This window comes from Giraffa tippelskirchi, chromosome 4, assembly GCF_054371585.1.
Source record: "Giraffa tippelskirchi isolate mGirTip1 chromosome 4, T2T-mGirTip1v1.2.pri, whole genome shotgun sequence".
Taxonomy (NCBI): Eukaryota; Metazoa; Chordata; class Mammalia; order Artiodactyla; family Giraffidae; genus Giraffa; species Giraffa tippelskirchi.
This window is the reverse complement of record NC_137278.1, coordinates 194,878,763-194,929,342: the sequence shown is the minus strand read 5'-3', so window position 1 is coordinate 194,929,342 and position 50,580 is coordinate 194,878,763. Positions and strand designations below refer to the sequence as shown.

Here is a 50,580-nt window from a genome sequence, read left to right as displayed (position 1 = left end):
AAAGATTGAAGGCAGGAGGAGAAGGGGACGACAGAGGATGAGATGGCTGAATGGCATCTCTGACTCAATGGACATGAGTTTGAGTAAACTCTGAGAGTTGGTGATGGATAGGGAGGCCTGCTATGCTGCAGTCCATGGGGTCGCAAAGAGTCTGATTCGACTGAATGACTGAACTGAACTGAACTGAACTGAACTACTGCTTGCAGATCTTTAGTTGCTATATCTGGGATCTAGTTCCCTGAGCAGAGATGGAACCTGGTCCCATGCATTGAGAGCATGGAGTCTTAGCCACTGGACCACCAGGGAAGTTCTCATTCTTTCTTTATGTCTGAAAAGTATAAGTGTGAGTCACTCAGTCGTGTCCAACTCTTGGCGACTCCATGGACCATAGCTTGCGAGGCTACTGTGTCCATGGATTTCTCCAGGCAAGAATACTGGAGTGGGTAGCCATTCCCTTCTTCCAGGGATATTACCAATCCTGGGACTGAATCTTGGTTCCCTGCATTGCAGGCAGATTCTTTACCATCTGAGCCACCAGGAAAACCCCGTTTTTTATGTCTGATTCTCCCCAATTATTAAAACTCTTTTTTGTTTAAGTAGGCTTGACTCAGGTTGGTCACTAGTGCTACAAATTATCCTTACTAATTTATACTTTAGGTGGCTTCCAAGTCTTGCCATTGTAAAGAGCACTGGGAAGAAACTCAGTGGATATATTTTCTGCATACGTGCCTGCTCTAGTTTCCCATAAAAATATGTTCCCAGAATGAGAGTCACTGAGTCAAAGAATATGCAAATCAGTGAGGCTCTTGACCAGTGTTGTGAAATTGCTTTCTGAAAGACTGTCCAATTTATAGTTCCTCTATGGTAGGTATAGTTTCCTATTTTCATACAGTCATGATAATAGTGAATAGTATTAAAAAAAAAAATCCACCATTAGGTAAACGCCTACTGCTTTGAATTGATACTGCTCCCACACACATGTCTTAATAGAATAATATGAAGAGAAAAAAAAAAAGATCAAATGTGGATGGGAATTTTGGAAAGAAATCAGAAGAAAAGGGAAGGATCTCAAACGTGTTGAGAGGTTTACTGCTGTGAATACATCCACCCTGGGTTTTTCCCCTAAACAGGTTTTTGAGACTGGCTGAGCCAGTATGAATGTTTCAGGGAGAAATAAATTTTAAGAAATGAATAGAAGCCCTACCCTGGTATAACACCTCTGCCTGAGGCCCCAAAAGGTGATTGGCTGTGGCATCCTCATTGCTCCATATCCTACCTGGGGTGTTAATATATATATATGCTACAGGGAGTGAGCCAACCTCTGGCTCCTGCTCCTGAGGACTCTGTCACCCACAAAGATGTGGGCTCAGCTCCTTCTAGGAATATTAGCCCTGTTGCCAGCCTCGGCAGGAAAATTTCTCCCGTAAGTGCTTGGTGTGTCAGGGTTGATTTAGGGCAGGTGGCGTCTTCGTCCATCTTTCTAAGACATAACTATGGGGGGAGGAGCAGGAGATAACTTTAGGTTTATTTTAATGCCCTTTCATCTCTTTCTTTCTTTGGTTTTATTTCTCCTTTACCCAGAGAGAAAAGCTAAGATGCCAAGAAGAAACTTTAAAAAATATGATAATATCAAAATATAGTAGCCTCCCACTGCCCTGATCTCTGTTGTTGTTCTGGTTGTTCAGTTCTTGTTGCTCTTTCTTTATGTCTGAGAAGTGAAAGTGTGAGTCACTCAGTCATATCTGACTCTTTGTGACCCCAGTACAGCACTCCAGGCTTCCCTGTCCTTCACCATCTCCTGGAGCTTACTCAAACTCATGTCCATTGAGTTGGTGATGCCATCCAACCATCTCAACCTCTCCTTCTCCTCCTGCCCTCAATCTTTCCCAACATCAGGGTCTTTTCCAATTAGTTGGCTCTTCGCATCAGGTAGCCAAAGTATTGGAGCTTCAGCTTCAGCATCAGTCCTTCCAATGAATATTCTGCATTGATTTCTTTTAGGATTGACTTCCTTTAGGATTGACTGGTTTGATCTGCTTGCAGATCCCAAATGGAACTCACTTCCTCATTGGTACCCTGGGCCTAGGTTCTCCCTGGTGGCCTATGGTGGTGGTGGTGGTGGTGGGGGAATGTGAGTATAAGGCTGAGTTATTTGTTATTTTTCTCCTTCTCCCTTATAGAAAATAAGGCTCATGATGGCAGGTGCTTTGTCTCTTTAATTCATTGCTACATGCTGAGTACTCAGGAGAGAAATTAATTAATTTTGCATTGAATAGATGAGTCATTACTGCCTTGAAATCCTTTTTCTTCTTTAGTAGAAGTACCATTCTGATGGCTCAGATTGTAAAGAATACACCTGCAATGCAGGAGACCTGCATATGATCCCTGGGTCAGGAAGATCCCTTGGAGAAGGGAATGGCTACCCACTCCAGTATTCTTGCCTGGAGAATCCCATGGACAGAGGAGCCTGGTGGACTACAGTCATGGGGTTGCAAAGAGCCAGAGAGACAGCTTAGCAACTAACACTTTTTCACTTTCTTTAGTAGAAACTATCTGGTGACATTACCAGCCCTTCTTAAGTTTCCCTCTACTCAGAGGGTTTGCTTGGATCTGAGTCCTGGGTACAACAATGTAAAATTCACTGTTACTCTGGAGACCAAGGGCAAGATTCACACATTGCTGCAACAGTTTGGACTAAAGACGAGACATTTACATTGCTCATCCTTTTTGGTAAGTACAGGCTTAGCCCAACTCTCATCCTCAACTTTCCTATTCTCCTCCCTGGATGCACTAGAATTTCTCTTTAAGTATGTTTTCTGTTATCTCACTTTTTGCCATGGCTTCTAAGCTCATCTCTCATCAACTTCAATTCCTGGCCATAACTTCTGATATTATTCTCTGGCAACTTTTCTTTTCTTTCTTTTTAAAAAAATTTGTTAAATTACAGAAATGTATGATAACGCATTTACAGGTGACTTGGAAAATACAGAACAAAGTTACATAGAGTTCCACTACTTATTACAATTATTTTTTTTAAGTAGATAAATTAAGATTTTTACTTGGAGTTTTAATATCAGACTTCTGGCAACTTTTTCTTGGCTCCAACCTTGCCACTCCCATCAACTCATTCCTTTCCTTTTACTCTCCCTCTTGGGTTGAGACTAGTTGATTCTGTCCTTCCCCTGCCCCACCCCCAGTCTCCTGCTCCTCTCCAGAGCTCCCCCCTGTTTTGGCCAGGTACCACTTCCTTCTGGTGGCACAGAAGAAGTAGCCACTGTCCGGGTGAGAGGAATTGGAAATAATGTCTACTTTGAGGAGAAGAAAAAGGTTCTGATTCAGAGGCAGCAGAATGGCATCTTTATACAAACTGACAAACCTGTCTACAACCCAGGGCAGGAAGGTAAGAGGCACACAGGTGGGATGAGACCAAAGCCAGGGAGTATCTTCACACATTTGTAGAGGGGCTTTGCGGATTGGTGGTAGTCCCATGGACCAAGGAAGAGATGGAGGGATGGAGGAAGCCTGGGAGGGATAAAGAGTTATAGGTGCTGAATTCAGGCAGTGCTGCACAAGCAAAAGAGTAGCGGATGGAGCTGCTACTGTGTGTGTGTGTGTGTGTGTGTGTGTGTGTGTGTGTGTGTGTGTGTGTAAACAAAATACAGGGAATTCCCTGGCAGTCTAGTGGTTAAGACTCCACATTCTCACTACTGTGGGTCCGGGTTCAATCCCTGGCTGGAGAATTAAGATCCTACAAGACTCAGTGTGTGGCCAAAAAATTCCAAATAAGTAAAACAAAATACAGATTTCTCCTGGAAAGGAATTTGGCAGGTGTAACTTGATCGCTGGGTCTCATAGCAAGCTGCCTGTGTAAGAATTAGAAAACATCAAGGGCTTTTGGCCCAAGCCTTGGATTTATATTTGTTCCTTTTTCCTTTGAAGGGGATTCCATCCTGAACTTTCAAAGTCAGGAGGCGTGACTGTTGGGGCGTTAGCTGTCTCTCAGACTGGGTTTTATTTCAAAAGTAAAACCTGGTAGGATTTTGCTGACTCAGAAGTATGTATGAGGAAGCGAAAGGGTGGAAGAAAGAAAGATTCTGTGGGCGGAGGCGGGGAATCCCCTATGCTAATGCCGCCCATTTCTTTCTAGTGCGTTTCCGTATTGTCACCCTCACCAGCACCTTTGTTCCCGTTAACGACCCGGTGAGTTTCGTTGGGAAGAAGAACCTGGCAAGGGAACGCATGAGGCAGACTGGAGAACGAGGGAGGAGAGATTCTTTCCAGGGGAGGAGGCCCTTTAGAAGCAGAACTCTTGTGGAGTCTACAGTCTGAGAGCTAGTTCAAACCTCCCAGCCCCCATCCGCCTGAAAACACGCAGCGGCCTCTCGCTCTCAGGTTTGACATCTGAAAGCGTCAATTAGGTTAACATTCTCAAGAGACGGTTCCATTTGCCTCTGTTAAGAGTTTTTTCAAACGTCAAGACATTCCCTCCAGGAGTGACACCTAGTGGCTTTGCAGTTCAAATACTAAGAAATAATTCAGGAATGTTTTTAACAAAAGGAAGAAATAAGGATCTTTCTTCTTCTTCTTTTTTTTTTTTTTTTACTATGAGGCAAGGTAATTTCTAGCGTAGACAATTTTCTTAAGGCAACGTTCTGTGCCAAAGGTAAAAATGCGGTAACATTTGGCGAATACTTAAATTTTCCTCAAACAATTCGATAGCTAGAATCATAAGTCATATGATTTGGTTTGCTCTGAACTTAGGGCTTGTGTCATTTTTACACGCGTTTGAAATACTTGGTTGGCCAAAAAGTTCGTTCGGATTTTGCATACCGTTTTGTGAACTTTTGGCCCAACCTAATACTAAATGCGGAAGACCCGGGTTCAATCCCTGGGTTGGGAAGGTCTCCTGGAGAAGGAAATGGCAGCCCACTCCAGTATTCTTGCCTGGAAAATCCCATGGATGGAGGAGCCTGGTAGGCTACAGACCATGGGGTCTCGAAGAGTCGGATACGACTGAGCGACTTCACTTTCTTTCAATACCTCTCAGACGCCCCCAGCTGCCTTCTGTCTCCTTCAGTCACAGCCCATATATTCAAATCAAAGTTTTAAAGATAGTCAAGGAGAAAGCATTGCTTATATTTCCATCTCCATGTTCTCAGACTGCTGTTTCCTTTCCTGATGTACAGGGAAGCTATAAGCTTATTGTTGATCAGTAGCCTCCTCCAACCACTATTTTCTTTCCTGATTTAGAATTCATTTTAGTTTCTCCTTCCTATCACCTGTATTCTTTCCTGATCACTTCGGTATAATATTAAGTTGTTGTTTAGTCGTTCAGTCATGTCCAACTCTTCGTGACCCCATGGACTGTAGCCCACCAGGCTCCTCTGTCCATGGGATTCTCTAGACAAGAATACTGGAGTGAGTTGCCATTTCCTTCTCCAGGGGATCTCCCTGACACAAGGATTGAATCCCAATATTCTGTTTGGCATGCGGATTCTTTACCACTGAGCACCTTGGAAGCCTTGATTCTAGAGCTGGGATGAGGGTCAGTTCAGTTCAGTTCATTAGTTGTGTCCGACTCTTTGCAACCCCATGAACTGCAGCACACCAGGCTTCCCTGTCCATCACCAGCTAGACGCAAAGGTCAAAGTGTGGCCATAGCTAGAGTTATTTTAGACTCTACTGCCCCCTGGATGTTGATCTCATTAGCTACCCCTCTTACATTGTCTTGCCTCTGTTCAAATTGTCTGAATTACAGGTGCTCTGATTTCCATACTTCTGTACTCTCTTTCTGTTGTCAAATTACTCTTTTCTCCACATACCATTTCTCTAGTCAGCCCCCACTCCAAGTTGCAACTTGGAGCCCTGAAAATCTGAAGCACTGAATTTGGAACTCCAAATGAAACATTGCAATTAACTAAAAATGTTTTACTAAGAAATGGAGTGGTAGGACTTCCCTGGTGGTCCAGCGGCTAAGACTTCACGCTTTCAATGCAGGGGGGCCCAGATTCGATCCCTGGTCAGGGAACTAGATCCCACATGTGGCAACTAAGAGTTTGAATGCTGTAGTTAAAGATCCCACATGCTGTAACTAAGACCCAGCACAGCCAAATAACTTTTTTTTAAAAAAAAAAAAAGAAGGGGAGTGACAAAAATTGTGAGTTTACAAAGTTCAATATTTCATCCTCAAGCAACAAAAGCAAACATGCTAGTAACTGATTGTATCTAGCTTTGTTGCTATACCTATTTATTCAGAAACCTCAGGTAGCTTCCAGTGAAAATGCTACTTTCGTGGTGGAACACTTACTGGTGTCCAAATCTGCTTCTTGACTCTTGAAAAAAATGATTTTGTTCTCGAAGGAACTGTCTGGTTTTTTTCCCCTAGAATTTATAGCAATGGCAGTAATCTCGGTGACACTTGCTTCCTTATCGTGTATATAACCAGGTTTGTGCATGTCCTGTTCTTCCCTTTAGGAAGAGGGGCAGAATGTCCCCCCATCCTATCCCCTCGCCCAAAATGTACCACTTGGGCATGTGGATTCTTTTGAGCTGAAGGCTGGGTTCACCAAGAAAAGAGCTATTACCGAGATAACTTTTTTCCTTCCAGTTTTATTGAGATATAAATGACGTACAGCAATGTATAAGTTTAAGGTGTATAGCATACTGATTTGACTTACATACATCACAAAATAATGACCATAATAAGTTTAGTGGACATCTGTCATCTCATGAGGTGGCTCAGTGGTAAAGAACCTGCCTGCTATGTAGGAGTTGCAGATTTGATGCCTGGGTCGGGAAGATCCCTTGGAGGAGAGAGTGGCAACCCACTCCAGTATTCTTGTCTGGAAAATCCCGTGGACAGAAAAGCCAGGCAGGCTACAGTCCATGGGGTTGCAAAAGAGTTGGACACGACTTAGTGACTAAACAACACTCATCTCATATAGATACAAAATTAAAGAAATAGAAGACAATGTTTTTTCCTTGTGATGAGTAGTTCCATTTAAAAAATTTTGCTTGTGTTCCCCTTACCTGAGGAGACATCTCCAATAAAATATTACCAAGACCAATGTCAAAGAGTTTACTGCTTATATTTTCTTCTAGAAGTTTTACGGTTTCAGTTTGGTTGTTTAGTAACATATTGGTTAGACTCAATGCGCTTGTGGGTTTTTTTTTTTTGTAGTTGATTTTTAGTCTCATAGTGTTGTGGTGGAAAAAGATTCTTGATATGATTTCAGTTTTCTTAAATTTACTAACTCTTTTTGTATCCTATCTTTTGTCTATCATGTCACAATATTCCATTTGCACTTGAAAAGAATGAATATTTTGCTTTGGGATGAAATATTCTATATTATATATAGAATGTTCATTTGGTCTAATAAATTACTGAAGGCCATTGTTTACTTACTGAGTTTCTCTCTGAATGCCCTGTCCATTGATGTACATGGGGTGTTAAAGTCCCCCACTATCATTGTGTTACTATTAATTTCTCCCTTTATGTCTGTTAATGTTTGCTATATTTAGGTGCCTATGTCTTTGAAAAAGAATATCTTAAAGATAATATTATTATAACACCTGAGGAAATTGACAAAAATTATTTAATATCATTCGTATAATATTCATTTCTAAGTTTTCCAACTAATAATTTTTTTCCCCAAACTAAGCTCTGATCAGATTCATGCATTATATTTCGTTGTTACATTTAAAAATTTTCTCATATTCTAAACTAATCCCCCTTATTTTCTTATTTGTTTGACTTTTTGAAGAGAGAGAGAGAGCAATGATGTCAGGCTAGATGACTTATAGAATGTTCCCATTATGGAATATTTACTTTTGAGGAAGCCTAGGTGGCAGGGCTTCCCAGGTGGCGCTAGTGGTAGGAAAAAAAAACAAAAAAACAACTCGCCTGTCAACGCAGGAGGCAAAAGAGATGCAGGTTGATTCCTGGGTTGGGAAGATCCCCTGGAGAAGGGAATGGCTACCCACTCCAGTATTCTTGCCTGGAGAATCCCATGGACAGAGGAGCCTGGCGGGCTATGGTCCATAGGGTCTCACAGAGTTGAATACAACTGAGGAACTTACCATAGCAGTGTAGTTGTCTTATGGAATATTCAATATTCTTGATTTGCCTGATTATTTCTTACTGTGTAATATAACTTGTTCTTTTATCTTCTGAAGGCAATTCTGAAGTCTTAATTAGGTTTGAGCTAAACTTTTGGTAAAAATATTTGGTTAAAAAGGTAGATAATGTTGGGAACCTCAAATATATCTCTTCAGGAGGTACATAATGTCAGGTTATTCCATTATTAATGATGGTGAATTTGATTACTTAGGGTGATGGCAGACTAATTTCTCCAGTGGTAAGGTGTGTCCTTGTTTTTTGAAATTAATGAGTAATTTTGGGGTGACACGTTGACACCTAGCACAAGGACTCATTCTCCAATTAAACCTAGTGCTTTTAATGTCCATTTGCTTGAGGAAATGGCACATGATCCTTTGATGGAGCTATTTTAAACATTTTTTTAAAATAAATTATTTTGCACTGCTTGAAAGTAAGATTCTTGCCCACTGGTGTTCAGAAAGTAGAAGAGGAGGCTAGGAGATAGTTGGCTCCCAAGAGGAGGTTCAAATATGAAGGAGTCTCCAGAGGATGAGATGGTGGATAGCATCACCATGATTTGGTGGACATGAATTTGAGCAAAGTCCGGGAGACAGTGAAGGACAAGGGAGCCTGATGTGCTGCAGTCCATGGGGTTGCAAAGAGCTGGACACAAGTCAGAGACTGAACAACAACCACCACCACCAGATACTAATACTTTCTTTTAGGACATGTTGTGGAAAGACTCGGTCACAGAGCATTGAGGGATGCTGAGGGTCAGAAGTTCCATTTCTTCAAAGTTTTTGGAGACTGGCAATCCCTTTAGGAAAGTTCTTCTTTCTCCTCTCCCAGCCAATAATGCTTTGCCCCATTGTTACTCTTACCAAGGCACAAAAGAGCCATTTAGAAAGGAAGGGGTAGGCAACAGAGAAAGAGAGAGGCCTTTGTGAACTTCTTGCTTTCAGCAAGCCTACCCTTATTGCTAGCTCTGCTTTAACCCTCATTATCTGGTTTTCCTTTTCAGTACTCCATTGTGGAACTGCAGGTAAGTAGAAGTTTCTTTCTTTTTTGCTGTCCTCTGTGGAGAAGATGGTTGGTGCTAAGCCCCAAACCGTGGGATCTTGGCCCAGAGCCTGAGACTTTGCACTGGCCCCCAGCGCCTGCGATTCCACCTAAGCTGTGCCTGTTCTCTTGCCTCTGCCCACCCTGCCCCTCAACCTCTGTAAAGAAAGACAGCAACCTCTATAGTGACAAACCTCCCTGTTCTGATTCCTGCAACTTCTCTGTGCTGTGTCAGTCCAGCAGAGCTTGGTTCTGTACTCCTCTTCATCTTTGGGATGGTTAATATCACAGACACTCAGCCGCTGAACATGAAAAGGATACCTGTGAGAGGCGTTAAGAAGGAGGCAATAATCCCCCACAGTACCCCTTCCATTTTTCCATCAAATTACCTCTCTTTCAGGTATCTTGCAGTCAGTCCTTCAGAGTTACCTGTCTTAAGGGACCAAGAATTAGCATTCTTTGTAAAGAACATCCTACATAAAGAATGTTATCCTGGATAACATTCTGAAACTGGATAACATTTTAAAGAACCTAGTCTAACTATTTGAATCCACCAAGGACCCTTTTATTCCTGAATGCAGACCACAGGGGTTATGAACAGTGGGTGGGATTCTTTACCCGCTTTTTGCTTCTTTGCCTGCTTCCTGCAGTGCGGGGTGGGAATCAAAGAGGGAGGCATGTCATGAGATTTCTTTTTCTTGGGCACAGGATCCAAATAACAATAGGATTGCACAGTGGCTGAATGTGGTGCCCAACCAAGGCATCGTAGACCTGTCCTTCCAGCTGGCACCAGAGGCAACGCTGGGCACCTACAGTGTGGCCGTGGCTGATGGCAAGACCTTCGGCACCTTCAGTGTGGAAGAATATGGTAGGTGGGAGAATTAGTAGGTCAGAGTGTTGGACATGATCTTGTGTAAAAACCAGCAAAGGTCAAGTGAAACTTACTATGGAACTAGGTCAAAGATGGCAGAAGATTTGACTTCCAGTGGACTTTGAGCCTCATTACTGATCCAATGGACATGAACTTGGGCGAACTCTGGTAGATGATGAGGGACAGGGAAGCCTGGCGTACTGCAGTCCATGGGGTTGCAACGAGTCAGACACGACTTGGTGACTGAACAACAACAATATACACTCAGTGTAACACATTAGCATAAGCTAGGTGACACACCCACTAGCGCCATGACAGTTCCCAGGCTGACCATAAGAGATAAAAATGTGGGCTGTGAACCAGCCTGGAAATCTCCATCTCTTCCCCAAAATAGTTGGATTACTCTTCTTGCTCATTAGCCTATGAAATTTTTGCTGTTGTTTAGTTGCTAAGTCATGTCTGACTATTTGGTGACCCCATGGACTGTAGCCCTCCAGGCTCCTCTGTCAGTGGGATTTCCCAGGTAAGAATACTGGAGTGGGTTGCCATTTCTTTCTCCAGGGGATCTTCCTGACCAAGAGATCAAACCAGCATCTCCTGCATTGGTAGGTGGATTCTTTACTGCTGAGCACCTTCCCTGGTGCTGAGCCACCAGGGAAGCCCAGCCTATGAAATTACCCAGCCCATACAAACTAACCATCCCATATTTTCATGCCTCTTCCCTTCTGAGATGGCCCACACTCTGTCTGTGGTGTGTGTTTCTCTTTAAACAAATCTAATTCTTACCTTTTTAAAAAAAGGGGATTATTTATTCATGTTAGTGCTAAATCAGTAACTTTGGGAGGATTTTACCTTAATAATGCCCCATTAATTCAATTAGCTGGGCTTCCCAGGTGGCCCTAGTGGTAAAGAATCCTTCCAATGCAGGAGTCCCGGGTTCCATCACTGGATCAGGAAGATCTTCTGAAGTAGGAAATGGTACCCCACTCCAGTTTATTCTTGCCTGGAAAATTCCAAGGACAGAGTAGTCTACAGTCCATGGGGCTGCAAAGAGTTGAATGTGATTGAGCAATTTAATTAGATAATTAATTATCACTGTTTCATACCCCTCTGTTCACTACCTGTATAGTCAAACTTTCTTCCTCTTCATTTTCCATCTCTCCACTCTTTCCAGTGCTGCCTAAGTTTAAGGTGGAAGTGGTGGAACCCAAAGAGTTATCAATTGCAGAAGACTCTTTCTTAGTGAAAGTTTGTAGTAGGTAAGAATAAAGCTCTGGATCCACTGAGGGTGAAAGCTATATCGAGAGATGTTGTGATCGAGTGTTATGGGGAGAGGATTGTGGGGGTAGTGGTTAAATCTTGTGATGTTTTATGTGGCTCAGAGTCACAAGTTCTGCAAAAACACACTTTTTAAAAAAAAAATTGTTTTTTATGTGGACTATTTTTTTAAAAGCCTTTATTGATATTTGTTACAATATTGCTTCTATTTTATGTTTTGGTTTTTTGGCCATGAGGCATGTGGGATCTTAGTTCCTGGACCAGGGATTTAACCCGCACCCTCTGCATTGGAAGGTGAAGTCTTAACCACTGAACCACCAGGGAAATCCCAGGGACATATTATCTAATTGCATTTTTGTGCTTACTTTCCTCTGCTTTCTCAGCTGGCATTATTGATTTAGAGCCTCCTTTGTGCAGAGCACAGTACTGAATCCCATGGGAAATAGGAGTAAGGAAAAAGGAAGACACTGTTGTCCTTTGGGTGGTTTTTATTGTGCAATGGCAATACACTAAAGCTTTGAGTAAAGCAGAGATGTGAATGAGAGCTGGAGAAAGGTGGGACTGTCAGAGTGCTTTCAGAGATGGGCATGTGGAAGAAAGGAAAAGTGTTTAGGGGAGGAGGGCCTGGATCACAGGTGGACTTGCCCCACTCTGATTCCTCATGCTTTTCTGGGTTAGGTACACCTATGGAAAGCCCGTGCAAGGAGTAGTGCACGTATCAGTGTGTCAAAAGCCATATACTTACCGGTATTTGGATCCAGAACGGGAACATTTACCTGACAGATGCAAGAATGTCTCTGGACAGGTGAGTAAAACAGGATGTAGAAAAGGAACCTTATTCCTATGTCCTAAAGAGTAAGTAAGTAAGCACCAATATAGAAAAGTGGTTAAAAACACCCAAAGTAGAAATAATTTCATGTGATTAGTACCCCAGTTCTAAAGAACACAGAAGTCTTCTTATCCCCCCAAAGATAAAGCTCTTTTAGAATCTGCCTTGGGATCAAGAGATTAACCTAAACCCTTGGAAGATAGAATTTTCCTGTTCTGAAGGTGGTTCTTTTCTCCTTCTCGTATCTTGGAACTTCCAAGTCATGTATGGGTGTATGCTTCATGTTATGGAATACTTTTTCTATCTTAAAGATGGAGAAACTGGGAGTTCCCTGGTGGTCCAGTGGTTAGGGCCCCATACTTTCATTGCCAAAGGCCCGGGTTCAATCTCTGGTTGGGGAACTAAGATCCCATAAGCCACGTGGCACAAAAAAAAAAAAAAAAAAATTGAGAAACTGAAGTATAGAGATAAGAAATTATTTTCTTCTACAGGACATCATAAGTTAGAAGTAGAGATTAGGGTCTTCCCTGGTGGTCCAGTGGTTAAGAATTTGTCTTCCAATGCAGAATATGTGGGTTCAATCCCTGATCAGGGAACTAAAGATTCCACATGCTGCTCAGCAGCTAAGCCTGGGAGCTGTAACTATTGAAACCCTGCACCACAACTAGAGAGCCCGTGTGCCCTAGAGCCTGTATACCCACAACAGATAGCCTGTGTGCTGCAATGAAAGATCTCCTGTGTCACACCTAAGACCAATGCAGCCAAGTAAATAAATAAATTAAAAAAGAAGTCGAGATTAGGTTATTCACCCTCTTTCTTCCTCTTTCTCTCTCTCTGATTGCCTCACTAGACTGACAAAGCAGGATGCATCTCAACTTCTGTGGCCATGTCCATGTTCAACCTCACTGGGTATTCTTACAGGCAAGACATCAATATCATGGCTACTGTGGTGGAGGAAGGGACAGGTAAGTGGGATGCTCCTTGGTTCATTAAGAAAAGCGAAAGGAAAAGAGTTGTCTAAGAGAGAGAACCTGTATAGTCAAAGCTATGGTTTTTCCAGTAGTCATGTATGGATGTGAGAGTTGGACCATAAAGAAGGCTGAGCACCAAAGAACTGATGATTTCAAATGGTAGCGCTGGAGAAGACTCTTGAGAGTCCCTTGGACTGCAAGGAGATCAAACCAGTCGATCCTAAAGGAAATCAACCTTGAATATTCATTGAAAGGACTGATGCTGAAGCTGCAATACTTTTGCCACCTGATTCGAAGAACCAACTCATTGGAAAAGACCCTGATGCTGGGAAAGATTGAGGGCAGGAAGAGAAGGGGGTTGATAGAGGATGAGACGGTTGGATGGCATCACTTACTCAATGGACATGAGTTTGAGCAAACTCCAGGAATTAGTGAAGGACAGGGATGCTTAGCGTGCTGCAGTCTATGGGGTCTCAAAGAGTCAGACATGATTTAGTGACTAAACAACAACAACAACTCGGAAGACTCAAGACTCACCTTCATCAGTGCTTGGAAGGGACTCCATTCTAAGTTCACAGTCAAAGGGAAATGTCAGATTTCATCTGCCATCCACTCCCTATTTCCCCAAAACTTTGGGAAGGAGGAGTTGGTTTAGATCTTTGATCAGAATGATATTCACCTTCTCACTTCCTGTGGCACCATCCTTTCAGTTAGTCTTATGTTAAACATGAAGGTGAGGATGTTAGGTATTTAGATCTTCATACATCTGGTTTCCCTCTGCAGGAGTGGAGGCCAACACCACTCGGGATATATACATTTCTTCACAAATGGGATCCATGACCTTCGAAGACACCAATGATTATTATTACCCCAATTTCCCCTTCAGTGGAAAGGTATGTTGAAACTTGTCTCTGCTCAGACAAAAAATGCTTAACCATCCCATCAACTCCTTCCTGAACACATATTAACTTAGCGTTTTTCTAAGTACTCTATATGTGTTCACTTTAATCTGTACAATAATCCTGAGTTAGACATTATTATTGACCCCATTTTACAGACAAAAAGGCTGAGACACAGAGAGGTTAGTGAGGTTAAGTGATTTTCCCAAAGTTATACAGCTCATAAGTGCTAATTATGGTCAGAGCTAGGCAGCCTGCCTCTAGAGCAGCAGTCCCCAACCTTTTTGGCACCAGGGACCACTTTTGTGGAGGATGTGGGGGGGATGATTTCAGGATGATTCAAGTGCATTACATTTATTGTGCACTTTGTTTCTATTGGTAGTACATCAGCTCCACTTCAGATCAGCAGGCATTAGATCCCGGAGGTTGGAGACCCCTACTCTAGAGTATATGCCTAACTCCTGGCACTGTGTATCCTTAATCTCACGAGATGTGCCTTAAATACTAATGTGGCTTCAATGCCCCTCCCAATGCCAGGGGTTCACCTCCTCCTGTGTCAGTCTTTGAATTTTAGAGCTGCAAGTTACCTGGTGAGATCATCTAGTCTGAGTTTCTGCATCTAGGCAAGGTTAATATCAAACTTCCTGCCACAGAGAGCCAATTATGGCTCCTTAAGCATCGTCTTTAGAGATTTAAAAAGTGGTAGTGTCTTCTCTCTGATTCCTAGCATTCCACCCCTCTCTCTAGCTTATCTTTCTTCACTTCCCAAATAATTGTTGAACACCATACTACTGTACATCTTCAGATCTGTTTATTCCTTGGTCATCTCTTCTCTAGATCAAGAGTAGATCCAGATTGTCTTAGAGCCTAAGGATTATACAATTTAGGAGTGGAAGGGGACACTCTGTAGGAAAATGAAAGCAAAAAAAATATACAGAGCCTTGGCAGGGAGGTATGAAAATGAGGGGCCCTGATGTTTCCTAAGCCATGTGGCAAATCTACTTCTTTTTTGTTCATTCATTTGTTTTTTTAACATTTTATTTTGTATTGGGGTATAGCTGATTAAAAGTGTTGTGATAATATCAGGTGAACAGCAAAGGGACTCAGGCATACACATACATGTATCCATTCTCCCCCAAAGCCCCTTCCCATCCACTCTTACCATATGCGGCCACATAACAATGAACAGAGTTCTCTGTGCTATACAGAAGGTTCTTGTTGGTTATCGATTTTAAATACAGCAGAGTGTACATGTCCATTCCAAACTCCCTTAACTATTCCTTCCCCACCACAACCGTAAGTTAGTTCTCTAAGTCTGTGAGTCTCTGTTTTGTAAGTAGTTCATTTGTGTCATTTCATTTTAGATTCCACATATAAAGGATGTTATACAATATTTCTCCTTTTCTGTCTGACTTACTTCACTCCGTATGACAATATCTATGTCCATCCTATGTGTGGCAAGTCTACTTCTGCTCCAGGTCAAGCTACTTCTGTGTGTTTCTCAGTTCCTCATAGATCCTCATTTCTGACCCCCCGCATCACATTTACTTTTTTCTGGACTCTTTCCTGAAATGTCTTCTTAGAATTTTGAACCTATTCCAGACCTGACTCTAATGACCTTCACCCCTCAGATAAGAGTTAAGGGCCACGATGGCTCCCTCCTCAAGCATCGTTCAGTGTATCTGGTGATTCGTGGAGAAAATGGAAACATCAACCAGATCCTAACTACTGACAACAATGGCCTCGCTGCCTTCAATCTAGACACGGCTAACTGGAAGGAGAAAAGCATTTCTCTGGAGGTGAGCACTGGGAGTCCCCCTTTCCAGCACAGAAGACCATCTGAAGGAAAACTTCAGAATTTCCTTTTTTCTCTCTCTGCCCTCCCAGTAAGTCCATCACCCCACTTACTCACCAGTTCTGCCCTCCCCTCGACAGAAAGTTTTTCTTAGACACCACCATTTTAAATTCCGATCAAATAAATGACCCTTCAGATTAAAAAAAAATTGCTATTTCTATTAATTCATTTTATAACGTAACTGCCTCTCTATCTGGTCCTTCATTTGAAATCAGATTGGAGGGAAAAATGGTTCAGAATCATCTTCTTCTTCCTACTCCACCTTTCCTTCTTCTTATTACTCATAAAAAATAGCAAAGAGAATTCTAGATTTTGCACAGCTTGGAAGGTTATTTGTACCAGTTATCAATTGCTGCTTCACAAACAACTTCAGGGTAATTCCCTGGCTATCCCGTGGTTAGGATGTGCTTTCACTGCTGAGGGTGATGAGTTCAATCCCTGATCGGGGAACTAAGAAACCAAAACAAAGAAACAAAGTACAGAACTTTAGTGTTACACAACAGAAAGTATTGATTGACTGGTCTTGTATCTGGATAGTCTGATGGCAGCTCTGCCCATCTTCGTGGAGTTCCTTATGTCTGTGGACCAGGTGACTGTAGGCTTGCACTCCACATGTCTCATGATCCGCTGAGACAGTCCAGGTATACCAATGGCTCAGTGGGTAAAGAGTCCACCTGCAATGCAGAAGACACAGGGGGTGTGGGTTCAATCCCTGGGTGGGGAAGATTCCCCTGGAGGAGGATATGGCAACCCACTTCAGTATTCTTGCCTGAAAAATCCCATGGACAGAGAAGCCTGGCGGGCTACAGTCCACAGGGTCTCAAAGAGTCGGACACGACTGAGTGTCTAAGCACGTACCCATTCTCATGGTAATGAAGAGATGCATAAGCAAAAGACATGCAAGGACTTTTCTGAGCCTCTACTTATCTCACATATTTGAATATTCATTCCCCAAAACAAGTCACCTGGTGGGTCCACAGTTAGACCAAAAGGATCTAAGATTCCTTGGTAGAGGATGTTGCTATGGGAAGGAGGAAGAACTGTAGCCCATAATGTAATCATTCAGCTACACTACTCAAGCAAATACAGACTATTTCTGTTGTGACTAATTTGCCTATTTCTGTACTCTAGGCATCACTCAGTCACTCCTCTTAGAAACGATTATTTTCAGTCTTTTTTTGTATGTGTGACTGTTCGGCCTGTGGGATCTAGTTCCCTGACCGGGGATCAAACCCACACCCCCTGAACTGGAAGCACGAAATCTTAACCACTGAACCACCAGGGAAGCATGATATTGATTTATTTGTTTATTTTCAGTCTTGTTATCCTCTGTATCTAGTTTTCTTATCTCTGAGATCCATTCTTTAATCTCTTAGTCAAACTTGTCTCTCCTTTGCATCAGTGGTGTGAAGGTATATCATCCACAATTTCCTATTACCTGACAGCTATAATTCAGTCCTTACTTTACACCCTGACATACCAAAATGTTGCTGCAAGTAACCACTATTATGGAGTCCTCAAACATTCTTGGTTGGACCTCTAGCGAAATATCTACACGCTGCTCTTAGGCAGTACAGATTTGAGAATCACAGCAGCCCTACCGGGTTGATATAGTTGGGGTACATGCCTTTTAAGGTCTTTTTTTCCCTCTCTCTCTCTTTCTCAGGGCAAGTTCCGATTGGAAGAAACGTATGATCCAAAAGAAGTGCCTCGTTACTACCGAAATGCCTACCTGCACCTGCAGCCCTTCTACAGCACGACTCGCAGCTTCCTTGGCATCCGCCGACTGAGTGGCATCTTGGAATGTGGCCGGCCCCAGGAAGTGCTGGTGGATTACTACGTCGATCCGGCTGATGCAAAGCCTGACCAGGAAGTCACCTTCTCCTACTATGTGAGACTGGGAGATGGGGGCTGGAAGGAAAGGAAATAAGGACAGTGAGTCAGAGCAAGTGGATAGAGATATAAGACAGGACTACCCTAGGGGTCCAGCGGTTAAGACTGCTCTGCCAATGCAGGGAATGCACGATCCGTCCCTGGGTGGGGAACTAAGATCCCACAGGCCATGCAGTACAGCCAGAAGAGTTTTTTAGAAAGCTGTAATGCAAGCCATATAGGTAATTTCTAAATCTTTAAAAGCCACATTAAAAACATTAAAAGAACGGGGGAAACTAACTTTTAAAGGATATTTTATCTAACCCAACATATGATCATTTCCACATGAAATCAACATAAAATATCATTAATAAATATTTTACATTTTTTTGTTTCAACCGTGTAGCAAAGTATGCATTAGAAATTCCAAGTATGTATTTTATACTTAAAGGAGTTTGGACAAGTCACATTTCAAGGGCTCCAGGAGTCACATGTGCCCAGGAGTCACATGTGCCCAGCGGCTACCGTGTTGATATAGGTATAGAAGATGGGAGGACATGGGTAATAAGGAGATTTTGAACAGGAGTCCAGGGAAATTGTGTGAGGGAATAAAACTAGTAATTAATGAGAAAATGTTGCTGACAAGGGCTGAAACGGAGCTGGGTGGGTGGGTGGGAGGAAGGGAGACTGAGGAGAAGATGGGGACTCAGAATAAATTTCCTTATGTGTTTCATTGGTCAGTGTTTTAAAATAGATAATATAGGATTAACTTTGATAGCAACTTTGCTGGAAGTATGGTTACAACTTGTAGTCTGAAAGAAATGTATAAAGACAAGCAGTTTGGTGCCTTGCCTGGTGATCCAGTGGTTAAGAATCTGAGCTTCCACTGCAAGGGGCATGGATTTGATCCCTGGTCAGGGAAGTAAGATCCTGCATGCCCTGCTGTGCGGCCAAAAAACCCCCCCCAAAACAAAAAGAAAAACCAAGACTAACAGTTTTACTGGTCACCATGAGTCCAATTCCTCAGGAATTCCTCAAGAACTGGACTCATGTGAACCTTGGGTTTGATGGTCCAGAGTTTTTTTTATTCCCTTATCATCTTCTTAAAGTCTCTGAGAGACTTTCTCCCCCTAAATCATTTCAGTGTCTCCATCAATCTAAAACAATCATCCAAATAACAGAATGAGGAGGAGTGGGTGGGAAATAATAAGGCAGAGTTATAATACTTGTAATACATGTAGTGAGTTCAGGACAGAAGTGTGGGAGGCTTACGAGAAAAGTGGAATTGGAGCACATCAGTGCAGACTTGACTGAAGCCTGAGGAGCTGGCCTACTTAGAAACCATTGCACCGAGTTCATTTTCAGGGGAGAGTGAACAGGAAGGGAGAGTTTAAAAAGAGATTTCTTGCCAGAGAGTCAAATGTCAGAGGACTCATTTGTATTCAAGATGTATTCATTTCCACTGAATTCTTTTAAAAAAATTTTCATTTATGTATAGTTGATCTACAATGCTGTGTTAGTTTCAGGTATTCAATTATACACACACACATATGTATATACATTCTTTTTCAGATTCTTTTCCCGTAGAGGTTATTACAGAGTATTGAGTAGAGTTCCCTATGCTATAAGTAGGTCCTTGTTGGTTATTTATTTTATATATAGTAGTGTGTATATATAACCCCAAATTCCCAATTTATCTCCACCACCCCCCCTTTAACTTCCACTGAATTTTGAATTGAGTGATAATTTTTTTAAAGTTGTAAAAACAGAAACAGACTCACAGATATAGGGAACAGACTTGTGGTTGCCAAGGGGGAAGAGACTTGTGGGAGGGATAGATTGGGTGTTTGGGATTAGCAGATCCAAACTATTATATATAGAATGGATAAACAACAAGGTCCTATTGTATAGCACAGGGAACTATATCCAATCTCCTGGGATAAACCATAATGGAAAAGAATATTACAAAGGAATGTATATATGTGTATAACTGAGTCACTTGGCTGTGCAGCAGAGATTGGCACAACATTATAAATCAACTATACTTCAGTAGAAAAAAATGTTTTTTTAAAAAAAGGTTGTAAGGATGGATTTTAATGGACGTTATGTTACAAGGATTATGAAAGAATAAAACCTGGAGATCTTCAAGAAATGGTGTCAGCTATCTATTGTGAAGAATGGTTTCTGTTCTGTCTGGTTCCAAAGCCGTGGTGGCCTGTGACTCCTCCCACCCACCCTCTGGTTCTTTGCAGACCAACTGGAGGAAGAGTCATCAGGACTCTGGGTACCATCCGACATTTGACAAACTGAAGGATGCTCCATAAAGTACTTACCGGGATTCCTGAACTATGAAAGAAGCCTCTCCTTACAGAGAGATGTAAGGATTGGGCCAAGGCTAAACTCCTCTAACTTCTCTGTTGTTGATGATTTTTATTTTTTCTCTTCTTTAGTTAATAGGGAAAGGAAATTTGGAGATGGAGGGGCAGAAACACCTGAAGTCTAGGATGAAAGGTGAGTGTTCATGCATCTCTTGGGAGACTTAAACGTTAAACTTCCAGTTGAATTGGTTTATAGTGCTTTTCATATCTCCTTTGTGGTAGTTTCCTTCTACTTTTTTGTATATTCAGTCTATTAATTTTTGCGAGTTTGATATTGAAACTCCAACTGGAAATCTTCATTTATCTACTTAAAAATAATTGTAGTATATAGTGGAACTATATGTAACTTTGTTCTGTATTTTCCAAGTCTCCCGTAAATCTACATTACATTACATTTGTAATGTAAAATTGTTTTTACATTAATTCAACAAGCAAAAAAGAAAGAAAAAAGAAGAGAGACAAGAAAAACTTTAAACTTCTAGGAAACAGTTCTTATACTAGAAGCAAGAGCAGGAGTAGCAAGAACAGAACAATAACCACAGGTCAGAAAAATGAGAAACCACTTGCCCGTGGCTGGCTCAGGAAGAAGTGCAGACACAGGGTTGGGTGTCATTGGCAGGTGAGCGTGTACTCTCATTCCTGAATATCCCCTCTTCTCTTTCAGGACTGAAAGGCTCCTTCTCTCTCCCACTGATCTTCAACTCCAGATTAGCCCCTGATCCTTCCCTGGTGGTCTATGCCATTTTTCCCAGTGGAGGTGTCATAGCGGACAAAATCCAGTTCTCAGTGGAGATGTGCTTTGACAATCAGGTAAAACGGCAGTTAAAGGTGGGTGAAGGAAAGGTCTGGGCAGAGAGAGGGAGCTTGTGTATCCTGGGGGTGGAGGGAGATAAGGCAGGGCCGCCAGGGAAGGCAGGGGATAATGTTGAAGCTGGATGTCAAGCTCTGTATCTTTAGCATGGTTTCTTGAACTGTCTCTCCTGCTTCTTTTAAAAGGTCATGCTGGGAAGTCACATGTTCTATAGACCTATCCCGTAAATTCTCTTTCTACTTTCCGTCTTTTAAACTTTCTGTATTATTCTACCGTGCTGCTTACTTTTTCCAACTATATCACAAGACACTGCTTCTAAAGGGCAAGACTTTACAAAGAAAAATCAGTGTAAAAGTGAAGGACTTGGGGGAATTCCCTGGCAGTCCAGCGGTTGAGTTCATCTTCAAATGCTGGGGGTTTGGGTTCAATCCCTGGTCAAGGAGTTAAGATCCCACATTCTTCCTGGCCAAAAAAACCCAAAATGTTAAACAGAAACAATATTGTAACAAATTCAATAAAGACTTTAAAAATGATCCACATCAAAAAAAAAAAAAATGACAAAGCAACTAAAAAAATAAAGTGAAGGAGTGGGCTAGCGACCATACTTAGGGCATATGGCTGATGACTGTTTCTCCTCCTCTCCAGCCTGACCTGATCCCCATGTTGTCCTTTTCTCTTCCCCAGGTTTCCCTTGGCTTCTCACCTTCCCAGCAGCTTCCAGGAGCAGATGTGGACCTACAGCTGCGGGCAGCCCCTGGGTCCCTGTGTGCAGTCCGGGCCGTGGATGAGAGTGTCTTGCTGCTTAGACCAGAGAGCGAACTGACCAATAGCTCGGTGAGTGGCTTGCTGACATGGCAAGAGGGGGTCGACAGAGAAGATAGACCAGCTACATCAGGATAAGAGATGGATTCCAGGGAGCAGGAAAGAGAATCTCAGGGAAACAGTGCATCACACAAGGTGGAGGCAGAGCTGGTGTGGACATGAAGGTAGAAATGATGATATGGGAAATTCCTGGAAATCCAGTGTTTAGGACTCAGGGCTTTCACTGCTAGGTCCCATGTTCAATCCCTGGTCAGGGACTAAGATCCTGCAAGCTGCTTGGCATGCCCCAGCCCCCGAGAAACACGATATGAGAAGGGCATGGTTAATATGATCATAGGGATCAGGAAAGATGAAATAGGAGACAGATTATAGGATCAGATTATGTGAAAAGATGAACTAGAGGAAGGGGTTTAGGATGGAGTAATGAGGACAAAGAATGCAAGGACAGTAAACTGTGCTCACAGAACCTGAGAAAAGTGATTTCACTGTGTCAATATTTCATTTGCTTAAGAAAAAAACATTAATTTCCTTTCCTGTCTTTTCTCAGGTCTATGGGATGTTCCCATTCTGGTACGGTCACTACCCCTATCAGGTGGCTGAATACGATGAGTGTCCAGGGTTTGACCGATGGAACTTTCCGCAGCCCGTCATTGACCCAGTGCCTGAGGAGCGTTGGAACAGGCGTTTTGTCATATGGAGGCCTTGGCTCTCTGGAAAAACAGACCTTTTCAGTTTTTTCCAGGTGAATGTTCTTACCCATTTTGTTCTCATAGAAACAATGGTGGTGGGAGGGGGAAAGGAAAGTCCATATTGACAACAAAAGTATGTGGGCTCAAGTGGGCACTGACAGGGGCAAAATCTTGAAAGAAACTCCTGGTGGGCAAGGAGCCTCTCTTGGTTCTTATGCTTGAAGAAGTTTCCCACATGTAAGGCTATACATCTATCCTCTCTCTGGGGTCTGCAAACATTGACTTCCATGGGATTGGTACAGAAGGAAAAAAAAAAAAACACAAAGAAAGGTAGACCAGAAGCCTCCTACTATTACGAAAGATTTTGCATTTATTTTATCAGCAAAGGTTTGGGATGCTTTGGACCATGTCTGGCCACTGGGTCTTGAGGTCAGGAAGCAGGTCTTGTTCATTCTTTGTGTTCTCTCTAATACTTTATCCTTCAATATATTTTTGAGCCTGATCCACTCAATATATTTTTATTGAATTGATCAAGCTGATATGGTCTCTGCCCTCAGAAAATTCATTTAAAATCAAATGATAAGGATACAGTGACTAATATTCGGAAGAAGTATTAAACATATCGAACAATGAAGTAAGTGGAATACTACTATTTAGCCAAAAAAAAGAATGAAATCTTGTCACTTGCAGCAACCTGGATGGACCTTGAGGGCATTATGCTAAGTGAAATAAGTCAGATAGAGAAAGACAAACATTGTGTGATCTCACTTATATGTGGAATTTAAAAACAACAGTTAACAACAGACTCATAGATACAGGAAAGAGACTGTAGTTGCCAGAGATGGGAGATAGGGGGCGGGCAAAATGGGTAAATGTGGTCAGAAGGTACAAGCTTCCAGTTGTGAAATAAACAAGTCTTGGGAATGTGATGTACAGCATAGTGACTATAGCTAGTGATACTGTATGTTGTTGTTTAGTTGCTCAGTCATGTCCAGCTCTTTTACGGCCCCATGGACTGTAGCCCGCCAGGCTCTTCTGTCGTGGGATTTCCCAGGCAAGAATGCTAAAGTGGGGTGCCATTTCCTTCTCCAGGGTATCTTCCTGACCCAGGGATCAAACTCGAGGCTCCTGCATTGCAAGTGGATTCTTTACCTCTGAGCCCCTGGGGAAGCCCAATGATACCGTGTAGCATACTTGAAGGTTGCTAAGAGAATAGATCTTAAAAGTCCTCATCACAAGAAAATAATTTTTTTGTAATTATATATGGTGATGGATGTTAGCTAGACTTATTGTGATGATCCTTCTGCAAAAACGTATGCATATATGTGTATATGCATATGCATAACACATACATATATATGTATATAAATACAATGAAATAAGTTTCACTGAGAGACTTTCATGCTGGCTGGAATAGAAGTGAACCAGTCTTGGGGGCTGAGTATGGCTCTCACAGTTAATAGGCAAAGAATGTGTTGGTTCAACCCTTTGAGGGTGAAATTTCTAGGCAGTAGCCCTTGTAGTAAGGGAGAAGACCCCTCTAACACTTCATTCTCTGATCCCTTTGATGCCTATCAGAACGTGGGCCTGAAAATACTGTCCAATGCCAAAATCAAGAGGCCAATAGATTGCAGTCACCAGAATTTAGAATACAGCTATACGATGGCTGGAAGAGGTAAGCTGCCTCTAATTCACTGAAATATTTAGAATCACGGAACTCTGAAAGCTCCCTCTTTGCCTCCTCTTCTTGCCCTAAGACTCTAGCCAGGATGATAATGGATTGTGGGCTATATAGATGCAGGCAGTTTCCCCAAGAATTTGACTCTCTTTCTGTGGGGAGGGCTTTTGAAGCCAAACATTCATTCATTCTGTGGCCAAACATCCCCACCTGTCACCTTCCCCAATAGCCCTGTGACCAGTCAGTTCCTCAGTGGTCCTTCCTCCTCATCGATGACTTGCATGTTCTCTGCTTCCCTCTGAATGTCTTGCTAGTAGTCCCTCTACTTTGACTTATCGCGTGACATAAGTCTTCTGCTTTTTCCCTTATTCCTGGTCTCCTTAGGAGCAAATGATGTTCGTCCAGTGGCTTTAAAGCCAGCTCCATTAGTTCAGCCGGAAGATTCTCAGGTTCGCCAGTACTTCCCAGAGACTTGGCTGTGGGATCTGTTTCCTGTTGGGTAAGTGATACCTCAAAGGTATAACAAGATTATATATACAGTGTGGAGTCAGGAGAGAACCCAGACTCAGATAGTTTTTTAAAATTAATTAATTTGACTGTACTGGGTCTAAGTTGTGGCATGTGGGCCCTTTAGTTGCAACATGTGGGATCTAGTTCCCTGACCAGGAATCAAACCCAGACTACCTGCATTGCGAACTAGACTCTTAGCCACTGGACCACCAGGGAAATCCCAGACTCAATTTCTAATGAACCTAAGTCTCAAGCCAGAGAATAGCAAGGAAAAGATAAGAAAGCCTTCTTAAGTGAACAATGCAAAGAAATGGAGGAAAGCAATAGAATGGGAATGACTAGAGATCACTTCAAGAAAACTGGAGATACCAAGGGAATATTTCATGCAAAGATGGGCACAATAAAGGACAGAAAGAACAAAGAAGGACCCAACAGAAGCAGAAGAGATTAAGCAGAGGTGGCAAGAATACACAGAAGTCTCAAGCCAAGAAGGTTTAATGGAAATATGAGAACGTTTTTCTTTCCCTGGATTCTTAAACAATTGTATATAATCATTCAAAACAAATCCACACAACTTCACATTTGCGCAGTGCAGACAGGGCAGAGGCACACCAACAGAAAGGCACATCTTGATGTTAGTTTAGTTTGTGCTCACTCCTTTCCTGCTTGTCCTGACAAACCATAGGATGCGTATTCTCACAGATTCGGAGGGCACTGGGCTGTCTTACAGATATGTTTACACACATACTGCCTCCCCCAACCCCCAGACACATGCTTTTCCCATACTTGTATAGCTTCACCTGAAGACTCACACTCTGAGATTCACTTAGGCCTCCAGTCCAGTTGCTCACAGCCCCCACCCCATGCACAAGAGCAACAAAATAGTCACTTCTGCAGGTGAATTTGTAGCTGAATTCTTGTGTCCTCACAGCAACTCGGGGGAGGAGTCTGCCCACATCACAGTTCCTGACACCATCACCACATGGAAGGCCATGACTTTCTGCACCTCCCAGTCCAAGGGTTTCGGCCTCTCACCCACTGTTGGAGTGACTGCCTTCAAGCCGTTCTTTGTTGATCTGACGCTCCCTTACTCAGTGGTTCGTGGTGAATCCTTCCGTCTGACTGCCACCATCTTCAATTACCTGAAGGAGTGCATCAGGGTAAGAGCTGGGGATGTAGGAAGCAGGTATCAGCCCCTACACTGGAGGCATATCCATCTCCCCAGAGAAAAAGATGAGACATCAGTGTCTTGGCCCTCCTGTCTTCCTAACCTTCTGTGCATTGTCTGCTTTACTCATATCCTGTACTATTTTTAAAAACTTATTTTAGTTAATTGATTTATTTTGGCTGTGCTGGGTCTTTATTGCCACTGGGAGGCTTTCTCTAGTTGCAGTGAGTGGGGCTACTCTTCATTGTGGTACGTGAGCTTCTCATGGTGGTGGCCTCTCTTGTTTCGGAGCGCAGGCTCCATGCGGGCTTTAGTAGTTGCAGCACATGGGCTCAGTGGTTGTGGCTCCCGGGGTCTAGAGCACAGGTTTGTGGTGCATGAACTTAGTGGCCCCTGGGCACATGGGATCTTCCCAGACTAGCGATCGAACCTGTATCTGCTGCATTGGCAGGCGGATTCTTAACCACTAGACTACCAGGGAAGTCCTACTTATATCCTTTATCTTTCAAATATCCTCTTCAGGTTCAGACTAACCTGGCTAAGTCAGAGGAGTACCGGGTGGAATCGCAGACAGACCCTCAGGCCTCTACCTGTCTGTGTGCTGATGAAGCAAAATCCTATCACTGGAACATCACAGCTGTCAAACTGGGTAAGAGCAGGACGTGGCAGGTAGGCAAGGAGAGCACAGAGGTTAGGAACGCTACCCTTTCCTCTACTACATTTGCTTTGTTTTCTCTTTCCTCTTCTGTATATTTGCCTCTATTTTTCTCCCTCTTAAGTCAGGTTATAAATAAATGAGCAAATATTCTTGGATAGATGACTCCAAATTATCCACATCAGACTATTTCAAGTGTGAAAAGGTGAGCTTTTAAAATTTACACTAAGGACTTCCCTGGTGGTCCAGTAGGTAAGGCTCCACACTCCCAATGACCAAGTTTAATCCCTGGTCCGGGAACTAGATCTGACATGCTGCAGCTAAGAGTTCACATGCCACAACTAAAAAAATATCCCATGTGTCCTGCCTGTCGCAACGAAGAAGATTAAAGATCCCAGGTGCGGCAACTGAGACCCAATGCAACCAAATAAATAAATAGTTTAAAAAATATATTTATGCCAGGAAAAGGGACATAGTTTCATGTTACTAGTCAGACACTAACTATGGGCCAGGCATTATCCTAATTGTGTTACATGGATTAACTCATTTGGTCATCACAATATGGGCTTCCCTCATGGTGCAGTAGTAAAGAATGCACCTGCCAGTGCAGGAGACACAAGAGACTCAAGTTCTATCCCTGGGTTGGGAAGATCCCCTGGAGAAGGAAATGGCAACCACTCTAGTATTCTTGCCTGAAAAATTCAATGGACAGAGGAGCCTGGTGGGATAGTCCATGGGATCCCAAAGAGTTGACTGGTCACATGCACACGTGGGCACACACACACACAAACAATCATCACAATAATCCTTTCAGATGTCATTTGCTCTCAGGTTAAATCCTTGCAAATCAGATTGTGGTCTTTGGATGAATTAGTGATCTACTGCTGCTTAACAAATTACCCTAAAATTTAGCAGCCTTAAAGAACATTTATTATCACCGTTTCTGTAGGTCAGTGGTTGGTATGGTTTAGCTGGGTGCCTCTTGCCCAATGCCTCTCATGAAGTTCATCCAGGGCTGTGTTCTCCTCCAAAGATTTGCCCAGGAGAGAACTCATGTCTTCGGTCATTCCGGAGCCTCTGATCCTCATGGGCTGTTAGACTGAAGGCTGCAGTTCTTGGCCTCAGGTGTTGGTTAGTGGCCTCCCTCTGTTTCCTAACCCATGACTCTTCCCACCAGACTGCCTCCTGACATGACAAATGGCTTCCTCCACAGTGAGTGGCTCAAGGGGAAAAGTGAACCCAAGACAGAGCTACAGTCTTTTTTAGGCTGTGGTGGATCTTCATCGCAGTTTGCGGACTAAGTTGCTCTGCAGCATGTGGGAACTGAGTTCTCCAACCAGGGATCGAACCCACGTCTCCTGCACTGGAAGGTGGATTCACAACCACTGGATCGCCAAGGAAGCCCCTGCAGTCTTTTTTTAACCAGTCTCAGAAGTGACATCTCACTGCTTCTGCTCTATCCTCTTCTTTAGAAGCAAATCACTAAATCTAGCCCACAAGCAAGGGGAGAAGATGACACAGCAGTGTAAATATCAGGATGCAGGGGTTGTCAGGGCCTCTTTGAGGCCGCCTACCACACTAGACCAGCTGATGCAGAGCTCTTATTGTAACAAACCAGAGCTGTAGGTGACTTGCATGCACCAAGTTTAAGAAGCAACAGTCTAGTGGGGAAGAGACCTCATTGGTACCTGTGCCAATGGGGCCAATATCTTCCTTTCTCCCTCTTTCTTCTCAGGTCATGTAAACTTCACTATCAGCACAAAGATTCTGGACAGCAATGAACTCTGTGGGGGCCAGAAGGCGTTTGTTCCCCTAAAGGGTAGGAGTGACACACTCATCAAACCAGTTCTGGTCAAGGTGAGTTTTCTGCAGGTCTAGCTCCAGAGGCAAAGGCAGCTACCAAGCCAGGGATGTTCTGCGTGTGTCTGACCACATCAGTGAGTCTGTTGCAGCATTCTAAGTCCAGCTGCCATCAGGTCGCTCACCTTTATCCTTCCTTGAGCCATTTCTGCTCTTAAATACTTGCTAAACCCATACCGATGGCCTATGAAAGTGTCTAATACAGCACCTGTACTTTTTTTTTTTTAAGAAGGAAATGGAAAATTTTATTCAAGCCAGATTTGAGAATTATACCCTGGGAAGAGCTTCTCAGAAAGCCCTGAGAACTGTCCCGCACTTTGGAAGTCAAGGCACAGTTGCATGAGTTTTCTTTGAAACAGAAGACTGTATATCAAATGATACATTATTGACAATTTACATAATCTGGATATAAGGGTCATCATAGTGGGTCATGTGACCCCTTATAAGATTAAGAAGGAATATTATCTTTTTTTAAAAAATTGGAATATAATTGCTTTACAACGTTGTGTTAGTTTCTGCTGCATAGCAACACGAATCAGCTGTATGTATACATATATCCTCTCCCTCCTACTCCTTCCTCCCACCCCTCTGATACCTGGTACTTTGGAGACACTCGGTGAATGTTAGTTTCTCCTATGAAAATCCCTGATGTCAGCATTAGCTGTGTCATATCACCATGAATTCCATTGTCTGTCCTGTCTCTTAGAAGTGTCCCAAACTTGTCTTTAGCTCTAGCCCAGAAAGAGTCTTGCTGAGAGGCCCCTCCCTGGGTTGAAAAGGAGTCCTTCTGAATGTCAAAGAGAAGCTGTGTTCTCTCTCCAGTTGTGAGCGAAGCTCTTCTTCCCATTTCCCTTCCCTTTCCTAGCTCGCCAGGGCCACCTTCCCTGATACTCATCTAGTTGTTCTCACCCATCCTTGTCTCTTTTCCTGTCAGCCGGAAGGAGTCCTTGTGGAGAAGACACACAGCTCACTGCTGTGCCCAAAAGGTGGGTGAACACAGAGAGGGGTTGATGTGAGAATTCCCTTAGCAACAGATTTTCTTAGGCAAAAGGAGGAATCTACACGACAAGTAAAAAATAGGAGAGTCTAGGGGTGCCATTCCCAGGGGGGCCAACTAGCAGAGAGGCAGGAAAAGAAGAGAAATCGTACAGCACAGTATGGTGCTGGCTGGAATTTATTTTTAGCAAAGGACCGCTATGAATAGTAATAAAAACATCTACCTCCAACCCACAGAAAGCAGTGGTTACAGAAAACCCTGGGTGATGGCAAGTTTTTCTATGGTTTGGGCTCGACAAGCCCCACTACTTCCACCTTTCTAGTGTTTTACCCTTTCTCTGCCCCTCACAGGAAAAGTGGCTTCAGAATCCATCTCCCTGGAGGTCCCTGAGGATGTTGTTCCTGATTCAGCCAAGGCTTATGTCACTGTTCTGGGTAAGTAACCAGAGATTCTTGGCTCAAAAAGGAAAAATGAGGCCAGCAGCTATCAAGGTGTGGTGTGAGTTGAAGCCTGTGGACCTACCTGAAGGAAGGTGTGGTAGACTAGAAGAGACAAAGGAAGAAGAGCTTCTTTTACAAACTGGGCACATACAGCCTATGCAGTATGGATGGGGTTATATAGACATATACCTGACTAAAAACAGAAATGAGGGACTTCCCCAGTGGTCCAGTGGTTAAGACAACATGCATCCACTGCAGGGGGCCTGAGTTTGATCCATGGCCAGGGAACTAAGATCCCACATGCCGCAAGCCATGACCCAAAAAATAGAGAAACAAAGACAAAAAACAGAAAAGAGACTGGGCAAGAGGAAGTTAAAGCTCATTAAGTTTTATATGTATTTAGGTTTAGGTCTGTAAATTGGGTAGAGGAGAGACAAAATGTTTGGGTAACTATTTAAAAATAAGAACTTTATCCATTTGAATATAATTTTGGAAAGATTCAACCATGTTTAAAAGGATATGCCACTTCTTTGGGCAAGGAGAGGGAGCAAGTAGGAAAACATGAGCTTGAAAACTGTAAAACTGTATCAATCTGGTTTAGGATCTCAGTTATGCCATTTAATAGCCATGTGACTTTGGATAAGTTAGTGAACGATTTTGGTCCCTCTTTTCCCTTCTGTAAGACAGAGATAATAACCTACCTCTCAGGATCAGTGTAAAGATTAAATATAATTAATATAAAGTTCCCAGCACAGTATCTAGCACATAGTAGAAGGCTGTATGTGTTATTCTTTCTTTACTCTTATCCCCTACCCAGATCACTTCCAGGTTAAAATGTCCGTTTTGTCTGCGTTTGATTCTAGTACAGCACTCACTTTCCCGAATTATAACTCACTATCTTTCTGTGTCTTCCACACTGCATCGAGGACTCCTTGAGGATAAGGGCCATGTCTATTTATTTACTTAAAATTGTTTATTATTTATTTTTTGGCTGCCCTGGATCCTCGTTCCTGCACGAGCTTTCTCTTCCTCTCTAGGTGTAGCGCACAGGCTTCTCAGTGTGGTGGATTCTCTTCTTACAGAGCACGGGCTCTAGGGTGCCCGGGCTTCAGTAGTTGTGCATGGGCTTAGCTGCCCCGTGGCATATGGAATCTTCCCAGATTGAGGGGATCGATTCCCTACATTGGAAGGTGGAGTCTTTTTTTTTTTTTTTAATTGGAGGATAATTGCTTTACAACATTGTGTTGGTTTCTGCCATACAGTAATATGAATCAGTCATAACTAGACATATGTCCCCTCCCTCTTGAACCTCCCTCCCACCCCCTACCCCATCCTACCGCTCTAGATTGTCAGAGCACTTGCTTGAGCTCCCTGTGTTATAAGTCAGCTTCCCACTAGCTCTCTGTTTTACATATGGTAATGTATATGTTTCAATGGCAGGCGGATTCTTAACCACTGGACCACCAAGGAAGTCCCAAAGGCCATGTCTTTTTCATTTTTGTTCTTAGAGCAGTTCTTGCAGTTGACATTCAGGATATATTTATACATTTGAATTGAGCTCAATGACTAAAGTGAAGATGTTCATGAATCACTTACATCAGGCCTCCTGGCTTGTGAAGTATATGGAGGGGTCGGGAAATTTAAAGTGGAAAAGCATGCTAGAAGGGTGTTTGTGTCTGAGTGAGACGTGGTGATTCTCAGGGTGATGTAGTTATATTCAGTGGAGGCACTTAGAGACTGAGACTAAGTATTGCAGGTTTGTTACATCCCTCATCAGCGTTTTAAAGCCTTGCACTCCTTCAGGTGGCCTATGTACCTGTGTACTCCAGTACCTTGTACATACCTAATATTATAGTACTATGTTATAATTGCTTATAATAAATTAGCATAGTGACGTAGGGACTTCCCTGGTGGTCCAGCAGCCAAGACTCAGAGCTCCCAAAGTAGGGGGCCTGAGTTTGATCCCTGGTCAGGGGACTACATCCCACATGCTGTAACTAAAAGTTCACATGCCACAACTAAAGATCCTGAATGCTGCAACTGAGACCCACAACAGACAAATAAATAAGTAAATATTAATATTAAAAAAAAAAAGAGTTGTGGGACTTCCCTGGTGGTCCAGTGGGTAAGAATCCACCTTCAATGCAGGGAAAGTGAAACGTGAAAGTGAAAGTTGCTCAGTCATTTCTGACTCTTGGCGACCCCATGGACTATACAGTCAGGCCAGAATACTGGACTGGGTAGCCTTTCCTTCTCCAGGGTATCTTCCCAACCCAGGGATGGAACCCAGGTCTCCTGCATTGTAGGCAGATTTTTTTACCAGCTGAGCCACAAGGAAAGCCCAAGAATACTGGAGTGGGTAACCTCTCCCTTCTCCAGGGGATCTTCCTGACTCAGGAATCAAACCGGGGTATCCTGCATTGCAGGCGGATTCTTTACCAACTGAGCTATCAGGGAATATGGGTTCAATCCCTGATCAGGGAAGTAAAATCCCACATGTCTCTGGGCAACTAAGCCCACATGCCACAACCAAAGCATAGCCCAAAAAAAAAAAAAGAAAGAAAAAGCCAAAACAAAAGAATTGCAGTGTATTATAATTGCTTGCCCCACTGACTATGGGCTCTTCGAGGTGGAGACTGTTGTCCCTGGGGTCACAGAGTAAGGACTCACAAAATAGTGAGAATATGTTTGTTGGGGGGCTTCTCAACTGGTGCTAGTGGTAAAGAACTCGCCTGCCAATGCTGGAGACATAGAGATGTGGGTTCCATCCTTGGGTAGGGAAGATCCCGTAGAAGAGGGCATGGCAACCCACTCCAGTATTCTTGCCTGGAAAATCCCATGAACAGAGGAGCCTGATGGGCTACAGTCCATGGGTTCTCAAAGAGTCAGACACGACTGAAGCAACTTGGCACACATATATTCATTGCATGATAACTCTTCAGGGTCCCTGCTTCTCCTACCACCTTCTCTCCCTCTCTTTTTGGACCCCAGGAGACATCATGGGCACAGCCCTGCAGAACCTGGACAATCTGGTGCAGATGCCAAGTGGCTGTGGGGAGCAGAACATGGTCTTTTTCGCGCCCATCATTTACGTCCTGCAGTACCTGGAGAAGACAGAGCTGCTGACGGAGAAAATCCGATCTCGAGCAGTGGGCTTCCTGAAGCTGGGTGAGTTGGCTCACCCTTTCTTCTTGGACACTTGCTTTGGGGCCTATGGTTGGGTTGTTAAGACACAGGGAGGTTCGGTGTCTGAAGTGTCCCTCATCCTTGCAAGCCATGGGAGTGTTTTTTGAAATTGTCGCTGTCCTCTAAAACCACATCTGGCTTCCCAGGGTATCAGAGGGAACTGGCGTACAAACACAGTAACGGCTCCTACAGCGCCTTTGGGGAGCAAGATGGAAATGGAAACACATGGTAATGTTGCCCAATTCCCAGTGAGTTCTGTTCCCCAGAGCATAATTCCAGAACCCTCTGGAATTATTCCTCTACCCTCCCCTTCACCCCATTCTTGCTTTCTATCCTCTACCATTTAAACATATTTTTAAAATAAATTTCATTTTTTAGTTTATGGCCGTGTTGGGTTTTTGTTGCTCTTGGGGCTTTTGGTGTGTGGGTTTCTCTTGTGAAGCACAAGGCTCTAGGTGTGGGCTCAGCAATTGTGGTACACGGCCTAAGTTGCACTGTGGCATGTGGAATCTTCCCGGACCAGGGATGGAACCCGTGTCCCCTGCATTGGCAGGCGGATTCTTATCTGCTGTGCCACCAGGGAAGTCCTCCTCTACTATTTAATAAATAAATACTATTTATTTCAGCCTCATGTGTGGTCAAACCCCTTACCCTTCTCCCTGACCTTGCACCTACCGGTTCTTATCCCCATGAAGGCCAAGTAAGGCCTCCCTTTTCCAGGCTTCCTATGGCATTATATTTCCTCAACTCCTCTTCTGGAGCCACACACCAGAACAAACTGTAGAACTATCACACACCCTGGAGGAGGAAAGGGCAACCCACTCTAGTATTCTTGCCTGGAGAAACCAATGGAGAGTCGAGTCTCGGGGGGCTATAGTCCATGGGGTGGCAAAGAGTCGTACACAACTGAAGTGACTTAACACATCCCACCCTTACCTAGAAATCTGCCTTAATGTACATTTCCCTCTTTACCCATATAGGCTGACAGCCTTTGTCACCAAATGCTTTGGCCAGGCTCAGCAATTCATCTTCATTGACGAAAAGAACATCAAGGATGCTCTTGAGTGGATGGCAGGAAACCAGCTCTCCAGTGGCTGCTACGACAACGTGGGAAAGCTTATTCACACAGCTATGAAGGTGCGGCCCTGCCCAGGGGCCTGGAGTCCCTGAAAGGATCTTGACCTCTGATTGCACAGAATCAAGAGAGTGCTGGCCCGGGGTTTGGTTCTTTAGGTCTCCAGACTGACTAAGGGGTGACCTTGGTCAATATTCTTAGCCAGTCTGAGCCTGAGCTTCCAACTCTGTAAAATGAGAATATGTACTAGGACATGGTTCTCAAAGTGCGGTCCCCAGGTCAGCCGTACCAGCACCACCTGAGAACTTGTTTGAAATGCTAATTCCAGCTCTCACCCCAGACCTAGTCAGAGGAACTCTGGGGGGTGTGGGCCAGCATTTGTATGTTAATATAGCCCTCTGGGCGATTCAAATACTTGCTAAAGTTTGAGGACCATTGGACTAGACAGTCTCTGAGCATTTTGCTATCTCCCTAAGTCTGAAGCAAAGCCGTTTGCTCTGGTGGGGATTCCTAGGCAGCCCAGTGCCTTCTTTTTTTCTTTTTAAAATAATTTTGCTATTTAAAAAAAGTAATTATTTGTTTATTTTGGCTGGGCTGGATTTTTGTTGCAGCACAGGCTCAGTAGTCTCTATGCACAGGCTTAGTTGCCCCAGAGTATGTGGGATCTTAGTTCCCCAACCAAGGATCAAACCCACGTCCCCTGCATTGGAAGACAGATACTTAACCACTGGACCACCAGGGAAGTCCCCAGTCCAGTGCTTATTGTAAGGGGGTCTACTCTCTGCCAGGCACTAAGTACTCCGTTTATTTGATGTTTAATGTTTGTTGTTGTTTAGTTGCTTAGTCATGTCTGACTCTTTACGACCCCATGGACTGCAGCCCTGCCAGGCTCCTCTGTCCATGGGATTTCCCGTGGGTTGCCATTTCCTTCTCCAGGGGATTTTCTGACCCAGGGATCGAAACCGTGTCTCTTGCATCTCCTGCTTTGGCAGGCAGATTCTTTACCACTGAGCCACCTAGGAAGCCCATTTAATGTTTACAACAAATCAATACGCTAAGTCCTGTCATGGGGCTTCCCAAATGGCTCAGTGGGTAAAGAATCCACCTGTGACGCAGGAAATGTGAGTTTGATTCCTGCGTTGGGAAGTTCCCCTGGAGGGCATGGCAACCCACTTGAGTATTCGTGTCTAGAGAATCCCATGGACAGAGGAGCCTGGCGGGGCATAGTCCATAGAATCACAAAGCGTTGGACATGACTGAAGCAACTGAGCATGCACACACAAGTCCTGGCATGCCATTTTTAATTCCATTTTACAGATGGAGAAACCAGGTGCAGGGGTTAAGTAAAGTGCCGGAGGTGACTGTGGGCTCAGGACTGTCATTTGAACCCCAGCAGTTGGACTCCAGGGGCATTGCTCTTCTCCATTCACTGCACTGTCTGACCCCTCCCAACACAGGCTGAGGTGCTGGGGTGTGAGCAGCTCTTTCAATTCAGAACAGACCTAGTGAAAGAAAGACTGAACCAGCTTTCCTGGAGGAATCATTATTGCTATTCCAGGCCCTGGATTAAAAATCTTTTGAGTGTTGAAAACAAAATCTCTGTATGATTCGTTAGTGTTCCTTGTGCAAGATCTTCACAGTGTCCCCCATGTGTATAGTACAAGCCTGGATGTGACTAGAACAAGATTCTAGAGGTTTTTCCTCCTCCTGTCTTACCAGAGCTGGCCAATCTGTTAAGGAACACATCATTTGTCTTGTTAAGTTTGGTGGTTTGGTCCTTAGCGGGAGCTCTGGACTTAAACTCCTTGGGCTCAAATCCCAGCCCTTCAGCTTATTAGTTGTGTATTCTTGAACATACTATTTCATCTTTTGAAGTGTTTGTTCTTTTATCTATTGAACAAAGATCATAACTTAGATTATATATTTTTTTTAAAGAAAAGGCTAATATCCTTCTGTGAAAGGCATTAATCAAGGACAGGTGTCACCTAATGTCTCCTGGAGAAGAGGCTGGACTTTGTGCCACTTGAGGGGAACATCCATCTGGGGGAGGCTCAGATTGAGTAAAAATTTGAGAATAAGAAATTTTCTCCTTATCCCCCCCTCCCTTTTTTTTTTTTTTTAAATCTGTTATGCTTTCTAACCCCTTCTCTTGGGTTTCCTAAATACCCATTCAGAGCTGAAGACCTCATGTTACTTCTTGAAGGTTACTTGAAGGTCACTGTTAAAGGCTGTGCATCACTGAAGTCCCTCCAGTCCCCCTCCCCCCCACCCGCCCACTGTTGAGTCCTGAGTCTTGAGGTCCAGTCAGCCCGTGGAAAGGAGCACTTTTTTATTTTTTTTTAATTCAAAAATTGAGGAGTGGAATGGGGTGGGAGGTGGGAGAGAGGTTCAAGAGGGAGGGGACATATGTATACCTATGACTGATTCATGTTGATGTATGGCAGAAACTAACACAATATTGTTAAGCAATCATCCTTCAGGTAAAAAATAATAATAAATAAAAAATTTTGTTTTAATTGGAGGATAATTGCTTTACAATGTTGTGTTAGCTTTTGGTGTACAACAGTGTAAATTAGGTACATGAGTATATATGTCCTCTTTCTCTTGAGCCTTCCTTCTACCTCCCTCCCTCCCCTCCCACCCCCATCTCACCCCTTTAGGTCATCCCAGAGCACTGAGCTGAGCTCCCTGTGCTATTCAGCAGCTTCCCACTAGCTACGTATTTTACGCAAACTAGTGTATCATATGTCAGTGCTCCTCTCCCAATTCATCCCACCCTTCCCCCACCCCTGTGTCCACATGTCCATTCCCTGTATCTGCTAATTCATCTGTTCAGAGGGGACACCTTTTTGCACACAATTCTTGCATGTTCTGGCTGCTGCCCTGACTTCCTGTCTTCCTCCAGGGTGGAGTTGATGACGAGGTCTCCTTGACTGCCTACATCACAGCTGCATTGTTGGAGATGGGCAAGACCGTAGATGTGAGTTTCTCTAGCTCCTCCCCTTGACACTCATGCCTATTTCTAGAGAAAGTTACCTAGTTTTGTCCCTCTCTTGTAAACTCAAAAGAGGGTATGGTGACTTCCTTATCACCTCCACTTTTTAAAGGAATGCCTTCTAAATTCACTTCTTCATCTTTACTTTTCAGGACCCAATGGTGAGTCAGGGGCTGCAGTGTCTCAAGAGTTCTGTTTCCTCTACCACAAACCTGTACACACAGGCCCTCCTTGCTTACACATTCTCTCTGGCTGGGGACATGGACATCAGAAACATTCTTCTTGAAAAGCTAGATCAACAGGCTATCGTCTCAGGTATGTTGGCCATGTTAGCTTTGGTTTCGTTTTTTGCCACACTGCATGGTATGCAGAACTTCCCAGACCAGGGATCAAACCCGCTGGGCTGCCAGGGAAGTCCTTTTTATTTTTTGTCATGATGTGTGGCTTGCAGGATCTTAGTTCCCTGACCAGGGATCGAACCCAGGTCTACAACAGTGAAAGCTCTGGGTCCTAACCACCGGACTCCCAGGGAAGTCCCAGTGTTTTTTGAAATTGTGAAAAGATGTGAAAAATTTCCCTAGTCTCCATAGGCCCACATACGTTCAGTTCTAGGATTCATTTTAGTAAAAGTTAAGTCATAAAATCACTACTAAGAGTTTTGTGGGAAAACCCCTGAAAGTCCTCAAAGGGCACGTTATATTTTTAACATGAAGAGAAAATAGATGGTAGAAGCTGGTCAGAAAATGTACTGGCATTGGAGAATACCCAGTTTAACAGTTCTTTGGTGTAAAGCCACTGAGGCTGATGGGGTAAGACGAACTTAGAGATTTCTCGAGGTTCTTCTCAAACTTTGGATGCATTTAAGAATAATTTGCAAAAAAAAAAAAAAGAATAATTTGCAATATTCTGGGAATTCCCTATTGGTCCAGTGGCTAAGACTCAGCACTTTTACTACTCTAAGATCCCTAAGATCCTGCAAGCCCTGTGGCATGGCCAAAAAAAAAAAATTGGATATTCTAACAGATCTTGTAAATAAAATATTAATGCATTTTATTTACCTAGCTCTTTATTTAAAATTATACTTCCATGCAGAAATTTAATCTCAGCTCTCATTTATACAAGTGTCATTGCTGAATCGTCCTCTCATCAGGGCTCTGGGTAGGTTTTTGGCCTGTGTATAAGCAACTCCAGTCCTGGAATCGGGGTCTCAGACAGTGAGCGGAGTTATACCTGCTCAGGTATATATCAACCTAATATGATCATCTCTTCCTCATTACCTTGCATTGTAGGCTCACATGTTTTCTTTTGTTCTTCCACTTAGATTGACTCCTTTGGGCTATGTATTTATTATTATCTCTGAACTTATATATTTATATTAAAAATTTATTTATTTGACCGTGTCAGGTCTTAGTTGCGGTATGCAGGATTTTTTGTTGAGGCTCACGGGCTCTCTTGTTGCAGAGTGGGCTTAGTTGCTCTGTGGCGTGTGGGACCTTAGTTCCCTGACCAGGGATCGAACATTTGTCCCCTGCATTGCAGGGCATATTCATAACAACTGGACCACCAGGGAAGTCCCTAAACTTACATTTAATAAGACTTCAAGCTTCCACTCCTCATTTCCACTTGCTGTTCTTTATCTTCAATTTACCACTGTGGCTGTCATAGAGATGGGATTTGACCTCATAATCTATTTGCTTACTCTCATTAGCATTTCTTCTGTGGTTTCTCAGTGTTTTTATGCATATTCTGCCATATGTTATCATTGCTGAAGGCATTTACTGTTGCTCCCAGCTTTACCCAAGGGAATTATGTGTGGATGTACACACAGGCGCACACACACACACATTCTTGCATATACATTATGGCCAATAAGTCAGAAGATTTGAGAAACATTTTTTTCTGACTGATTAATTTTTGGTTGTTACTTTCTCTGATTTGGGGCTTCCCAGGTGGCTCAGCAGTGAAGAATCCACCTGCCAGTGAAGGAGACACGGGTTCGATCCCTGGGTGGGGAAGATCCCCTTGAAAAGGAAATGGCAACCCATTACAGTATTCTTTCCTGGAGAATTCCATGGACAGAGGAGCCTGGTGGGCTGCAGTCCATGGGGTCACACAGAGTCAGGCATGACTGAAGCAACTTGGCACACTTGGTGCACACACATTTACAAAGTGAAAATGGGAAAGTCATTTCCTTCCAAGACTTTCCTAATCATGCATTTTTCTCCATAGGAGAGTCCATTCACTGGAGCCAGAAACCTGCTCCGACTTCAGATGCCAGCCCTTGGTCTCAGCCTGAGGCTGTAGATGTGGAACTCACGGCCTATGTATTACTGGCCTGGCTTAGCAAAGACGACCTGACTCAAAAGGAGCTAGGCAAGGCCACCAGCATAGTGGCTTGGTTGACCAAGCAGCGAAATGCATATGGAGGCTTCTCTTCCACTCAGGTAAATAGCTTGTTCTTCTGCCATTTATCAGGTATGATTGGATCCCACATGGAGAGAGAGGAAAAATGATCACCCTTGCCCTCTAGGTCTGGGGACTAATCATTCTACAGCAAGGGAGAAAAATCATGTTTGAAAAAGACATAGAAGGATTCATAAAATTAGGTCATATGAGCACATAAATAGTACTATACGTATTTAAGTCTTTCTTTGTAGAGTATGAAACATCATAAGATCCATGTTTTACATGTAAAGAGGACATGTATAATTATGGCTAAATTTACATAGTCACAAATTGGAAAGCCAGCTATGGGGTCTGTAAGCATAAAGGCACGACTTTATGGGCATACCTCCTTCTTCTATTTCAGGTATTGGAAATCTGGTAAGACATAGTCTTTAAAAAGTTTACAGTCTAGAAGGAAAGCTAGGAAAAGTTGTATATACTACAAAGTAGGATCTGTCTTATTCCCAGATGATGAAAAGATTGTCACATGGCATAATGGCTAAAGGGCTTCCCAGGTGGGTCAGATAGTAAAGAATTTGCCTGCAATGCAGGAGACCTGGGCTCAATCTCTGGGTCGTGAAGATCCCCTGAAGAAAGGAATGGCAACCCACTCCAGTATTCTTGCCTGGAGAATCTCATGGACAGAGGAACCTAGCGGGTTTGAGTCATGGGGTCACCAAGAGTCAGACATGACTGAGCAACCAACACACACACACACACACACACACACACACATGCACACAATGGCTAAGAAGGCTTGTCCTTCAAGGATGGATTTTGCAAGGGTCGCCTGATATCCTGTGTCACAGAAGATCTTTATGCAATTAAATAACTTGGAAGAACATGGAATTTTTAGGGCTATCAAGCTACTGCTGTTTCCTCCCCAAATAAGGAGACTGCAAACAGTTATTAAACAATGATCTACTCACTCCTAATAATAACCTGTTCTGAAGGTAGGCTTCATTGCTGAGTATGAATATATGAAATTAAGCCTAACAACCTATGATGTCTGATAATAACTTGATGGTGATTTTCTTTGCAGGTAAGATATGATTTCTATGTGAGCTTTCCCAGCATGGCTGAATGTGGGTCTTAGAGTCTTAGAGGAGGTATCACTCAAACTGGCAAACACTAATCAGGTGTCTAGGCTTGAGGGTTGTTGGAAGTTACTTCCAGTGGCTCACAAAGCAGTAAGTACATGCGTATTGTTCTCAGGACACCGTGGTGGCTCTCCAAGCTCTCGCCAAGTATGCCACCACTGCCTATGTGCCATCAGAGGAAGTCAACCTGGCAGTGAAATCCACTCAGAATTTCCAGCACACCTTCAATGTTCAAGCTGCCAACCGTTTGGTGTTTCAGCAGGAGATGTTGCCCCATATCCCTGGGGTGTACACCTTGGAGGCCTCAGGCCAGGGCTGTGTTTATGTGCAGGTAAGCAGAGCTCTGGGCTTCCCAGGTGGCTCAGTGGTAAACTATCCACCTGAAATGCAAGAGACACAGGTTCAATCCCTGGGTCGGGAATATCCCCAAAAGAAGGGAATGGCAACCCATTTCAGTATTCTTGCCTGGAAAATCCCACGGACAGGGAAGCCTGGCAGGCGACAGTCCATGGGGTCGCAGAGTCAGGCACAACTGAGCGACTACACAGCAACAACAAAGCTGAGCTCCAGCAGGACTAGTGTGAGTTGGGGAGGAGAGTCTGAGAGTATCTCAACTTCCAGCAGAACCTTCTCTATCTTATTTGTAAGGGAAGTCATTCAAACGATACAGTCTTTAAAATTCTCCCCATTTCTCCAACTGTTTTTTTTTTTTTTCTCCACCTAGACGGTGCTGAGATATAATATCCTCCCTCCGAAAAGTGTGGACGCCTTTAGTCTTAGTGTGAAAACAAGGGGAACTCAGTGCAAGCAACATACTTTACTTGGATCCTTGGTGCTGACGATCCAAACCAGGTGAGGAGAGCAGAGGGGTTGGGCGGCATCTGGGATGGGGTGGCTGAGCTGGAGTGTGTGTGTACATGTGTCTGTGTCTGTGTGTGTGTGTGTATTGTGAACACACAGGGTGCTGAGAGGGAAAACAGTGGGCTGACACAGATTTGCTTCCTTCTGCCCTCAGTTATGTGGGGAGTCGCGGCTCTTCCAATATGGCTATTGTGGAGGTCAAGATGCTCTCTGGATTCAGTCCTGTGGAGGGCACCAATAAGTTAGTAAGTTGCTTCTGTTTTCTAGTTTTGAAGGGGGACTAATGATCATAGCTTTTAATTATCATTAAAAAGCTGGTGAGTTGGGCATGATGGTTTATACATGCAACTAACTCATGATTATAGTTTCTAAATGGGCTACAAAGATGCATCGAGTATATGAGATTGAGGGCAGGTGGAGAAGAGGGCAACAGAGGATGAGATGGTTGGATGGCATCGTCAACTCAATGGATATGAGTCTGAGAAAGCTCCTGGAGATGGTGAAGGAGAGGGAAGCCTGGTGTGCTGCAGGCCATGGGATTGCAAAGAGTCATACACGACTGAGTGACTGAACATAAACAGTATGCCATGGAGCCAGTTACTGTCTTGGTTCCTTTTTCTTACGTTTTCCACATTTAGAAAATATATATTGCTTTTGTAACCATGGCAGAGCTTTGCAAGATGACCCTAGAGGATAAGAAAGGCTCTGGCTCTCAGTCTCTCTCTTTTTTCCCATCCTCTCTCATTCAGCTTCTCCAGCAACCACTGGTGAAGAAGGTTGAATCTGAAATTGACACACTCAACATCTACTTGGAAGAGGTATGGGGTCAGGAACTGAACCAAAGAGCTTGACTGCTTATGTGTCTTTTCAACTTCCCTTCTAATGTACGTGTACTAGCGTCACACACATGAGGTTGAGCAACCTGAAAGGGTAAGTTCACGACCACTTTGGAGTAAGCCCTGTATAGTTTCTTTTGGAACAGCTCTGGTAAGTGAACAACTCTGGGGCTTCCCTTGTGGCTCAGATGGTAAAGAATCTGCCTGCAATGCAGGAGAAACTGAGTTTGATCCCTGGATTGGGAAGATCCCTTGAAGAAGGGAATGGCAACCTACTCCAGTATTCCTGCCTGGAGAATTCCATGGACAGAGGAGCCTGGCAGGCTATAGTCCATGGGATCACAGAGTTGGACATGACTGAGAGACTAACACAAACACACACTGGCTAGTGTATCAGGAACAACCCTGAAATCATGATGCTGTAGTTTAAATGATGCTTTCATACACACCTTCCCTGAGTCTCACATACCGCCCCTCCTTCTATGTAAGGAGACTGAGGCTGAAGTGATCAAATAGGTGTGCTTGTCAACTCAACCTCTTTGTCAGGAGTCAAGCTGGAAGTTGAACCTGGGGATACTAATTTCCACAACACCATTCCTGAGAATGCAGTGGCCAGATGGTCTGTGTACCAAGCCAGATTTTTCAGTCAGCTTCTAACTTGAGACATCAGGTCTAATGGTCTAAAAGCCAATCATGATTATATCTGTGACTATTTCCTTTTTTCTGTGTATCTTCTCCCCTTTTCTCTTTACCAGTATCATCAGAGGGCAATCTTATTCACATTTAACAAAAGTTACTTTTGGCTTTATTCCTCTTTGCTGTTCTTTGTTATTTGATTGGTTTTGGTCCTCTGGTTAATTAATATCTTCCTTTTTAAAAATTATTATTATTTTTGGCCCCAAGGCTTGAGGGACTTAGTTCTGGACCAGGGATTGAACCCGGGTCCATGTAGTGAAAGCACTGAGTTGTAACCACCAGACCACCAGGGAATTCCTTCTTTGTTTTGGGCTGAAGACAGGAGGAAAGGATATTTTCTGTTATTCTTTTTCTAATTTCTTAAATTGAATGCTAAATTTGTTTATTTTTAATCTCTCATTTTCTGATTAATTTAAACTATAAATTTCCCTCTAAGTATATTCTTTGTCCAACAATTTTTGACATGGCATTGTTTTCTTTAACTACTTACTTTTATATTTTAATTTTTTGAAAATTCATGGGATATTTAAAGCCACTTTTTTGTTACTAATTTCTAATTTTATTGCACTATGGTCTGAGATCATGATAGTGAGCTTCTAAAATGCATTGAGTTTTCTTTTGTGACCTAATATGTGGTCTGTTTTTGGAAATGTTGATTGTGTGCTACGAAAGAATATCCAGGCCCTTTCTCTTGGGTCGGGAAGATCCTCTGGAGGAGGAAATGGCAACCCACTCCAGTATTCTTGCTTGGAAAATTCCATGGATGGAGGAGCCTGGTAGGCTGTGGTCCATGGGGTCGCAAAGAATCAAACACGACTGAGCGACATCACTTTCTCTTTTTCTTTCTTTTGTCTTGGGTATGGATTTGATCTAGATCTAAAAGTCCAAAATGATTATTTCTGTTGTTCATGCCTTTGTTATCTCTGCTTATTTTTTCTGCTCCGTCTATCAGTTTTTGAAAATTTGTCAAAATTTGTAATTACAGTGGTTGATTGGTCCTTTATCCATTTAGCTATGCTATTCTGTCAGTCATTTCTTGATATATTTTTTGATTATATAATTTGGGTTGTATGTTTTATGAACATATCTTTTTCAATTTCCTTTTTATTAGTATATACTGTCCTTCATTTACATTATACATATCTCTATATATTTCTTTGCCTTAGATTTCTACACATATGTGCACTTTTTTTTTTGCCTTAGGTTCTATCTGATCAGATGTTAAGTCTGCTATCCCAGCTTTCTTTTGGTGTATATTAGTAATTTGCTTTAAATCTTTATGATAACTAAATGATTGATGAGAGCAGTGGTTCCAAAGACGTTTTATCAGGACCCCTCTATACTCTTAAATGATCTCAAAGAGCTGATGATAGCGTGGGTTACATCTATTCATCTTATTAGAAAAGATAATGTCTTATCTTATTAGAAACTAAAAATGAGAAAAACATTAAAATATTGATTAAGCTATGTAAAAACAATAGTAATATGCTCACTACATTTTAATATAACATTTCATGAAAAATGTGTTTACCAAAACAACAAAAAAATTAGTGAGAATAGCAGATTCTTTTACATTTTTGCTTTAATATCTAGCTTAATCAGAGAGAGTGAAATTCTCCAGTCTGCTTCAGCATTCAATCTGTCGAAATATCACACATCAAGTAGTCCCCTTCCACTAGTACAGTGAAAGAGAATGAGAATGAAAAAAATAATGTCTTAGTATTATTCCCCAAATAATTCTGATCTCACAGATTGCCAGATAGTCTTGGGCATCCCTGAGAATTCCCGGACCATGTTTTAGAAGCCCTGTACCCACTCCAGTATTCTTGCCTGGAGAATGCCATGGCCAGAGGAGCCTGGCAGTCTACAGTCCATGAGGTCTCGAAGAGTCAGACAGAACTGAATGACTAAGTACATAGAACATACCTAAAGAAATCTCTTTCAAAATTTCTTCCACTTCAGCACTTGTAACTTCACGTCTAAATTTATAACATAAATCTTATTTTTTCTATTAGATTAATTTATACAATTGTCTTGAACTCTCCATTTATTCATTTATTCAACAAACAGTTTTTGAGCGATCAACATATACCAGATACTCTTCAACATGATAGAGATGTGGCAATAAAAGTCACAGACATGACTCCTGCCCTCATGGAGCTGATATACTAATGGAGAGACAAACAATATGCAAATTAAAAAATACATATATATGCACAAACATACATATTTAGGAATAGTTTTAGTAGTTATCAGTGCTATGTAGGAGTGTGGTGGGGCTAAGCCAGGATGTGACTGTTTTATTTTATTTTACTTATTTGCCTGCACCGGGTCTTGGTTGTGGCACTCAGGATCTTTGAACTTCATTGTGGCAAGCAGGATCTTTAGTTGCAGCATGTGAACTCTTAGTTGTGGCATGTGGGATCTACTTCCCTGATCAGGGATCAAACCCAGGCCCCCTGCATTGGGAGCTCAGAGTCTTAGCCACTGGACCACCAGGGAAGTCCAGTGTGACTGTTTTAAAATCAGGTGGTCAGGAAAGGCCTCTCTGAGGAGATGTAATTGGATCAGAGAGCTGAATGAAGAGAGAAAACCAATCGGGTGTATAAAGCTGTTGAAGGATAACAGGAGCTTCTGTTCCTTTGGCCACTGCACTTAATTTAATGGAGGAGCTATAGCTTAGACCAAACCAAGAGTGGACCCATTTTACAGAAGGACGAGGAAACTGTAAGATGCTGAGAAGAAAGACAGCAGGAGGCAATTTTGGGAGTGGCAAAAAGCAGAGGTAGAAGGGTTTCAGGAAATCTGTGTGAAGACAGCAAGAGTCTTTCAATCTCCACTTTGCAGAGATGTTATTTTCACTTTTGTTTTAATGGTATGTTTGTCTGTCTTACAGCTCGGAAGGGAAACTCAGACCTATACCTTCACCATCAGCCAAAGCGTGTTGGTTACCAACCTCAAACCAGCAACCATCAAAGTCTATGACTACTACCTGCCAGGTGAGGGCCGAGATTTACCTGCATCTCCTGACATATTTCTGCCTCCTTCTTCATGATCTCTCTCTTAATTTTCCAAATACTCTTTTCCAAGCCAAGTGCACATCATTATCTGATCTCCTAACACATTTTGATTCAGCTATATGCCATTTTTAAAAAGTCTTCTGAACTAGACATATTTTATACAATGTGGTCCATAGACCAAAAGAACAATATTCTCTAAGGACTAACTATTCTTAATGTGTTTGCTTAGATGAATAATTTACTGCAAACATGCAAATATTAGTCATTGAAAACTTGCTATATTCTGAATATGCTCATAACCTATGGAAATCTTTTGGAACGGGTTAAAGCGGTAACTTTTGTTCTAAATGGATTTTTTTTTAAACAGTAGCTTTTAAAATTTATTTATTTTAATTAACTTATTTTATTTTTGGTTCTACTGGGTCTTGATTACTGTGTGTGGGTTTTCTCCTGTGTGTGAGCAGGGGATACTCTTTGTTGTGGTGTGTGGGCTTCTCATTGCGGTGGCCTCTCTTCTTGTGGAGCTTGGGCTGTAAAGTGCGGGCTCAGTAGCTGTGGCCTATGGGCTTAGTTGCTCCTTGGCATGTGGGATCTTCCCAGACCAGGGATTGAACCCGTGTCTCCTGCATTGGCAGGTGGATTCTTCTTATCCACTGTACCACCAGGGAGTCCTAAACCAATAACTTTTATGTAGTTTCTCTCTGAATGTATGAGGTCTGCAATATAATGATATATGTCATTTAATTTTACAGATGAACAGGCGACAATTCAGTATTCTGATTCCTGTGAATGAGGTAAGCCCAGAAGAGAGAAGGGTGGGCTTTGGGGGTGGGGTGGTAATATTTAAAAGTTAAGGAGTCCTTCTGAGTTACTAGTATTATCTTTTGGAAGCTTATATTTGATACAAATGAACTTTCCTTTTTTTGTCCTGAATTCTCTTATTTAAAAAAATTGAGGTATAGTTGTACACTATGCCCTGAACTCCTGGAAAAAAGAGTAATCATCTCTATCGTTCACACCAGAAAAAATTAATAGTGGTAGTTGTATGAAGGGGTTCTATGTGATTTTTAAAACCACTGGTTTTTTATTTTTCTAGCTGAAAAAAGTTCTAATTATTAATTATATAACTTTTTATATAAAAATACCAAGATAAAAGTAAAGATGACCTGATTCTACTTCCCTGAGATAACACTCTTACTAATAATCCCATCCCGTGTTTTGTGAGATTCTTTTTTTTTTTCTAGACAGAAAAAAGCTCCTCTATAATTGTGAAGACTTTCTGAGTATCCTGATATCTTCTGTCTTTGTTTTTCCCCCAGGAGAGAAGTTGGAAAGAGACTAAAGAAATCCTCCATGATGTTGGTGAACAGCATTCTTCTGTCTCTGAAGGCAGAACTCATTCAGTCAAACAATTTGATTTCTCTTGTTAAAAAATAAAATGTAACCAAGTTAAACTGAAGATTGAATTGACTCTGAGGTGATTCATGAATTGGGCAGCATTCCATCTAGCAACCAGAAGGATGCTCCAAGGCATTATTGTTGTTGTTCGGTCGCTAAGTCCTGTCTGATTCTTTGCGACCCCATGGACTGCAGCAGCCCAGGCTCCTCTGTCCTCTGGTATCTCCCAGAGTTTGCTCAGATTCATGTCCATTGAGTCGGTGATGCTGTCTAATCATCTCATCCTCTGCTGCCCCCTTCTCCTCTTGCCCTGTCGTTCCCAGCATCAGGGTTTTTTCCCTGTGGGTCAGCTCTTTGCATCAGGTGGCCAAAGTATTGGACCCTCAGCTTCAGCCTCAGTCCTTCCAATGAATATTCAGAGCTGTACAAAAGGAAATTAGCAAAAGAAAAGAAAGGATTATTTTTAGGCCAGGACATCTTCTTTTAGGGGGGTTGGAGGGGAGAGAATGACAAGGGTTTTACCACATAGATTCCCTCTTCTTCCTCTGGGGGATGGAGAGGGCCCACGTGGCAGATGATCTCATTGGTGGTGAGCAGAAAACTCTGGAATAGTTGATTAAGATTACATTCCGGGGGAAGGTCAAGACTGCAAGTAGGTTAGGTACATTTAAGTTTGGTATCAGGGGCTTTAGCACAAGTGACACCATTTTGGGCCTGTGGTTTTTCTCTTTAACAGTCTGATTGACTAGTGAGTGGGTAATGGATGTGCAGACCTCAGCTACTTCCTATGGCTTCACAGGTGCAGAAGTACCAGAATAAAGTGCTGGGGAAGATGCCCTAGGAATCACCACATGCAAGAGGAATTGTACAGGAAAGCTCCTTGGGGTAGAATCATTGGTTTAACCGTTGTGTTGAGCCATCTGGGACTCTCCAAAGAGGAAATGATGGTAGGGGTGTTCCAGGGAAGTTAAAAATGTCTTCCTGGAGTTTAAATCTAAGGAAAGATGTGATTTAGGTATTTGGGAATAGACTAAAAAGATTCTTTTTTCTCTTTGAAAAGAAAATTTGTGCACTTGACTGCATATTTCCATGGATACCAAAGGTTCTGTTTGAATCTGATGATTATTCTTTAACAAAAACTCACATTATAATTTCTTCTTTAAAACTTTTGACCCAGACTTCGCCAAGAATCGAGTTAAGTATTGAGAGAGCAATCCAAAGAGAATCGTAATTAAGGGATTGCATTCAGCCAGTTGTCACTGCAGGGCAAACAGTAATCAATAACAAGAAAAGTGGCTGCCAGAGTTCCCTTACTTAGTGGCTTTGCTTTTGTCCAGCCTTTTCCCATTTGGGTTACCTGTCACAGGGTAATCTTCCTTGGGGTAATGTTTTTGTTTTGGAAACAAGTTTGGAGGTAATGGGAATAGTGGTGGAAGATAAATGATATTTAAACAGAGAAGATTCTCAAGATAATTACACCCTTTTACCCTGGATGTCCACACTCTGATCTTGCTCCTCTAGGTCAGAAACCCTGACCAAAGAATCAGGGAAAAGTAAGTCCATGATGTAGAGATATTTCCCTAAACCCAAAGCCATGCTTGCATAAACTGTTTGTTCCTTACCTCGGCTACCCTAGACATTGCCCTGCTCCTCCTAGGAGTTCCCAAAGTGAGAGAAGATGGAGAACATATCCTAGAAGGCCATCTCTAATCCTGCCTTACCCTTTGGTATCGTGGGAAGAGAACAGAGAACCCTAAAGAGGGCAGTCAGGGGACTTCCCTGGTGGTCCAGTGGGTAGCACTCTGCACTCCCAGTGTTGGAGGCCCAGGTTCAATTGCTGGTCAGGGAACTAGATCCCACATGTCACAACTAAAGATTAAAGATCTCATGTGCAACGAAGACCAGCACTACCATATAAATATAAATAAATAAATATTAAAAAAAAATAAAAAGGAAATCGTGAATGCTCCTCCTACCCAATGAAAGTTCCAGCCCCCTACTTTTGGGTCTGTAGTTCCTGCCAAAACTTCTTTTTTGCAATGGATGGATGCTGTGGTCTTCAAGATTTAGGAAGTTATGTCTGGGCAAAAAAGCCCAAGTCAAATGATTATAAGAACAATTCTTGTATCTTTTGGATGGAAAGAATTATCTCATGATTTAAGACCATCAAGTATATTGAATGAAGAGAGGTTCATGAGAAAATTCACATCATTCAACTTACTGAAATAAAAACATTTGTGCATATTTGAGAAGCAAGGTGATTTTAAGGATTAAATAGCTTTTAGCATTAAAGTGATAGGGGACTTTCCTGGTGGTGCACTGGCTGAGACTCCAATGCAGGGGGCCTGGGTTCGATCCCTGGTCAGGGAACTAAATCCCACATGCCACAACTAACAGTTTGCATACTGCAGCTAAAGATCCTGCATGCCACAATGCAGACACAGAGCAGGCAAATAAATAACATTTTGTAAAATAGTGACACAGTGTTCTAGTATATATGGTTAAATATTCAATACATACATTTATTAATATGCCAGGTACTTTGCCCGGCCTGGGAATACAAAGATAAATGAGAAGCCCACAGACTACTGGAGCGAGAAAACAAACACATTAACAGTTGTGATACACAGTGTGACAAAAAATAACGATAGGACAAGTACACAAAGCTATGGGAGTACAGAGGAGAGGTATCTTCCCAGGCTGAAGTGATGGGGTGGTTCAGGAAAGACTTCTTCAGGTTGGTGCCTGAGCTGGATGAGCAACAAGCAGTAAAAGAGGGAGCAAGTTTGGGCAAAGTGAGTAAAGTGAAGTGAAGTGTTAGTTGCTCAGTCATGTGCGACGCTTTGCGACCCCATGGACTGTAGCCCGTCAAGCTCCTCAGTCCATGGGATTCTCCAGACAAGGATACTGGCGTGGGTTGCCATTTCCTTCTTCTGGGGATCTTCCTGACCCAGGGATCGAACTCCGGTCTCCTGCACTGTAGGCAGTTTCTTTACCATCTGAGCCACCAGGAAGCTTGGGCTACATATGAAAGACAAAGGAGGAGAAGAAAGCATGGTATTTCACCCGAGTAGTTCAGTGTCCTCCTGGGTGGTGTATTCGTGTGTGTGTGTGTGTGTGTGTGTGTGTGTAAGTAGTAAGAGGTTAGGTCAAGAACTGCTTTTTAGAACAATCATTCTAGCAACAGAGTGAAGAATGGAGTAGAGAATGGTAAAGCTGGGACTTCCC

The 50,580-nt window shown here is 42.9% G+C and overlaps 1 protein-coding gene across 2 annotated transcripts; it reads left to right on the top strand.

Moving 5' to 3' along the window:
* Positions 1 to 1,358: 1,358 nt before the first annotated feature.
* Positions 1,359 to 47,410, top strand: A2ML1 (alpha-2-macroglobulin like 1). Of its 2 annotated transcripts, XM_081587891.1 has the most exons (36): positions 1,359 to 1,423; positions 2,547 to 2,730; positions 3,238 to 3,400; positions 4,148 to 4,200; positions 9,120 to 9,140; positions 9,866 to 10,025; positions 11,203 to 11,287; positions 11,985 to 12,111; positions 12,986 to 13,100; positions 13,890 to 13,999; positions 15,637 to 15,804; positions 17,527 to 17,751; positions 20,183 to 20,243; positions 20,775 to 20,920; positions 21,606 to 21,755; positions 22,291 to 22,485; positions 24,011 to 24,107; positions 24,495 to 24,609; positions 25,552 to 25,780; positions 26,311 to 26,437; positions 28,179 to 28,300; positions 29,238 to 29,289; positions 29,651 to 29,734; positions 32,732 to 32,908; positions 33,073 to 33,154; positions 33,907 to 34,063; positions 36,907 to 36,981; positions 37,149 to 37,311; positions 39,226 to 39,440; positions 40,657 to 40,872; positions 41,266 to 41,393; positions 41,557 to 41,647; positions 42,152 to 42,220; positions 45,831 to 45,933; positions 46,707 to 46,748; positions 47,274 to 47,410. In XM_081587891.1, the coding sequence occupies exons 1-35, from the start codon at positions 1,359 to 1,361 to the stop codon at positions 46,745 to 46,747; spliced, it is 4,371 nt and encodes a 1,456-aa protein (XP_081444017.1). In that variant the 3' UTR covers position 46,748; positions 47,274 to 47,410. The 2 variants fall into 2 exon arrangements, with proteins under 2 accessions (XP_081444017.1, XP_081444018.1); XM_081587892.1 differs by lacking the exons at positions 1,359 to 1,423; positions 2,547 to 2,730; positions 3,238 to 3,400; positions 11,203 to 11,287; positions 11,985 to 12,111.
* The last annotated feature ends 3,170 nt before the right edge of the window (positions 47,411 to 50,580 follow it).

Excerpts from the sequence above, each read along its gene's own strand:
- A2ML1 (XM_081587891.1), top strand. The coding sequence starts at position 1,359 with ATGTGGGCTCAGCTCCTTCTAGGAATATTAGCCCTGTTGCCAGCCTCG. Across the intron at positions 2,731-3,237 it reads TACATTGCTCATCCTTTTTG|GTACCACTTCCTTCTGGTGG; the intron begins GTAAGTACAGGC and ends TGTTTTGGCCAG. Across the intron at positions 33,155-33,906 it reads GATGGAAATGGAAACACATG|GCTGACAGCCTTTGTCACCA; the intron begins GTAATGTTGCCC and ends TTACCCATATAG.